General features: G+C 31.8%; 4 protein-coding genes and 1 long non-coding RNA gene across 6 annotated transcripts; all 5 read left to right on the top strand.

Moving 5' to 3' along the window:
* Positions 1–848: 848 nt before the first annotated feature.
* LOC137825921 (probable methyltransferase PMT15) lies at positions 849–6,287 on the top strand. The gene is made up of 6 exons (XM_068631731.1): positions 849–1,957; positions 3,487–3,697; positions 3,809–4,106; positions 4,774–5,166; positions 5,526–5,603; positions 5,845–6,287. Exons 1-6 carry the CDS (start codon positions 1,265–1,267, stop codon positions 6,074–6,076), a joined length of 1,905 nt encoding a protein of 634 aa, XP_068487832.1. The 5' UTR covers positions 849–1,264; the 3' UTR covers positions 6,077–6,287.
* An 11,397-nt stretch (positions 6,288–17,684) lies between these two features.
* On the top strand, positions 17,685–29,672 carry LOC137826012 (probable methyltransferase PMT15). Of its 2 annotated transcripts, none has more exons than XM_068631851.1 (6): positions 17,685–18,692; positions 26,089–26,299; positions 26,411–26,708; positions 27,278–27,670; positions 27,989–28,066; positions 28,316–29,672. In XM_068631851.1, the coding sequence occupies exons 1-6, from the start codon at positions 18,024–18,026 to the stop codon at positions 28,545–28,547; spliced, it is 1,881 nt and encodes a 626-aa protein (XP_068487952.1). In that variant the 5' UTR covers positions 17,685–18,023; the 3' UTR covers positions 28,548–29,672. The 2 variants fall into 2 exon arrangements, with proteins under 2 accessions (XP_068487952.1, XP_068487953.1); XM_068631852.1 differs by lacking the exon at positions 17,685–18,692 and adding an exon at positions 24,927–25,007.
* LOC137826013 (uncharacterized) lies at positions 19,508–21,619 on the top strand. Its single transcript, XR_011083391.1, has 2 exons — positions 19,508–20,809; positions 21,235–21,619. It is a non-coding gene; the product is annotated as an uncharacterized lncRNA (long non-coding RNA).
* Positions 29,673–31,087: 1,415 nt separating the features above from the next.
* LOC137823673 (ino eighty subunit 2-like) lies at positions 31,088–31,789 on the top strand. Its single transcript, XM_068628898.1, has 3 exons — positions 31,088–31,190; positions 31,251–31,487; positions 31,542–31,789. Exons 1-3 carry the CDS (start codon positions 31,088–31,090, stop codon positions 31,787–31,789), a joined length of 588 nt encoding a protein of 195 aa, XP_068484999.1.
* Positions 31,790–34,476: 2,687 nt separating this feature from the next.
* LOC137823899 (probable pectin methyltransferase QUA3) lies at positions 34,477–40,214 on the top strand. The gene is made up of 7 exons (XM_068629220.1): positions 34,477–35,253; positions 36,863–37,066; positions 37,151–37,361; positions 37,448–37,709; positions 37,862–38,233; positions 38,898–38,993; positions 39,702–40,214. The coding sequence occupies exons 1-7, from the start codon at positions 34,828–34,830 to the stop codon at positions 39,907–39,909; spliced, it is 1,779 nt and encodes a 592-aa protein (XP_068485321.1). The 5' UTR covers positions 34,477–34,827; the 3' UTR covers positions 39,910–40,214.
* The last annotated feature ends 31,875 nt before the right edge of the window (positions 40,215–72,089 follow it).

Here is a 72,089-nt window from a genome sequence, read left to right on the forward strand (position 1 = left end):
GGTATGGTTTCAAATTGATCTGGTAATTTAATTTTATTAACAATTATTTTCTTATACAAGGATCTTAAATCTACTACTCTTCATTCATAAATTTTAAAAATAAATAATTTGAAAAAAAAATATCGGTGAGACAAATTATAATTGAATCCTGATAGAGTTTTAATTAGATAATTATTGAATAGGGGATTTTGGTTGTATCAATTGTCACGTTAATTAATATAGAAAAAATAAGTTAAATCACAAGACTCTGTATTTGAGTGAATTAACCAACTTTTCCATCCAAAAAAGTCAAGTTGACATAAAAGAAAACATATTTTAATAATTAAATATCAGATTTTGATTATATCAATTCTCATGTTGGTTTAATGAAATAAGTAAAACCATAATCAAATCAAATTAAAATGGTTCATCCAAAATAACGGAGTTGGTATATATATAAAAGAAAAGAAAAATGTTGTTAACTGAAACCAATTCATTTACAGTGGTATTAGCATGTTTTCAGTTTTAATGATGATTATTAAACATTTGCATATTTATAGTAATAAACTAAAACTGGTTTAATATAACCTTTAAATAATTCTTATAAAAATTAATAAAGTCATTAATTGAATTTAAAATAAATGGTTGAACAAGAATTTTCAACTCATGAATATACTGTAATAAAACTCATCAAATATTATTAGCATTGCGTGTACAGAAGGAGTATCAGCATGCAGATGAATAAAGTAATTCAAAATTTGAATAAATATTTAAGTGCATTAAATATGGTGAATAAAAATTTTGTTCGCTTGTAATACTTTTGTTAAATTTAAACATATTTATTTATCTCTTGAACTTTAACATAACATGTGAAAGAAGGAAACGTAGTAACACGAAGTGCTTATTCATATTACACTCATTCATTTCACCACAAACAAACAGTCCACTCATCGTCCATTAATTTCACACAAACGCACAGTCCAAGCAAAGCAAGAAGCAAACAGAAGAACCTGATTCCACCACCACACTTCTCTCTCTCTCTCTCTCTCTCTCTCTTTTCTTCTCCTTCTCATCAACTCTTCAACCATGTGTGTGTGCGTCTCTCTCTCTCCACACGCTCTGGTTTAAATAATAACGCGTCTAGTTTCTCTTCCATTATGCTCTCACACCTCCCCATGAAGACGCATAACACCGCCATATAACAACAACAACACCCTTCGCAACAAACGCCAACACAAACCCTTCAGTTTTGCTTTCACTTTCTTTCTCATTCATCACTCAAACAATGGCCAACTGGGCAACCCTAGTTCAGAACTGCGTTTCCAAGAAGCAAAACAAACAACTCACAAGACTCTACCTTCTCACCTTCACCACCTTTCTCTGCACCCTCTTCTACCTCCTCGGCCTCTGGCACCACTCTCCGCCCTCACTAGCCGCCATTTCAGCCGCCACACACCTCGCTGGCCGCCGCAACTGCCCCGACCCAATTTCCAATTTCCTATCCACCATTTCCAATTCAACTTTGGATTTTTCATCCACCCATTTCTCTCCCGATCCGGAGGAGGGCACGCGTGCGTTCCACGCGCCTCCGTGCGATGCGACGCTGGCGGAGTACACTCCCTGCGAGGACGTCAACCGGTCGCTGAAGTTCCCCCGCGAGGACCTGATCTACCGCGAGCGGCACTGCCCAGTTGAGGCGGAGGCACTACGGTGCCGAATTCCGGCGCCTTTCGGCTACCGCGTGCCTCTGCGGTGGCCGGAGAGCCGCGATGCGGCGTGGTTCGCGAACGTGCCGCACAAGGAGCTGACCGTGGAGAAGAAAAACCAGAATTGGGTCCGGTTCGAGGGTGACCGGTTCAGGTTTCCAGGGGGTGGGACCATGTTTCCACGTGGCGCGAGCGCGTACATCGATGACATCGGAAAACTCATTAATCTAAAAGATGGGTCCATCCGAACCGCCATAGACACTGGCTGTGGGGTACGTGCTTTCTTGAATCGGTTCGGTTTTAAGAGTTTCATTCTTTCAGACAACCTGTTTTCTTGTTTAATTTTACAGTAAAATGTCTTTTCAGATCTTTAATTTTCGATTAAAAATGATCTTATTTTTTTTATTCAGTATACGAATTGCAGTGAATTTTTTTATTGAAATTTGAGAAACCTGAATCAAATCACATTTTGTACTTTATTTTATTTTGTTTTTTCTGTTGAAGCTCTATGTTTTTTGGTTTAAGGTGAACCGGGCGGTTCACCACCTTTTCATGGATTTTTTTAACTCTATACTTTATTTTATGTTATTTTCTGTTGAGGCTTTATGGTTTATTTTGGATTCAGGTGAACCGGGTTGTTCACCACTTTTTCATTGGTGGTTTAACAACTCTAGAATAATGGCCCTTGACCAATAGGTTATTTTCGGAAAAGATCAACTCTTTTTCTGGTATCGGGAACAATGTGAAATTTTGTCTTATTTGGAATGTTTCGAAAAGAGAAAGAGGATGAATCGGGATTGTAAAATCACATATACGCTACGTATTCTTTCTTTTGATGTTTTAAGAAAATGTTTTTTTTAAGGGATGGAATATTTTATTTGAGAGATCATGTGGGTGAAAGAAAAAAAAAAGGACAGAAAATTAATCAAAAATTAAATCCCGCAAATTTTGATTGGACATGTTCTTCCAACTTTTTAAAATATATTTTTAATATTTTCTCCGTTTGACTCTCTTTTTTAAACGTTTAATATTTTATAATTTTTATATTGTGAATGCCATGTATCTAGGGAATGATTGTGATTGACTTTGACGTTTATCTTCTACGTGTATCGAAATTTTGTTTGGAAACATATAATCTAAAAGAACCGAGATAAGTAGATGAGAATGGAAGCTAATATAAGCATTTGAGTGATGTGAAAATTGGAACTATGAATTTGTCCAGTTGTGGAGGGAGGAAAGTGAAATGGGAATCACATAAAACTAGTTTGCAAAACAATCTACTTAATTCTTCAGATCGAAGTAATTGCCGTCTTGACTAAGAAAAAGTACTACGCACTAGGTGAAGCATACATTTTTTTCTTTCTTGTCTTAATCATTTGGACTGAATTACTGAATGTGTTTTTCAATTCAATTGGTGCCAATCATGGTGGTAACATTCTTGAAATTTATGGTGTTCGTTGAAGAATTAGTGGAAAAGGACAATCTTAATTATGGAGTTAGATGTTGATTTACAACTTACTAAATCAAACTTCATTATTAGAAGAAGACGTTTTGTTGGACCCCTCCAGCTTATTTCTCATGGTTTTCAAACATGTTCCATTTGGACCATTATATTGGTAATCACACACACATATATTAGCATCATTTTTTTGTACATTGGAATGCTTTTCTATTAAAAATTAACACATTACAGACCTACTACAATTAACCTGTTTAATTACACCAGAAGAAGAAGCTCATTTTTGTGTGTGACAAATTGTTCACTTGGCCTAATTTAATGATTTGTTTATACCATTATCAGGTTGCAAGTTGGGGAGCATATCTTCTGTCACGTGACATTTTAGCAGTGTCATTTGCACCAAGAGATACACATGAAGCTCAAGTTCAATTTGCTCTTGAACGAGGGGTTCCTGCATTGATTGGAGTTCTTGCCTCAATTAGGCTTCCTTACCCTTCAAGGGCCTTTGACATGGCCCACTGCTCACGTTGCCTCATTCCCTGGGGCCAGAATGGTGCATATACATACATGCCTCAAAACTTGTGTGAATATATTTTGTGCACATTTTTAGGAAGCTATTTTGTGTGGACTAATTTTGTTTGTGGTTTGCAATGGTGATTGGCAGAGGGAATTTATTTGACAGAAGTTGATCGAGTGCTGCGTCCTGGTGGTTACTGGATTCTTTCAGGGCCACCAATAAACTGGGAGAGCCACTGGAAAGGTTGGGAGAGAACTCGTGAGAGTCTCAAAGAGGAACAGGATACAATTGAGAAAGTGGCAAAAAGCCTATGCTGGAAAAAATTGGTGCAAAAGGGTGACCTTGCCATATGGCAGAAGCCCACCAATCACATACATTGCAAAATAACAAGAAGAGTCTTCAAGAATAGACCCTTTTGTGCAGCAAAGGATCCAGACACAGCATGGTAACGGCAGTACCAATCTTAAGATGGCTAAAATCTGATTTAGGTCTTTCATTTTTTATCAAATTTGATTCCAGTTCTATATTTTAAAAATGATGATTTTGATTATTGTACCTTTTGATAATTGGTGAATTCTTATCTCTTATCATTAACAAATACCATACTCAAAATTCATCATTTAAAATGTATATAGTTGGTGGCAGATTTAGGATGAGAATAGACCCTTATGGCTGACAATTGAGGGACCTAAAATACATCTAACAAGGAGATAATTCTCAGATGATGGAAGATTGATTAACAATCACTGTCACTGTTAGTTCCGTGTGCTATTGATTTTGCTTTTGAGCTAGTAGCTTTTTCATCTTCTCTTTTGTAAGGATAAAAAGCATACTATGCTTGCTGCCAATGAGAGTTTAGTAGTGATACCAAAACCACTTGGATGATAAAGCTTTCAAAGTGACTAGTCAGTAGTCAGTGAGTGCAACCATTATCTAGCCACCCAAGCTCGTGTTGCTTTTTCCATCTTGTTTCTCACTCCGTTCCTTTAGCTTCCTGAATCTAGTTGATCAGCCCAAAAGAGAAGATTCTGTCTGGTCCCCTAATGTTAAATATTTTATTTACATGCTTTATGCACCCTTTTCACTCTTAACATTTTTTTTTTCGTTGTCAGGTACACAAAAATGGAGACCTGCTTGACACCACTGCCAGAGGTGAATGACGTGAGTGAAGTTAGTGGCGGCGAATTGTCAAATTGGCCTGAGAGATTGACGTCAGTGCCACCAAGGATTAGTAGTGGAAGCTTGAATGGAATTACGGTTGACATGTTTAAAGAAAACAGTGAGTTATGGAAGAAGAGAGTAGCATACTACAAGACCCTGGACTATCAGCTAGCAGAGCGTGGCAGATACCGTAATCTGCTTGATATGAATGCTTACTTGGGAGGCTTTGCAGCTGCACTGATTGATGATCCTGTTTGGGTCATGAACACTGTCCCTGTTGAGGCTGAGCTCAACACACTTGGTGCCATTTATGAACGTGGATTGATTGGAACCTACCAAAACTGGTATGTCTTTCTTCCATTTGCTAAACGGTAAATTAGTTGATGGATTCATTCTAGGAAAAGTAGAACATAGTTGGGTAGAAAGTAGCTTTCTGATTGAGTGATTAGATTAGAACCATATCTCACTTTAACAAATTTAAATTTCTTTATTATGGATAGGTACAAGTGGGATTTATATAACCAGCTTAATTTCTGTTTATCTCTGCTAAATGCTTAAACACAACTCAATTGCTACCAACTTTTGTCCTTTACCATAGACAGGACACTGTTCTACAGATACACTTGTTTTCAATCTATTACCATCAATGATTTAGAATTGATATGGAAGTTAAGGTTTATTACTAACTAACTATTGTTTGCAGGTGTGAAGCTATGTCCACATACCCAAGAACTTATGACTTCATACACGGTGACTCAGTTTTTAGCCTCTACCAAAACAGGTAATTGTCAATTTGGTCAGCTGAAAAGTATTACAGGGACGGCATCTTCTGGTTTCAATGTCAATTTTTGAGAATTGAGAAGCAGTGATTCGATACTTTTAAAGTTGACTAAGTACTATTTCAATAGTTGATTCAATGACTTGAAAACTGACAAATAACTACTTCAATAGTGGTTGAATAATTTTAAAATTGAGCAAGAAATTATTTGAACTAATTGTGTTATGAAACTAATTTGTCACAGGTGTAAAATGGAGGACATTCTTCTTGAGATGGATAGAATTTTGCGGCCACAAGGCAGTGTGATCCTGCGTGATGATGTGGATGTGTTGTTGAAGGTGAAGAATTTTGCAGATGCAATGCAATGGGATTCCAGAATTGCAGACCATGAAAAGGGGCCTCACCAGAGAGAAAAGATATTTGTTGCTGTTAAGCAATACTGGACTGCTCCACCCCCTCAACAAAAATCAACATAGAAAGCTCTAAATTCATCTTCTTTCTGGCTCCAGATATGTGTAATTTTTTCAGAATTCTATTCTTTTCCAACCCCGGCTTCTCTGGGTGGTGCAAAGTGAAATTTTTTTATAGCAATTATCATTTCTTATGTTTTTCACTTTTGGGTAACTTATCTATCCTGTAATACTTCAAACCTATCAATCAAATGAGAGATTAACTAATGTTGAATAATGTGTGCAAAGGAACCAATTCTGATTTTTTTCTCAAGAATAATATCTTCTTTTTTTTAAATTATTCAAATGGACTGAGTCCGTACCAAATATCATTTTAGAATTTTAATCTCTTATTTGTGGGAGAATGTACTTCTGAAATAATGAAGACTAAAATGAATGTATTATAACATAAAAGAGACGGATATCAAAACTTTACAATTTTATAAGAATTGAAATATTATTATTATTATTATTAAAATGTAAAATGAATTTTAAACAGATTAAAATCAGATTTTTAGTAATATGAAACGTATATTTAATCTTGTCTGGCAACTGCTTACCGGTTACGTAAGTGACACTATCGAGCTTGCTCATGACGCGTTTTATTTTCCGCGTGCAATTTTGTTTACTTACTGTTACTTAATAAATTAATATGTATTTAACAAATTTAATAACGCATAAGTTATTTTTTAAAATAATGTTATTAAACTTATGCCAACTTTAGTTTTTTTTTTGTTAAAGAGATTGAAACAGCTAATCATGATTAAGTATCTTTGTCCAAAAAAATAGTTTAATTCTTTTAGTGAAACTTCTATTTTGAATAAAATTAAAATTCATTATATCCATTTCTTTTAATTTTGATAAAATTTAAGAATTAATTAAGATTTAATATATGTATTTATGAAAAAACGGTTAAGAACGCCTTTCTCTAATTAATATATATATTTCAATCAGAGTTTGTGATTTCAGTTGTTTTCAGGAGAAGAAAAGAAAAAGTAAAGTTTAGGGCATTTCATATATATTTTGTATTGAAGTTAATCATAGAAATGTGTATGTATCATAGAATCTCACTTATATACAGTTTTTCCTTTTCAGATACATAGCATAATTTATTTGCATGTATGTTAAAATGACACCTAAGCGCTTTCGGCTATTGTATTTTTCAGCTAAATTGTTTTTTATTTATTAATAATTAAAGAAATAAATTAAAATTTTGTATAAAATAATAGCAAAACAAAATTTGAAATCTTGTTAATTTTAATGATTGGACGTTTGGTCCATTCGAATTTTATTAATAAAATAAATTAGTTTTGACCAACAATAATTATATTTCTTCATAACAAATTAAAATTTATTTAGTTGATTATCAATAAATTATTCAATAAAAAAAATTTGCTCAATCAATTTATTTTTTGTTGCTATCATCTTACTTTTATTTTTGTTGCTATCAAGACTAGGGATTATAAATTTAATTTCATATTAGGGGTTGGGTAGGAGATTTATTCCCCAAATCTTCACAATTAATTACTTCCTCCTAATTTTTTTTATCATATTATTCATCTATTATTTACTATATGAGTTTGAATTTTGTCATGTAATTATGAATATTGATCCTAGTTTGGTGTTACTTAATCCTGATTATGTAGTTTTCCGCATTTTTTGTACTTAGACAAATTTTATTTTAGTTGTTTTTTACAATTATTATTATTATTATCATGAAGCTATGTTTGGCAATTTAGAAAGGCCAGTATGTGTTAATCAGAGTTACAATAAGTGGTGATCCTAACTAATATTTTTTAAAATTTGAACTTAGTTGTTGGTATGTGTGGAGAAATTCAGTTAATTCAGTTGTTCGAAGGTCATGAAGGTATGTCGGTGTCAATGTTGTAGTGAATGAGTCAGTTAATTTAGTTCTTTGTTGGTGATGAAGGTAGTCAGTGTCAATGTACAATGTGCCATTATATGGGGATCTTAGTAGGAATAAATGGTGACCCTTATGACTCTTCTTGCATAGACCAAATGAAGATTTATTTGGAAATTTGAAAGTTAGTGTTTTTGTTGGTTGGGATGGCCATGAGGCGAGGAGAAAGTCAATTAAATTAGGTATTTGAAGGCCATGAAGGTATGACAGTGTCATGTTAAAAAATGACAGTATGTGGTGACCCTCATAGGAATAAGTGGTGACCCTCATTACTCTTCTTCAACAAACCCAATTTTGATTTTTTTGGACATTTAAAGTTAGGGTTGTTGTTGGTTGGGGTGGGACATGATGGGGAGAAAGTTAGTGAAATTAGGTGTTTGGAGGCCATGAAGGTATGATAGTGTCAAGTTACAAAGTGTCAGTATGTAATGACCATCGTAGGAATATGTGTGACCCTCATTACTCTTCTTTCACAGTAGTGTACAGGGATTTTGCTCATACTAAATTTAGTGTTTTCAGCGAAATTGGAGCAGTAGTGTAGGGGTAGTGTACGGGTGCAATTTCGCTCACACTAAATTTAATGGCTTGAGCGAAATTGGAGAAGTAGTGTATGAGTTCATTTTGGCTCACACTTTGTCACAGGTCACCACTAACTATCACATGATCCAAGTCCATGGACATTGTAATCGCACATAAATACATGCATATTGGTGGCCTCTGCTGAATTAGTTCTCACACACATCATGTCATGCACTGCCTTTTCCAACCACTTGACTGTGGCTCAAATTATCAAAAACTACTCACTGTGCATAAACGTTGTCTCATGTCATCACATTTGCCTTCAGAGGTCACCACTTATTCCCTACAAGGTCACCACTAACTGTCACACGAGCCAAGTCCATGGACACGATATTGCACATCTTTACATGCATATTAGTGACCTCCTTGATGTGAGTTGATTTTTATATGTTTTCATTTATGATAACACTTTTACTTAAGGTTGAGATTTTAGCAATTAGAGGTGAGGACCTAAGGAAGATTCCCACTGGACACGAACTTAACCAAATGGTTAGGTAAGTGTGAAAGTTCACTTCACAGAGGCAAAGATGAAAAACAAGATATAGTGAGGATGAGATGCAATTACATAATTAAAATGGGCACAAGATGAAAAACAAGATATAGTGAGGCCGCCACCATTGCGGTTGACGTAGAAAACTACCACCACCCCGTTGAAATGCAAACAAGATGCGTATGGTCGTTCCAAACCCAATCAACTGATATTAGAGCAAGAGCATTCCTCCCACCAACATTCAACATCTAGAGGTTAATGTAACCAAGGTGGTGATCCTACTCGACCTATTTCCGAGACTCCTAATATCTCATCTTGGGATGAGTTTCTAAATCACTTGGATCTCCTTGTTTGCAAACATCGGTCCCAAGCCTCCCTTGATGAGTCTCAACACAAACAACTTCAAGTTGACTTAACCGAAGCCACTGAGAGCAAGGCCAAGCTAAAAGAGGCTCATCATATGATTGCCGCCCTGGAAAAGCAACTATGTGAGGCTAATAAAAACAAAGAAGATATGGCTAGCCAGCTTCAACAGTCGCTAGCTGATCATGACAAGAAACGTGAAAAGCGTGTTGCTCACAAAAACTTGTTCCACAGCAAAGTGCAAACTTTGGATACCGCTCTTGAATTAGCAAAAGACGAGATTGCTTGGGGCTTCGAGGACGACTTTAGTGCTACTTTGGAACAGTTCTGCGCCCTCTACCCCGATTTGGATCAATCGGAAATTGACCCCTTGAAGAACGTGGTAGACGACAAAATAGTTGAAGAAAACTAGTTTTTGTTTTATTTACAGGGTTGTAACTTTATTTTGATAAACTCTGACACTACTTATTTGTATTTTACAGTTGTTAATCTTTGTGTTTAGGACTTATGTATTTTCAAGCCTATCACTATGTATAGTTGCACTTGTTATATTTCGTTCACCTTTGTAACACAATCATAACATAATTCTTATCAAACTGAACGCGAATTCTGACCGACCCTTAAAGGAACCAACCCCTTGCCGATCCCTTTTTGCATCTTCGAATTTTAATAACCTTTTTATCGACTAACCAAAGTCGTTTCCTTTGACACTCAAGTTTAAATCTTACACACGGTCGAAATCTTGAGTGGCTTTCTTCTCATGGTAGGTTGAAACTTGTACATGATCTTCATTGCTTTTGACTGACGAGGTCGACACCACGTCAAGTTATAACTTGTTTGGTTTTTCTTCATGTTAGGTTTAAACCTATACATGGGCTTCATTGCTTTGGACCGACAAGGCCAACACCACATCAAGTTATAACTTGTGTGGTTTTTCTTCATGTTAGGTTGAAACCTATACATGGTTTTCATTGCTTTGGAACGATGAGGTCGGCACCACATCAAGTTATAACTTGTGTGTTTTTTCTTCATGTTATGTTGAAGCTTATACTTGGGCTTCATTGCTTTGGATCGACGAGGTCGACACCACATCAAGTTATAATTTGTGTGATTTTTCTTCATGTTAGGTTGAAACCTGTACATTGCCTTGGACCAACGAGGTCGACACCACCTTAAGTTATAACTTGTGTGGTTTTTCTTCATGTTAGGTTGAAACCTATACATGGGCTTCATTGTTCTTCATGTTCTCAAAAAGTTATATCATGGGAATATCAATCATATTTGTTCATTCTAAATCATTTCAAAACAAAAATTAACCATATCAGAACACACAATTCTGAATTACATCTGACAAACCAATGAAGGAAACAAATGACGTTAAATTAACTGTAATAAAAAGGCAAATTAGCCATGTTCTATGTTCTTGGGACTGGTCTTCCCTCCAAGGTTTCCAATCAAAATGCGCCCTTACCCAGGGCTTCTCGAATCCGATAAGTTCCTATCCACCGTGTTGCTAACTTGTTACTTATCTGGACTTCACCTACCTTCCTCAACACCAACTCCCCTTTCCGAAAACATCTTGGGTTTACTTGACTTAAGAACCTTGTCTGAATCCTTCGCTTAAGAGCAGCTTCTCAGACTCTCATCGTATCCCTTAACTCATCTATGTTGTCTAGATGAAACAATCTCCCTTTTTCCGACTCTTGTTCCTCGAAATCCCCCACTTTTAGATGGTACTTCAACTTCAATAGGTAGCACAACGTCGGTTCCATAAACCAAACTGAAAGGTGTTTCTTTAGTTGTTGGTTGGACCGTCGTGTGATATGACCATATTATCTCTGGTAACACTTCCACCCATCTCGCCTTTGCTCTCCCTGCTTTTTTCTTTAAGCCTTGTAAAATCACTTTATTTGCAGCTTTTGCCTGTCCATTCATCTGAGGGTGCTCTACAGATGAAAATATCAGGCGAATTCCCAGCTCCAGGCACATGTCATGAGCCTTCCTGCTCGCGAAACGTGTTCTGTTATCTGACACCAACTCCCTTGGAATTCCAAACCTAGATATTATAGATTTCCAAATAAACTTTAAAACCTTTTCAGTTGTTATCGTAGTTAAAGTTTCTACTTCCATCCATTTCGTAAAATATTCAATTGCCACTATGATAAATTTGAACTGCCTGACAAAGATCGGGAAGGGACCCAGATGTCTATCCCCCATCTATAGAAAGGCCAAGGTGTTACCCTAAAGTATAAGCACTCTGTTGGTGCAATAATCTAAGTAGCATGTCGTTGACACTTATCACACCTCTTTACATATAATAAACAATCTTCCCTCATGGTCGACGAATAAAAACCTGCTCTCAAGATCTTAATAGACATAGTTCGCTTGCCAATGTGGCTACCACAGATTCCCTCATGAACATCCTGCATGATTCTCTCCTTTTGTGGACTCTCCACACACTTTAGTAAAGGTACCAGAAAACCTTTCCTGAACAATTGGTTATCAATTAGAACATACCTTGCTATATTCTTACATAGGATGGTTGCCTCCTGAGGATCTACTGGTTCTTCATTATTTCGAAACCATTCAATATACATGCTTGTCCAACCCCTCCCCATTTGTACCTCAATCACTTCATCCACAGAGACACTTGGAAATTCTAAATTCTTCTGGATTATAGATCGATGATTTCCCAGTTTCTTTGTACTTTCCAATTTAGACAGTAAATCGGCCTTAACATTATGATCCCTTGGTACATATACTAACTCGTACTCCTTAAAGACTTTGGCTACCATGTGAACCTTTGCCAAATGCGAGTCTTTCGCCTGAAAGTTCCCTGCTACCTGCTCGGTCACCAACTGTGAATCACTCCTTACTACCAAATTCTTTACACTCATATCCTTTGCCAAACGCATCCCTGCTAACAAAGCCTCATACTCCGCTTGATTGTTACTAGCTTTAAAAGCAAATTGTAAAGGTTGTTCTACCAAAATCCCATCAGGTCCTTCCAAAATTACCCCCGCTCCGCTCCCCTTAATATTAGACGCACCATCCACCGATAAAATCCACTTTCTTTCTCCCTCATGCTTCCGCTCTCCCTCCAAAGGTGTTAACTCTACTACGAAGTCTATTAAAGCTTGGGTCCTAACTAATCCCCTATATTAAAAAATAATCCCATATTCTGATAATTCCACCGCCCATTTCATCATTCTCTCCGCTAAATCTAACTTTTATAAAACTTGTTTAATAGGTAAATCTGTTTAATACCTCAATTTCCTAGTTGTGATGACAATTGCCAAAGCCTCATTTTCTAACTTATGGTATCCTATCTCCACTCCCTGAAGAGTCCGACTTAAAAAATAGATGGGTTTCTGATTCTTGCCCACTTCTTGCATCAAAACGGTACTAACCGCCCTCTCTGTCATGCATAAGTACAAATGCACTGGTGTTCCTGCCACAGGCTTAACAAGAATTGATGGTGTCTCCAAAGCCTCCTTCAATTTCAGAAATGCCTCCTCGCACTCGTCCGTCCATTTAAAGTGATTATTACCCTTCAAACATTGAAAGTAATGATACGCTTTATCTCCTGCTTTTGGAATAAATAGAGAAAGCAAAGTTATCCTTCTTGTTAGTTGTTGCACCTCTTTAACCAATGACAAGCTCCTCATAATAATGATTGCCATGCATTTATCTATATTAATCTCTATTCCTCTTTGGGTTAACATAAAACCCAAGAATTTGCCCGCTTTCACCCTAAAAATGCATTTTTCAGGATTTAACTTCAACGTATACTTATCCAATGTGTGAAATAACTCTTTTAAATCTTCCACATGTGATTCCTCCCTTCTTGATTTCACCACCATATCATCTACATAAGCCTCAATATTCCTTCCTATTGTCCCATTCAAAATCCGATCCATCAGACGTTGATAAGTTGCTCCAACGTTTTTTAACCCGAACGACATCACCGTATAACAATAATTCTTTAATCCTCCCATATAAGCAATTTTTTCCTCACCCTTCGGGTGCATCCTTATTTGATTGTAACCGAAATAAGCATCCATAAAGCTTAGAAGTTCACAACCCGCCACTCCATCCACCAATGAATTTATATTCAGTAGCGGATACGCATCCTTTGGACATGCTTTATTAAAGTCAGTAAAGTCCATACACATCCTCCATTTCCATTAGCTTTTTTTACCAGCACTACATTAGATTACCACGATGGGCATTGGATCTCCCTCACATGTCCACACTTTTTAACTTCTCTACCTCTTAAACCACCACCTCTCTTTTCTCTTTCCCTAACTTCCTTCTTCGCTGGACCACCTATTTCATCTTGTTATCGATTGCCAACCTATGACATATAACATTAAGATTTATCCCTGGAATATCGGCTACTGACCAAGAAAAAGCCTTCACATTTTCTTTCAAACATTAGACTATTTCCTGCTCCAGCTCAAGCTTCAACGTACACCTTATCTTTACACTACATCCTTCCCTTATTTCTACAATTTTTGCTTCCTCCGTTGGTTGTGGCCGCCCCTCCTCGTAACACACCCTCATATCTAACTCCACATCCTCCCCTGCCCTTTCTTCTTCCTTAACATACATACACCGTCTCTTCCCCTTCAAAATTCCCTTGTAGCATTCCCTAGCCTCCCTATGATTTACTCTAATAACTCATACCAGCCCATCCTTATAAGGGCATTTCACCTTCATAAGTACCGACGAAACTACTGCCCCCAACTTGTTTATCGTTGTTCCTCCTAGAAAAAGTATTATAGGAAGAAGGAACATTTACCACCATGTATCTAACATCAAATGTCTTTATCGTATCACCTTCACCAAACGTGGTTCGCGTGATCAAGTATCCCCTTACCTGCATCAGATCACTCGAAAATCCTACTAATACACCATCAAATTGCTCCAACTCTTCAATAGGGATACCCAAACCCACAAAGGCATCCCAAAACAGGACATCTGCCAAACTGCCCTGATCTAATAATAGCTTGAACACCTTTCTGCTTCTCATGATTATGGAGATAACAACCAGGTCGTTGTCATGAGGGAAAACATCCCTAGAATCTTCCTCTGTAAAATTTAGTGACGACACCCTCTCCTGACTCTCACTAAGACACATCATCGCTCGTGCATATCTTTTACGATTAGCACTGGACACACCCCCATATGAAAATCCTTCTACTATGATGTGTAACTCTCCCATCGTGGCTTGCTCATGTCCTCCCTTTTCACCCTGTAGATAACCTCCTGGAGACCGAACTTCTTTCCCAACCTCCAACCCATCCTTCTCCTGATGTCCAACATCTCTAGCTTTGAAAATTTCCAACAATCCTTGCTTGATGAATGCGTCGATTTGCTTGGCCAGTCACACACCGTTTTGTATCATGTCCATACGCTTTATGGAAATGAAACCACGCCTTCCGATGCGGTCCATGAGTTTATCTATTATGATCGGAAAATATAACAATTTTGCAGTATTGACATCTTTGACAATGTCCTTCTGCAACACCTTCAACTTTAGGGGAGACCAATCATGATCACGTCGACCTTCTATCCATTCACCTTGTCACCTATCATTTGCACGGAAACCGCTGTAAGGACCTACTGGTCGCCTATCCTTTAAAAGGGCCCTCTGTTTTCAGTACTCCTTACTCCTACATTCACACCTTCATCTTTTTTTCTCCTCCTCTCTCTTTTTAATTGTAAATTCTTCTGCTTTAATATGTGTAGCAACTCTAATTTTAACAACAACCATGTCTCGTGGTCTTCTCTCAATCAAAGATTCACCAAACGATCTTGCCCGTAAACCTCTAATAAAAGCTTCCACAAACATTCTCTCATTTGGCTGCGGAATCTGCACCATTACCTCACTAAAACGACATAAAAATTGTTTTATAGACTCCTTCATTGCTTGCTTAACCTCAAAAAGATTAGCAAATTCTAAAGGTTTTGCTTTACTTACCGCAAAATGAGAAATGAACAACTTAGTGAAAACCTCCAACAACGTTATCGACCCTTCAAACAAATTGTTGAACCAATCCAGAGTCGTCCCAACCAACATGCGTGAAAACATCTTGCACATGATTGCATCCATCCCTCCACAAGCATTCTGAACATTTTTAGGTGGGCGTTGGGATCTTGTCTTCCTACAAATGTTTCCATCTTAGGAAAAACATATCCCGCCAGAATTGGTTCCCTCAAAATTTCCTCTGAGAAAGGTTGAAAGTCGCGTTCTACCTCCCCTTCTCCTTGTTGACCTAGAAGTTTCTGATTAATTTGTTATTGGAGTTCCTCTTTCCTCGCTCGAAATTGATCTCGATCTCTCAACGATTGTTCCAACATCTCTCTAGATTGGGTGCTTTCTCTTCTAAACTCCTCCTGGGCTCTCCTAAATTCCTCCACTCGTTCTTCATTTTGCTTCCTCATGGACTCTACCATTTCTTGTAACACTTGTGTTTCCTCTGGTACCGCTCCATTATTGTCCTCCTCAACCGTCACTCTTCGTGTTGCCCTCATTTTTTCAAACTCTTATGGCACAAGAATGTTTTACCTGCCCCACGGTGGACGCCAAATGTTCTAGCCAAGAGGTATGCCTCTCAAACTAGAGCATCAAGTTAAACTAGGAATAGTGGTTTCTAGCTTCCAATTGTTTGTCCTTTTCCATTGGTCTCCCTTATCTCTTATACTAAGTCCCCAACCTTTGGTCTTCTTTCCAGCTCTTCTTTCATCATTATTCTCTATCCCGCATATCCAGCCAATTACCATTGTTAACGTCAATGTTCTTTAAAAGCAGTAAAAAGAGATCCTCGCCATTAATTTGATAGATTGGCCGCCGAGCCGTTTCGCCCAATTGGCCAGATCGACCCATAACCTCACAGAAACAAAACCAAAAAAAATAGAAAAGATGAGGATGAGAGTACGTGTCTACAGAAAAGAAAAAAGAATAGAGAAAAGAAGAAAAGTGAGAATGGAAGTGTGTGTCTCCAAAAGGAAAAGGATGGGAGAGAAGGGAGTGAGGCTTTAGATACATTAATATTGTAACTAATTAGTCTGAGGGTAATTTATAGAGAGAGAAGTGGGAATAGATTTTGATAGAGAGGGAAGTGAGAAGTTTTTGATAGAGAATAAAGTGGGAAGTTGTTGAGGAACTTACCTTTGGTTTTCAGATTATAGAATTAAAAATAAGAGTGAATACAAAAAAAAATGACAGGAATGTCCAAGATAACAATAAAATGACAAAATGTCTCTTATATATTTCTAAAATAATAATATAAGGATAAAATGGGAAAGTAAATGTGTACACCAAAAAGTAGTTAAGAGGAGAATCCCCTTTATTTATAGGTATAAATAATAATATTAATAATAACATAATAAAAATAATAACCTGATCACTAGATTGCATTGGTCCAATAATTATAGATTTTCTCATGTAGTCAGTGAACCTAGTTTGATTCTCTCATGTAACAAAATGTGAATATTAACTTTAATAATTTTAAAAATATTAAAATAAGGGTATATGCCATATTATGAACCAATAGGAATTTCTAAAACTATACAATAGGAAATTTGAAGTTAAAAGTACTTAAAATGTGTATATTTTGAACAACATGATGGGCCTAATAATGACATCAAGTTTACTTTAGATTATCTAAATAAGGTGGATTATACAAACAAACCATTTATTTTAACACATTAAGAAAGACATACTTTACATCAATGATACATTTAATGACAAGTGGTCAATGGTCTTGGAGAGGAGAAGCATGCACGTAAGTCATGATAACAACTTTCTATCTATGCATGAGACATCGTCTTTCTCATCAAGAACACTTCTTGTCGATGTTGACAACAAAGTGGATGACATACATGTTATTACGGTGATCGTGATAAAGAGATATAGGAAAACATAACTTCCTAATAAGTGTGTCTGGATTACTATAATTTTTATACTTTTATTATCAAATATTTGTGAAATGACTTAATGAAATTATTACTTTTTAATGATTATGATAGACTTCAGAAAGTGAAAAGAACGGATTGACTCTAGAGAAAATATATAAACATAAGATTATTTCTAACTTACATTTATGATAAATACATAATCACATGCGTGAATGTTTCATGTCTTTCATGATAATCTTCACTATCGAAAAGATGAAAACAATGAGAAAATGTTGTTATAAGTTTTGGAATATTAGACAAGTAACTAAGTGAACCATTTGTGTTGAGACATCCTCCCTAATCAACATCAGTATAATAAATAAGATAAAAAAATTGATGAGATATTAAGATGTGAGAAGTCTAGGGTGCTTGTAAACTTGTTTTAGAGATTCATATGATCTGTTTTTGGATCATGCATGTATAAACATACGTGTGTAGTTTCTCTTCCATTATGCTCTCAAAAGTGCCCATGAAGACGTATAACACCGCTGCCCATGACGACGTATAACACCGCCTGCACATGAAGACGCATGACACCGCCTGCCCATGAAGGCGTATAACACCGCGATATAACAACAGCAACACCCTTCGCAACAAACGCCAACACAAACCCTTCACTTTTTCTTTCACTTTCTTTCTCATTCATCACTCAAACAATGGCCAACTGGGCAACCCTAGTTCAGAACTCCGCTTCCAAGAAGCAAAACAGACAACTCAGAAGAAGACTCTACCTTTTCACCCTCATCAGCTTCCTCTGCACCCTTTTCTACCTCTTCGACCTCTGGAACCCCTCTTCGCCCTCACTAGCCACCATTTCAGCCGTCACACCCGACCCAACTTCCAATTTCCTATTCACCATTTTCAATTCAACTTTGGGTTTTTCATCCACCCATTTCTCTCCCGAACCGGAGGAGGCGAGTGAGTTCCACGCGCCTCCGTGTGATGCCACGCTGGCGGAGTACACTCCCTGCGAGGACGTGAACCGCTCGCTCAAGTTCCCCCGCGAGGACCTGATATACCGCGAGCGGCACTGCCCCGTGGAGGCGGAGGTGCTACGGTGCCGAATTCCGGCGCCTTTCGGCTACAGCGTGCCTCTGCGGTGGCCGGAGAGCCGCGACGTCGCGTGGTTCGCGAACGTGCCGCACAAGGAGCTGACCGTGGAGATGAAGAACCAAAAGTGGGTCCGGTTCGAGGGTGACCGGTTCAGGTTTCCAGGGGGTGGGACCATGTTTCCACGTGGCGCAAGCGCATACATCGATGATATCGGAAAACTGATTAATCTAAAAGATGGGTCCATCCGAACCGCCATAGACACTGGCTGTGGGGTACGTGCTTTCTTGAACCGGTTCGGTTTTAGGAGTTTCATTCTTTCAGACAACCTGTTTTCTTGTTTAATTTTACACAAAAATGTCTTTTCAGATCTAATTTTCGATTAAAAATGCTCTATATTTTCATAAAATGCTTTTTTTTTAAGGGATGGAATATTTTATTTGAGAGATCATGTGGGTGAAAGAAAAAAAGAAAAAGACAGAAAATTAATAAAAAATTAAACCCCGCAAATTCTGATTGGACATCTTCTTCCAACTTTTTAAAACATATTTTTAATATTTTATTCGTTTGACTTTTTTTTAAACCTTTAATATTTTATATTTTTTATATTTGTGAATGTCTATCGAAAATAAATTTGATATTGTAATTTGACGGATGCTCTTCTTGGGCCTCCGATGAGAGATGAAGGTCCACCTGAAAATGACTATTTGATTCTTAAGTTAGTAGGGACATAAAGATAATAAGCTTTTAAATGTACTAGATAAGTTAAAATATGATAAGATTGTACTTCCTACAAAGTAAGTATTTATAGATTAATCAGGTAGTATAATCTGAGTGGACCATTATGAGTTTTTTGGATTAGTCATATAACAACTATTCATTGTTCCATAAATAGTCGCTCATAATTTAAGACTCATTGACTAGATTGTTTTACTCCTGATGGTCATTGATGACAATAAATGTTTGATTAAGGAATGTATACATTCAACCAAGCTCTTTGATATTTTTGACCTTATGACCGATAGGTACACAAGCTCCCCAACTCGGAGACTAAAGTGATCATCGGGCGAAGAGAAGGCGAAGGGTGAGCGAGCTAATGAATTACTCTATCCATGCCCTCGTGAGCTCGGTGATGAGGGAACCAAGCAAGTCGTTCCCGCTTTAATTATTTATTTTAAAAATAAGAAAATGGGGATTAAACACTTTTCTCTTTAGGCAGAATTTTCTCTCTTGATAGCGCATCATTGTTATGATAGTTGCTATCACGTCACCTTAATTTCCCCATATTCCAAAACCTTCTTTTGATATCTTTCAAAAAAAAAAAAAGTTGTTTCGCATTTTTGTCTTTCCCGCTTCCTTGCTTCGTTTGCATTTTCTAGAACGCAAGGCATTCTGCGACCATCGTCTTCATCTTATTCATCAAGATTCGAGCTTTTTGCTTCTAGGTATGCTCCCATGACTTCCTTCTTTGTACCTTCTGCTTCCACTAGTAACTCTTCTTCTTCCTTTTACATTCCTGACCCAATAGATAGTGGGTCTTTGACTTTGTTTAGTCAGACTTTATTCAACCGTTCGGAGGGAGTTTCCATTTCTATTCAACCTCCCCCCACCTCCATCGTCGCGAGGAGCCCTGCAAAGGGGGAGTCCTCCAATATGTAGCCAACCCTAGTGAGGCTCCCAAGAAATGTAGGGATAGGTTTCTCAATGTGCTGGGTTTCTGATGAGGTACACGCGTACCCCTCTGAGTTCATCTCCCAGCAACTTGTGGAGGAGTTGATCAGCACCCACAACCTGAGTATTGAGAAAGCGAAAAGGTACATTAGGGCAAAAGCTTGCAATGCTGAAGATGGGATTTATTTAGGCCCTTTGCATGATGGTTCGATATTCTACTAACTTCTTCACAGAGCTAGCGGTCACCTTTCCATTAACTCCTTTCGAGAGTGGAATGTTGTTGGTGATGAACGTCGCTCCCAACCAATTTCATCCTAACAGTTGGGCATTTTTTAAAGTGTTCTAGTTGTTGTACGGATATCAGCACATACAGCTTACTATAAATAAGTTCATGTATTTCTACCAAATGAAGCACGATCCCGAGGTTGGTTGGGTGTCCCTAAATGGTGTCCAACACGGTTCCCTCTTTAACGTTTACTCATCTTCCTTTAAGGGTTTTAAGAACCGATTTTTCAAGGTTTGTATCCATCAAGATCCTCGGAAGAGGATCTTTTATCATGTTAGAGACCTTGCAAGTTCAAGTTCAAGTTCAAGTTTGAGTATCTTCTAACCGAAGAGGAAAAGCTGGACATAACACTTATGAAGGGTGTCTCATGACCTATTAACAGACGAGCTTTATTGAGGGTGCCTTTGGCCGAGGATCCTTCTACGACCATTAAGGGTAAGAGTTGAGTCTTTTAGGATTTTCCCCGTTTTTTGTGCGTGTCTTAAGTCTTATATTTAAAATTTGTTAATAAAAAAATAATATAAAGAAGAGATTTCAATAGGATAGTTAAAAAATTAATCATCTTCATTAAAATATTTTGTAGCAAAACTTTGATAAGATATTCTTATATATTTACATACATATATAGGAAAAATAGATGCAAAGAAAAACTTTAACTATTTTTAATCAAACCTTCTAAAAACCCTCATTCTTGAATTTATATTTGTATCTTAATTAAATGAATTGAAACCAGGATAAAATTTTAATTTTTCAGCAGTAGAAATGATTTTTTTTATAATTAATGAAATTTTAACTTTTGAAAAAAAAATATTTTTCTTATGCGGACTGACCCTTAGGCCCACGAGTTACCTCTTATACAGGGCGGGTAAGTCAACCCGACCGCATTTTAGGGGCCAAACAGGGGGCGAGCCTTTACAGGGCGGGCTAGACCACATTGCCACCCCTAGTAGCTAGCTATCGTGAACACGACAAAGAAGGAGGCTTAAGAGGATTTTGGGCGCCTACAGGCCAAGGTAGGGGAGCTTAAAGTATGGAAAAAGGGGCTCAAGACTGCCAATGTTGATCTCGTGGAGTCTTCTCTGCTTGGATATAACGAAAGCTTTAAGAAAGCCATGCACCAAGCCCTTTTTTTTAGCACTAATGTCAACCCTAAGAATTTTGACTTGGACAAGGACGTTGTAGATGGTCAACTTATTGTTGACTAATTTTGAACAATTTCTCTATTTATATGGGCTATGTTTCTTACGTTCAATCCTATCTTCTCTGTTTGATGTCATTGTATCTTGCTCTTGTCCGAGCTTAGTTTTTGGGCATGCCCTGCTTTTTGTTTAAGCAGTTTTAGAGCCCTTCATGTGGCCAAGCATGTTCTGTTTTTAATCGAAACTTGGGTTAACAAGAGATCAAATTAGAAATTTATTTTGCTTCCAAATATAGAAAAATATAGATACAATCAACTTTCAGGATTAAATCAAAATAATAAAATGACAACTCATCAAGGAAATTTTTTCACTTATGCTCACAGGTAAATGTTTCTCTCTATTTTCACTGAATAATAACAAATTACAGTTGCTTTTCATTTCATCTTCATATCACAAACATATTAGAAACATGAATCTTGAAGTCTTTTACAGGGTTATAATGAGGTTGGGCTTCCAAAAGTATTGGTTTTTCATATAACAAAGTGCACATCTTAAAGAAGAAGAACATACCTACAATCCAATTATAGTACATATGTGTTATCTAATCACCATTTTCTTTTGAGTTCAAACTTTTCCCCATTTTCTTTTTACTTATTCATGATTTCAACATGATTTTTTTTTCTTTCTCTTTTTTTTCATCAATATGAATAAATTTCTCCCATTTCCAACTTATTTGTGCTTTCAACAATTAGAACCAACCATTCCATTTTGTTTATATATTGCATCTATGCTCTCCTGCCTTAAACATGACAATGGGTAGGAACATATATCATTAAAGATTTAGGGTACAATAAGAACAAAAATTCTTGAATCAAAGGGGATATATAAAAAATAAATTCTAATAAGATAAAAGTTGGTTGTATGGTCTTGGGTTCTTAATTAACACAAATGCCTCAATCATCTTTATGCTCTTTTATGATGTAACAAAAAATAAAAAGTAAGCAACCCCAACTGTCAATTCATCAGTAAAACTCTCAAAATTGTTTAAGGTTCACAAACTCACTTGTTTTTACTGGTCTCATTCCTTATCGTTTTATCATTCTCTATTCTAATCAATCATCCTGTTCAATTTTCATGTATCACAATATCAACTACATTTGAATAAGGAATGAGACCCTAAACCATATCATCCACATATACCTCCATGATGTTCTCAATTAGCTCCCCAAAGACTCGGTCCATGAGTTACTAGTAGGTTGCCCCCACATTCTTCAAGCTTAAGGTTTATCGCAGTCCTTCTCTCATCTCCCAACTTTCTCTTCCTCTACCTGAGGCAGAATGGAGAGCTTATGACAGATGAAGTCAGGGTTTATCCCATGTATATTCGAGGGACTCCACGCGATGAGATCAACATTGTTTTTTAGGACCCTTTCGACCTCTTTCCTCTGGTAAGGGCTTAATAGATGGCTGACCTTAGTGCACTAGCCTGTGTTGACCCCTAACTACATCTCGGACATGGGTTCGTCGAAATTTGGACGATTTTCATCAAATTTCACCCTAGGGTCAAGGTCAATATTTCAAATCTTTGAGTGTTGGAGGATCACCCCTAATACCTTATCTGGTAAGTTTGCATTTCCCAACTCCTCTGTGTGGCATACTTTGGGGGCTTTACCTTTGTCTTGGTCAGCGGGCTCCTCACTTCTCTTCGGGTAGATCAGGTTTAGGCTTGTCCTATACTTGTCTAGTCTTGATACTAAATACAGGACAACCTTTAGGTTTTGGGCGTAGCACTCTCGGGCCACCTTGGGTTTCGCTTAACAGTTATTATGTTCCCGTGCTCGTCTAGGAACTTCATGGCCATATTAGGTGTCAACACCACCGCCACCAACTGGTTCAAAGTCCTTTTTCCAATGATAATTTTGTAGGAAGTGTCGATGTCAACCATTATGTATTGAATCGTTAAGGACATGTGTGCATCCCTCGTGCCAAAGGTGGTAAAGAGGTCACCCCTCTTGTGAACTCTTCCTCCTGCGAAACCGAGCAAGGGACCAAGGTAGGCATGTATCTGTTCTTCGAAGATATCCAATTTCTTGAATACCGACCAGAATAGTACGTCGGCCCAGCTTCCCTAGTCAATCAGAATTCGCCTAACCCTCCAATTTGTCACAATGTTCGTGATTACCACAAAATATTTTTTCTTAGGGTCCCAAAAGGATCAATCTTCTTTTGTAAAGAGGATATTGGGCAGGGCACGCGGTGGAGAAGGTTGACAAAGTTGACACTCCTGATATGTCTTCTCCTTGCTGAGCTGGTAAGGCCACCACTGGCAAAATCGCAGGCGATAGTGTTGATCTCCCCTCGCCAATGCTAACTCCAGGTCTCTCCCAGTTTTCTGGTTCCCGTTAGGACTCCCCCATCTCATGTTGTGTGTTTCTTGCCCTGCTTATTTTTGAGGTATTAGCTCGGCACGAGCTTCTTGCTTTATTGTCGCACCCTCAATCTGATCTCCCCCTACCACGATCTCAATTTGACCCTCTATCTCGGTTGCTCTCAATCTGGTGGATGAAGCGGTTCTAGGCTCCGGAGTGTGGGTACGGGATGTAAACCTCTCCTGATGAGTGGAGATCTTAAGGGAGCCTTGTCGGGACTTCGCCCTATGGCCCCAATAGTCTAGACCATCCTTAGTGCGGTTATTGTCTTTGCGGGCAATTTGGTCTTGCAATGCCAACAACTCTATCTTGTGCTCTTTCAGGGATGCCATGTCCTGCTCCATTTTTTCCTACATTTGACCCAGAGCGTCCTTCACTTTTTTTTTCTGTAAGTTCTCCTTGCTTCTTTGGAGGAGAGCTTCGAGCTGTTGATTCGTGTTATTGTGTGGGGAATCCATATTAATAATGTGTGTTTAATCGCTATGGTGGTCCAGGGAAAGGTTTTGTCAGGGTCTCATGGTGGGCACGAAATGTTCCTATCGAAAATGAACTCGGGAGTGCAATTCAACGAAAATTTGATGTTCCTCAGTGAATGAGCTTTCAGCTCAGTACAAGAAAATCATGAAATAGAAACTAATTTTTAGGAACAAAAAATAATTAGTTGTTATAGTAACTAAATTAGAGACTATGTTAGAGACTAAAAAAAATTGGTTTCTAAATTAGTTTCTATTATTGTTAAATGGTTTCTAAATTGGTATCAAATTAGCAACCAAGATTTTTGCTACCAAATTTAGAATCTAAATAATTGGTAGTTAAAACTTTGGTAGCTAATTAGCTACCAATTTAAAAACTATTTAACAATAATAGAAACTAATTTAGAAACCAAATTTTGTTTAGTCTCTAAAATAGTCTCTAATTTAGTCACTATATCAAGTAATTATTTTTGGTTTCTACAAATTGGTTTCTATTTCATGATTTTCTTGTAGTGAGTGATCTCCGATGAGAGGGAGAAATCCACCTGAAAATGACTTTTCGATGCTTAAGTCAGTAGGAGCCACAAAGATAGTATGTTTTTAACCATGTGAGAGGTATGAGTATTCTAAGATAAGATAAGATTGTATTCCTGGATAGTGAGTATTTATAAATTATTCAGGTGGTATCCTTTGAGTGGACCGTTATGAGTCCTTTGGATTAGCCATATAACGGCTATTCATTGTTCCATAAATATCCGCTCATCATTTAAGGATCATTGATTAGGTCATTGTACTCATGATGGTCATTGATGGCAATAAAGGTTCGGTTAAGGGATGTATACAGTCACCCAAACTCTTTGCCATTTCCGACCCTATGGCCGACAAGTACACCATGTATCTAGGGCATGATTGTGATTGAGTTTGATGTCTTATCTTCAAGGTGTGATGAAATTTTCTTTGGAAACATATAATCTAAAGGAACCAACATAAGTAGATGAGAATGGAAGTTAATAGATAAGCATTTGAGTGATGTGAAAATTGGAGCTATGAATTTATTCAGTTGTGGAGGGAGGAAAGTGAAATGGGAACCACATAGAACTAGTTTGCAAAACATTCTACGTAATTCTTCAGATCGAAGTAAAGTGTCGTCTTGGCTAAGAAAAAGTATTACGCACTTGGTTATTTCTTCTTGTCTTAATCATTTGTTGGATTGAATTACCGAATGTGTTTTTCAATTCAATTGGTGCTAATCATTTTGATAATATTCTTGGAATTTATGTTGTTCGTTGAAGAATTAGTGGAAAGGACAATCTTGATTATGGAGTTAGATGTTGATCCCTAACCAAAAATCACAATTATACTTCCCTCGCCTGATTTTACAACTTACAAAATCAAACTTCATTATTAGAAGAAGACATTTTGTTGGACCCCTCCAGCTTATTTCTCATGGTTTTCAAACATGTTCCATTTGGGCCATTATATTGGTAATCACACACACATATATTAGCATCATTTTTTGGTACATTTGGAATGCTTTTCTATTAAAAATTTGAAACACATTACAGACCTACCACTATTAACATGTTTAATTACACCAGAAGAAGAACCTTGATTTTGTATGTGACAAATTGTACACTTGGCCTAATTTAATGATTTGTTTATACCATTATCAGGTTGCAAGTTGGGGAGCATATCTTCTGTCACGTGACATTTTAGCAGTGTCATTTGCACCAAGAGATACACATGAAGCTCAAGTTCAATTTGCTCTTGAACGAGGGGTTCCTGCATTGATTGGAGTTCTTGCCTCAATTAGGCTTCCTTACCCTTCAAGGGCCTTTGACATGGCCCACTGCTCACGTTGCCTCATTCCCTGGGGCAAGAATGGTGCATATACATACATGCCTCAAAACTTGTGTGAATATATTTTGTGCACATTTTTAGGAAGCTATTTTGTGTGGACTAATTTTGTTTGTGGTTTGCAATGGTGATTGGCAGAGGGAATTTATTTGACAGAAGTTGATCGAGTGCTGCGTCCTGGTGGTTACTGGATTCTTTCAGGGCCACCAATAAACTGGGAGAGCCACTCGAAAGGTTGGGAGAGGACTCGTCAGAGTCTCAAAGAGGAACAGGATACAATTGAGAAAGTGGCAAAAAGCCTATGCTGGAAAAAATTAGTGCAAAAGGGTGACCTTGCCATATGGCAGAAGCCCACCAATCATATACATTGCAAAATAACAAGAAGAGTCTTCGAGAATAGACCCTTTTGTGCGGCAAAGGATCCAGACACAGCATGGTAACGGCAGTACCAATCTTAAGATGGCTAAAATTCTTATCTTTTACCATTAACAGATACCATAATCAAAATTCATCATTTTAAATGTATATAAGTGGTGGCAGATTTAGGATGAGAATAGACCCTTATGGCTGACAATTGAGGGACCTAAAATACATCTAAGAAGAAGATATTTCTCAGCTGATGAAAGATTGACTTCCAATCACTGTCACTGTTAGTTCAGTGTGCTATTGATTTTGCTTTTGAGCCTACAACTTTTTCATCTTCTCTTTTGTAAGGATAAAAAGCATATTATGCTTGCTGCCAATGAAAGTTTAGTAGTGATACCAAAACCACTTGGATGATAAAGCTTTCAAAGTGACTAGTCAGTAGTCAATGCAACCATAATCTAGCCACCCATGCTCGTGTTACTTTTTCCATCTTGTTTGTTTCTCACTCTGTTTCTTTAGCTTCCTGAATCTAGTTGATCAGCCCAAAAGAGAAGATTTTGTCTGGTCCCCTAATGTTAAATATTTTATTTACATGCTTTATGCACCCTTTTCACTTTTAACCTTTTTTTTCGTTGTCAGGTACACAAAAATGGAGAAGTGCTTGACACCACTGCCAGAGGTGAATAACGTGAGTGAAGTTAGTGGCGGTGAATTGTCAAATTGGCCTGACAGATTGACGTCAGTGCCACCAAGGATTAGTAGTGGAAGCTTGAAGGGAATTACTGTTGACATGTTTAAAGAAAACACAGAGTTATGGAAGAAGAGAGTAGCATACTACAAGACCCTGGACTATCAGCTAGCAGAACGTGGCAGATACCGTAATCTGCTTGATATGAATGCTTACTTGGGAGGCTTTGCAGCTGCACTGATTGATGATCCTGTGTGGGTCATGAACACTGTCCCTGTCGAGGCTGAGCTCAACACACTTGGTTCCATTTATGAACGTGGATTGATTGGAACCTACCAAAACTGGTATGCCTTTCTTCCATTTGCTAAACGGTAAATTACTTGATGGACTCATTCTAGGAAAAGAAGAACATAGTTGGGTCGAAAGTTGCTTTCTGATTGAGTGATTAGATTAGAACCATATCTCACTTTATCAATTTTAAATTTATTTATTATGGATAGTTACAAGTGGGATTTATATAACCAGCTTAATTTCTGTTTATCTCTGCTAAATGCTTAAACACAACTCAAGTGCTGCTACTTTTGTTCAATCTATTACCATCAATGATTTAGAATTGATAGGGAAGTTGAGGTTTATTACTAATTAACTACTTTTGTTCACAGGTGTGAAGCTATGTCCACATACCCAAGAACTTATGACTTCATACACGGTGACTCAGTTTTTAGTCTTTACCAAAACAGGTAATTGTCAATTTGGTCAAAGTGAAAAGTATTACAGGGACAGCATCTTCTGGTTTCAATGTCAATTTTGAGAATTGACAAACAATGATTCGATACTTTTAAAGTTGACTAAGTACTATTTCAACAGTTGATTCAATGACTTGAAAACTGCTTCAATAGTGGTTGAATAATTTTAAAATTGAGCAAGAAATTATTTGAACATTGATATATTGTATTAAATAATTGTGTTATAAAACTACTTTGTCACAGGTGTAAAATGGAGGACATTCTTCTTGAGATGGATAGAATTTTGCGGCCAAAAGGCAGTGTGATCCTGCGTGATGATGTGGATGTGTTGTTGAAGGTGAAGAATTTTGCAGATGCAATGCAATGGGATTCCAGAATTGCAGACCATGAAAAGGGGCCTCACCAGAGAGAAAAGATATTTGTTGCTGTTAAGCAATACTGGACTGCTCTACCCCCTCAACAAAAATCAACATAGAAAGCTCTAAATTCATCTTCTTTCTGGCTCAAGATATGTGTTCTTTTTCAGAATTCTAATATTTTCCAACCCTCGCTTCTTTGGGTGGTGCAAAGTCAATTTTTTCTTTATAGCAATCATCATTTCTTATGTGTTAAAAGCCCGTTTTAAGTTACCACTGGGCCTGGCCCATTTTTTCCTTTTCTGTTATTCATGCCAACTGTTTTAGGCATTGCCTATCATATATACATGTACATCCCTTTTTACTATTTGAATTATAATTATAATATGAATACATTTTATGCTTTTTCTCAGAGCTTCTTCTTCTCTTTACGCGCACTCTACTCTTTCTTTCTTTTTTCTTCATTCAGTTATCTTTGCGTATAGGGTTCAAAACTATTTTTTGCTTCTTGTATATAAAGTTACACCATTGTCATTGTCATACATCTTGTTTCCCCAAACTTCAATATGTTGTGTCTTTCTTATTTTCTCTTCTCACACATTCATCTTTTCCTTTTTTTCCTCTTTCTCGTTTTCTTTGTGCATGTTGATTTTTCTTTCTTTTTTTTCTCTTTTGCAGATAATGGATGATGATGATGTTTCCCCATTCACTCAATCGAAATAACCTACGAGCAGTTTTTTTGTATTTGCATCAAAGCAAAAAATCCCGCAGCATTTCTGGTTTCTCTAATTCTTGCTTGATTCAATCAACTACCACTTTTGGAGTCGTTCAATCATCAATGAACACATGATGATCATAGTATTCTCAAAAGCATGAAAATTTACAATCCTAACCCTAATTATATCAAGAGTCACAACTACATGTGAAATGACACAAAGGACACATATCACTATGCACAAACCATTGGATAATGCAATCGTAATGATAAATATGAGAGCAGGGTAACTTGCTCCATCATCACCACAATTGAACTTGTCACAACAAAACATTTACCTCTTTTATCTTCAATCCTTAACTTTTCAAGTGTTGTGGCTCCCGCTAGCAAAGATTGATGTCCACCCTGATAAGCCAAGTTTCGCACGTACTCTTTTGATTGAGCATTTTCATCATCAAGGAAGCCTGTGGTGTTCACTATATTGTAAAAATAATGGCCCTTGAATAATGCAACAAACACATAATAGTAACTTTTTCAACCCCACAATGTTGCAATATTGAGTCACTAACATTGCAAACAAATTTGTCACCATGTCATGGAAAACGTTTTGTTAACACCCTTTGTCAAGTTACACACTTTTGACACTGCAAACGTGGAAACCGTGGGTGATGTGGCAAGGTCATTGTTGTAAATGTCATGATGGTGATGTGGCTTTGGGAGATAGAAAGGGGAGAACCAATGTCTTCGCTTTCGGCCTCAACGTTGTCAAGAACCTCCAGCACCTCGCCGAGATCGTCGTTGTCGCGCTTGACGTGACGGCACACTGAGAACAACTCTAGTGCTAACAGTAAGGATCGTGTGTGGTCGCTGTCGTGGACGATGCCGCGGAACTGGTCGACGTCGAAACAAACTCACACGACTCTCAGAACATTGTCGGAAACGCCAGTGTAAGGCCCTTCGCCACGAGGATTGGTTACCCAGCAACAGGTTCCTCCACAACGCAAAACTGGTTACATGTGTGTCTGTAAGTGGTTACTTACGTGATGTTTATGACCACCCGCTCTTCATGAAAAAAAATCAATTTTTTTTAATAAGAACAATATATTACATCGGTTAGATGGCTTAACCGATGTAATAACCCTACCAGAACTTATTACCCAGCCACAGGTTCCTCTACAACGCAAATTAGTTACTCATGTGGCTGAAAGTGGTTACTTATGTGACACAAGCAAAATTGGTTACACGTGTGTCTGTAAGTGGTTACTTATGTGACGTTTATGGCCACCCACTCTTCATGAAAAAAAAAATTTGTTTGAATATGGGCCATATTTTACACCGGTTAGATGGCTTAACGGATGTATGGGTCATTCTGAGTAAAAAAAATATATTACACCGGTTATTAATAAGAACCAATGTAATATATTCTTTTTACCCTATTTTAAAGCTCGCGCTCCTCATTCGCGTGCAATCTCACTCTGATACGTCATTGCCACGTCTCCAGCGTCAAATGTGTGGGTCATTCTGAGTAAAAATAAATATTACACCGATTATTAATAAGAACCAATGTAATATATTCTTTTTACCCTATTTTAAAGCTCGTGCTCCTCATTCGCGCGCAATCTCACTCTGCTACGTCATTGTCACGTCTCCAACGTCAAATGTGTGTTACTGTCAGAGGGTGTCAATATATCAGGATCCCCATGTCATAGTCATAACACTTCAGAAAAGTTGGTGACAAACCTACTTTTGCAAGGAACATCTATAAGAAATCTTGGTGAAAAGATGGATATGAAAATAAGTCACGATAAATAATTGAGTTAGGCTTATAATGTTTAATTGCACTCATTAGGTCTGAAGTCTCAATAACTATAGTTATATTGACTTTATCATTGCATGAAGTGTAGCTTCCAGCATCAGAGAAGGTTGATTTTAACAGTACAGGACATGTGGTATTCATGTGGAGGTTGTGAAGAGTTGGAAAATAGATTGGAGGTTCTTATTGATGATGGTGGTGCAATAGAAATGTTGAAAATTGCAAATACACATGGTGAAATTCATTTAGTTTTAGTGCATGTTGTTTCAGAGGCATAAGTGTTGTTGGCTTTAGGTGATGGTGTGGAACTCGAAGGTGTTGAAGGTAATGTTGAGGATGGTGGTGGTGTGGAACCCAAAGGTGTTGAAGTTGATGTTGAGGATGGTGGTGGTGTGGACATTGGTGAGCATCATGGTATGGAAGGTGTGGTTGAGGAAGATGAGGAGGAGGACAAAGGTCATAGTGGTCAGGGTAATTGTCCTCCTATTGATGAAGACATGGAATGTGATAATGATGGTGTGGATAATGATGGTGGGCATGTGTCAGAAGATTCTTCTTAGTTAAGGGAAGTTGAATTTTTTGAAGATGAAATTGAAGTTCAGAGTGAGGGTACTATAGATAAGGGTGAGGGTACTACAGATAAGGGTGAGAGTCAGGGTTTAAGGTTTGAAGGTGAGGTTAGGCATAGGCGCAGAAGGCAAGCCAATAATCCTATACAAGGTTTAGAAGCAAATTGTACAGATGATTTGCAGGATTTGGGTGTTGATGATGATGAAAGTGAAGGAACATTTGTGCATGATAGAGGACTGTTAGATACAGAGTGGGATTCATAAGAGTTAGACAACATGGACGAATTTGAAGATGGTGAGGAGGATATCAGTACAATTTGTTTAAGGCCAATTGTTTTAGGCACTATGTTTCCTATATATGTACCTCCCTTTTTACTATTTGAAATACTAATACATTTTATGCTTCTTCTTAGAGTTTCTTCTTCTCTTTACGTGCACTCTTTCTTTCTCTTTTTTTTTCATTCAATTCTCTTTGCGTACAAGGTTCGAAACTATTTTTTGCTTCTTGCATACACAATTACACCATTGTCATTGTCATACATCTTGCTTCCCCAAACTTCAATATGGTATCACAGTTTTTCGGATGAAAAACTTTGTTGCATCTCTCTGATTTTCTCTTCTCACTTTTCTTTTTCTTTTTTCCCCTTTCTCGTTTTCTTCGTGCATCTTGATCTTTCTTGTTTTTTTTTTCTCTCTTTTGAAGATAATGGTTGATGATGATGTTGCCTCATCCACTCAATTGAAATAACCTACGAGCAGTTTCTTGTATTTGCATCCAAGCAAAAATCCCGCAGCATCTCTGGTTTCCCCAATTCTTGCTTAATTCAACCAACTACCACTCTTGAAGTCTTTCAATCATCACGACCCTCAGTGCCAAGAATAAAGTTGAATTCATCCTTGGTAATCAGCCTTGCCCTTCGAAAGATAACCCTAATTTTTCGGCATGGTCAATATCATGGTGGCTTCTTGGTTAGTTTATTTCGTTTCTCTCCCAATTAGGCTAAGTATAATATGGATGGATGTTGTTATTGATATCTGGAACGATTTGAAAACCTGATGTTCTCAGGGTGATTTATCTCGCATTTCTAAGGCAATCATTCTATTACTGATTATTTTACAAAACTGTGCATTGAAAAAATTTCAACCTAATCTTATCTGCACTTGTTTTATTGAGTGTTCTTGTTGTGTTAAAATTATAATGAACCAAAGGAAATATAAAGATTGCCCTATGCAATTTCTTAGAAGTTTGAATAATCAATACATAAATATTCTATCACATGTTTTGCTAATAGAACTCATACCTTCTATCCAAAAAATAATTTCTCTAATTGCTCAACAAGAGCCTCTATCTACTACTTTACCTCTAGCTAATATTCATAGTAACTCTAGGCGCAAAGTGAAATTTTCCTTTCCAGAAAGTATGTTTTCTTATGTTTTTTTCACCTTTGGGTAACTTATCTATCCTGTAATACTTCAAAGCTAGCAATCAAATGAAAGATTAACTAATTATCAACAATTGTATAACCATTTTTAGATACTTTAGGTTTATTTTTTCTATACAAATAATATATATATATATATATATATATATATATTTCAAATGTTTCCAGAAGAAGAAAAGAAAAAGTGAAGTTTAGGCATTTCATATATTTTTGTATTGATGTTAATCATAGAAATCTGTATGTATCATGGAATCTCACTTATATGGGTTTTCCTTTTCACATAATTTATTTGCATGTGTGTTAAAATGACACCTAAGGGCTTTCGCTACTGTATTTTTCAGCTAAATTCATTTTTAATTATTAATAATTAAAGAAATAAATTAAAATTTTCTGTAAAATAATAGTAAATCAAAATTTGAAATCTTGTTGGGTAAAACTAAAAACTCAATTTCTTTCTACAACTCATGAAACCTAAAACGTGCATATCATTTTATTGGAAAGAATGTAGAAGTTAAAGAAAGAGAGAAAAGAGGTTTCCTGTTACAAAGTGATGTTCCTACTCTTTTCCTTAGCAGAATAGTAATGAATTTCACAAAGGAAGAAATGAAGTTGTAAAGAGAAAAAAAAAATGTTTTCTTTTTATCTATAGGAATTTCACAAATTATTTTTTGCACCATATCAATTTAAACTTGTATCCTAAATTTTTTAAAATTATCCTCTATTTTAAATTTAAAAATTCTGAATTTAAAAACTAAAATTCGAAAATCAAAATTTCATTATAGAAAAGTAAAAGGAAAAAAATCAAAAATCAAAAAATACATTTTAATAAAGAATTTTCGAAATTTAGAAATGTGTTCCAGAAATTTAAATCTGAAAATGTATTTTAGAAAAGGGATTTCATAAGTATTTTCTTATCCACACTTTTTTTTATGATATTTTTTTATTTTACAGGAGATTTTTGTCATTTCCCTAACAAAATCGGGTGCGAATTCACGTTAATACGGTGCAGGAAGAATTTGCTTCTTCTTTTTTAATTCTATTTATCTTTCCGTTGAGCGACAATCAGAAACCCATACTATTTTATGCTTTCTACACTCCTCCCAATTTACTATTTCATCTTAAACATTTATACAAAATATTGATTTAAAACAATAACTAATTATAATATTTGTTATAATTCTATAATTATTAGTATCCTTATATTTTATCTTAACAATTTAAATCTATTTATAAATACATATATTTTTGTACTAAATTTAAAATATACAATTTAAGATATTTCATATTTTCCGGAGTCAAATATAAAAAAATCACAATTTTTAATTCTTAAGTTTAAAAATTCAAATAATTTGATTATATTATTGCAATTATTTCTAATATATCTTAATTTAATTGAGATTTTTTTTTCTATATTTTCATTTTTAATGTCAAAATTTAATAAAATTAATTAAAAAACATTTTTAATTAATTCTCTAAATGTATTTTAGGTGTTGATAAATATTTTTGTGTGTCTGTAAACAATTTTCCAAATATTAAATGGTCAAAAAACCATAGATGCTGTGAACTATATCACATCAGATCCTGCTTCTTCCTTCCACACGCTTTCTCCCTCTCACTCTTCCTACTTGTTCTAGCAGCACTTCTTCATCAAAGCCACAAGAAACAAACGAAGTTACTTTACTTCTCTGTAAACTCTTCACTCTCTTTATTCCACCACAGAACAAAACCTGAGAAAGAAAAAAAAAGCAGCTCATTGAGCAAGCAAAACAACCCATCACGATTCCAACGTAAAGCACCGACTTTTACCGCCGACATCCGGGACCCAGATGAAGTTCTGACCCGATCCGTAATTTTCCTCAAATGGGTCACTCCAATTCTTCGTCGCCGTCCAAGCGCGGCCACGCGCGGAAGTGGCAGCTCTTGGACCTCGTCTCCGGCGTGTTTTTCTTCCTTGTGCTGCTCTTCTTCGTAATGGTCTTCACCCCGCTCGGCGACTCGCTCGCCGCCTCCGGCCGCCAGACGCTACTCCTCTCCGGCGCCGACTCCCGGCATCGCCACCAGCTAGTGGAGGCGGTAGAGACAGCTGGGCGCGGCGTGGAGGCGTGCCCCGCCGATATGGCGGACTACATGCCGTGCGAGGATCCGAGGCTGAACAGCCAGCTGAGTAGGGAGATGAACTACTACAGGGAGAGGCATTGCCCCAGGCCGGAAGACTCGCCACTCTGCTTGATTCCGCCGCCGAGCGGGTACCGGGTGCCGGTGCCGTGGCCGGAGAGCTTGCACAAGGTGTGTATGTGTGTTGTGTTTTTGTGCTGAGGCTACTTTGGGGAGTTGATGAATATTTGTCTTGTTTGTGTTTTGTTAATGAATTTAGGGTCCATGGGGATGAACAACTTAATTATGGACTTATTGAATAAGGTTTTGATAGATTTCTCAAGGAATACTTTTAAGAAAAGAAGCTAAGCTTCTTCCATTAGATCAAATTAGTTTATACTTAAGCTGGATTGTAGAAGTTCTCATATATTTTCTCCCAAAGTTGATTTTAACTGAGTAATCCACTGATTGACCCCTAACTAACTAATTAAGGCCCTCAATCAACAGACCTATCATTTTTATAAGCTCTCAAGCGAGTCTTTCAGTAGGGGTGTGAGTTGTAAACTCCCTTGTATGTGTTTAATTCCTATAGATAAAAAGAAAACACCTGATTAAATATTTGTCACAGAATTTGTTCAAGCAACTTATTAATAATCCATTCTTAACCGACTCACCCTTACATTGATTTTTTAATATTATTTAGAAGTATTTATAGAGTAATTGTGAATGTTCACACTAATTGTGTATCAAGATGATTTTTTTTTTTAATTCCAGTGTTTAGTTATTGGGTATGTTGACTATTGTTGACTTAGAGGAAAAAGGAGCTTGTTTGTGGATTTAAGGTTTAGAATGGGATGGGGTTTTGGTGGGGGGTTTCAATCGGTAGCGTTTAAGGTCCTTTTTGTGTTTTGGGAAGAAACTTGCATTTTCAGCTGCTTTTGGATCTGGAACCTTGTTGCCAGTATGATTCTTGTAGTTGATAGTCTTGGTGGTTGAAATAATCAAATAATTGTGCTGTTTGCTGTGGAAGAGTTCATATTTTAAGGGTCCACCAGACCAAGATCACTTCTTGTTTACATGTTAGTACGTTGTTTTTGAAGGAATCTGCCCTGATGGGTGTCTCTATTTAGATTTCTTGTTCATCTAACAGAGCCCCCCTTGATGGCTGTCTCTATATTTAGTGTTATTATGGTTCTAAATTGTGGTTACTAAGGCCGCATCGTATTTATTTCTAGAATCCCATAGGACAAAGAAAATTCCCTTCAGAATAGAAATTCAAATACTTTGGAAGAGGTCTTTTTGGTGATGGTGTCACTTTATCTTAATCATGATGTAAGGCTGGCGGCCAAATTAGAATTTGGTATATATTGTGATGAAATTGAGAACAAGTTGTACGGGAAAAAGGACAGAAAAGAGAAAAAAGTGGTTAAATTAGATTCCTGTGAGTGATCAATTTACTTCTATCCAATACTTTGTTAAATAGTCGATCTAAAGCCAATTGTTCTAGAGTAAATTTGTAATTCCTGATAGAGCCAAAATATGTTAAGTAGTTGTGTTGTGTATATGGACACCTGATCAATTGAGGTTCCCCTGGTAGCTAATAGAAGCTTCTCATTTTAAAAATAATTTTAAGAGGATGTGGTGATGCCCATAATGGTTTTCTTTCTATATTTTCCACCTTTTCTCTTTCACATATAACGAGGGACGTCTACAAGATGTCCTATACTGTAGTTTAGAATGACAATGGAATTTATCACTCATGATTTGTCTATCCAAAACATTGATAATATATTCTGTGCAGATATGGCACAGCAACATGCCATACAACAAGATTGCTGACAGGAAAGGTCACCAGGGATGGATGAAACTAGAAGGTCAACACTTTATATTCCCTGGTGGTGGTACAATGTTTCCAGATGGAGCAGAGCAATATATTGAAAAACTTGGTCAGTACATTCCAATAAGTGGAGGTGTTCTGAGGACTGCACTTGACATGGGGTGTGGGGTAAGAGCTGTTATACTATTTTCCTTTGAGAACTAGCTAGAATTTATTGTGTTTAACATGCAAACATATCCCATTTCTTTACAGGTTGCTAGTTTTGGAGGATTTTTGCTATCTCACAATATTTTAACCATGTCTTTTGCTCCAAGAGATTCTCATAAAGCTCAAATACAATTTGCCTTGGAAAGAGGAATACCTGCTTTTGTTGCTATGCTTGGTACTAGAAGACTCCCATTCCCTGCATTTGGATTTGACTTAGTTCATTGCTCTAGGTGTTTGATCCCATTTACGGCCTACAGTAAGTTCTTCATTGCAACTCACTTGTATGTCTTCCGATCATCTACATGCTTGTCACTTCCCTAATGCAGCAAATCTGCCTTGCAGATGCCTCTTATTTCATTGAAGTGGACAGATTGCTGCGCCCTGGTGGATATTTAGTTATCTCCGGTCCCCCTGTTCAGTGGCCTAAACAAGATAAAGAATGGTCTGATCTGCAGGCTGTGGCAAGAGCATTGTGTTATGAACTGATTGCTGTGGATGGTAACACTGTGATCTGGAAGAAGCTTGCAGGAGAGACATGTCTTCCTAATGAAAATGAATTTGGTCTTGAGTTATGTGATGAATCAGATGACCCAAGTCAAGCTTGGTACTTTCCAGCATGCTATTGCTAGTTTAAGTTATTTTTAGTCCTATTTCCAATGTTTCACATTTTGTCTTGTCTAGCATCAGTATATGTTGCCATTGGTAAAAGATCTTATTGATTACTTCATATTCAAACTTAAGTTGATTGTTTTATAGGTACTTCAAATTGAAGAAGTGTGTCAGTAGGACGTCTGTAAAAGGAGATTACGCTATTGGGGTAATTCCTAAGTGGCCTGAGAGGTTAACTACAACACCTCCAAGATCCACACTCCTGAAAAATGGTGTTGATTTGTACGAGGCTGACACTAAAAGATGGGTAAGGAGGGTGGCACACTATAAGAATCATCTAAAAATCAAGTTGGGCTCTGGATCTGTACGCAATGTTATGGACATGAATGCATTATTTGGGGGTTTTGCTGCAGCCGCAAAATCTGATCCTGTTTGGGTGATGAATGTAGTTCCTGCTCAAAAGCCACCCACTCTTGATGTTATCTTTGACAGAGGCCTTATTGGAGTCTATCATGATTGGTGAGTTCTGATCTTTTCGTGTTTCTTCTGTTAAAAGAGATTATCCAGAATCTTTAGTGCTCTGATCTTTTCGCACTTGTCTTGGAAAATAAACCTTCTTTTTTTATCTGATAATATGATTTGAAAATAGGATATGTTGTGAGAAATTGTGTTTTGCAATGATTATTCACATGGTATTCAGCGGTTTTATTTTGTTTGCAAGTTGCTTCCTGTTTGTACTCCAATTTTTGACTTGTTTGTGATGCTTGGCGCTCGCTTGAAACTTATTGATCTCTGCTGTATTATGGATCTGTCTGTGAGTGCACACAGATATGCTTGTAAGAGATTCAGAGTGTCTCAAGCTAATTTTATTCTCATTTAAGATATTTTTTGGATCTAAATTTGATGTTAAACTGCTCAATTAAACATAAGCCTTATTCAAATAAAATTTTAGTGGTAGGATATTGTGGTTGTAGCAAGTCTTCTATGGAAAAGAAGTGAAAGTCTTCTATATATCATTATAAAATAAAAACTTAAGCACATAAGCTCTCTAACTTCGAATTTTAATCTGGATCCTGCTTCGGATCTGTTGTTTCAGTTTTTTTATTTAATATATTTGAATGTGATTTTTCAATTTATAATGGATGAATTTTCTTGGATCTAAGTTTTATGGTTATGTTCCCAGGTGTGAACCATTTTCAACATACCCTCGTAGCTATGATCTAATCCACGTAGCCAGCATTGAATCCCTTATAAAAGATCCAGCTTCTGGTAAAAACAGGTATTTCATTTTTAATCTTCTAGTATGAAGTCACACCACTTCGTATTGATTTGGGATGTATATTTTTTATATAAAGGGACTGTACAGGATCTTAGTGAATATATGTCGAATTCCTAAATGAAAACTCATGGTCATTGCATATAGATATTTGTTGGCAAAGAGAACAAACAAGGCAAGCGGGATAGGAAGAACTAAGTTATACGTATGAGCATTTTAGATGTGTATAGAAGCATATATCTTCACTGCTTGATTTCCCTTAGAACAGGTGGTTGTATTGCAATATTCAAGAGAAGCAATTATATCCACTTGAATTTCTTATTGCATTATGTCTTCTCGGCTTCTTTGACACATTATTTTAATATGATTCTTTTCCCCCAAGAATATGAATGTTTATATTTAATGCATTCTTGTGCTGCTGACATAAGTATTAATGAAATTTTGGCTTATAAAAAGGGGTTCAGTTGTGCAAGTTGCCCATATATATAGCTAGTTTACCTTACTAAGAGTCTGTTTGGACACGAAGCTAAAAGTATTGTTAGTTTTGGAAAGTTTCTTAACTGAAAAAAAAAGCTCTATATTTCTAGTAAAGAAGGTCTTGTAAACACTTAAAGCTTGTATCCAAAGGGACCCTAAATTCTTTACTGTGATGCCAAATGTGGTGCATAATAAACTATGAGCTCACCTGGATAGCTTCAAACTTCATTGCAGATGTACTCTTGTTGATTTGATGGTGGAAATTGATCGAATATTGCGTCCTGAGGGAACTGTGGTAGTAAGAGATGCCCCTGAAGTAATCGATAAAGTAGCTCGCATTGCTGGAGCAGTGAGGTGGAAGCCTACCATTTATGATAAAGAACCCGAATCACACGGCAGAGAAAAGATTCTAGTTGCAACCAAGACTTTGTGGAAGCTCTAAGTCACATTCCATTGGCACACACAGCTGTGGAATTCAGGTAACTTCCCTTTTTCCATCCTGTGGGGGTGAAGGTGTCAAAGATATCCTCTCTATGCATCAAAGGGATGGGGTTTTCTGACTCTCAATATTCTCATACAAAGAAGATAGTGAGGTTAAGATTTGAAAAAGATGGTTAAGACCCTTGTGCAGTTTTTACGTGGAAAAGGCAATAGAGTGTTCATTATATTTTCTCTCAACTTTAAGGATGTGAGAATGTAATTCAAAACTTCTTTTTATGGAAAAAAATTATCATTGATTTTAATTCAGCTACATTTCACCCTTTCTGCTCCCTTTTATTTGTGCTTTACTGTGAATTTTTGTCATCCATTGAATATAATTCCGAGGGATTTAACATTTAATAATTTGCACTTATATTTCTACCATTCATGTCTAGTCACCCAACTATTTTTTTATGGGAAATGAAGTTTATTAGAAGTAAAAGAGAATACAATAGTCACTGGAGGTATCATTCTACAACAAAGAATGGAGCAATCCAATGTGAAGAAGTTCAGTTACATGTCAAATAGAAATCACACATGCTTCCTTGTTATATGAAAAAAAGGTTATAATATTGTTCCAAAACAAAGTACACTCAACCTCTCTCACCAAAGTCTGAAATACCAATCATGGTTTGCAATTTATTAATTTCCAGAAACACACAGTATCAGAGCACATGAACAGAACAGACTGTTCTATATTCCATGTTCTGTATCTCCGCAGCTACAGCTGCTTTCCACTGTTCCACTCTCCTCTGTTTGAAAATTTTAGACCACTGAAAAGTTTGTCAGAAAGTCTTCGAATAAAATGATCCAAACACTATTATGCCTTCACGGGTCTACACATGCCATGGCTTGGAATCATGGGATCATACAAATTAATGTGAGTATAAGGGAATTTTAAGTCTAATTAAATTTTATAAAATAATATTTACATTCATTTATATATTATTTATATATTGTGAAATGTTTATTTATAGTCATAGTAAGAAACCTAATTAATATGCTCAATTAAAACTAAAAGATAAAAAATAAAACTTTACACTGTCTACTTGAGCATTGTGTTGTGATACAGAGCACCCAGAAGCATAATGAAGCCAAGTTTTTTATATTTAAGAAAAAAAAAGTATTTTTTTATCCTAAGTAATTTGTTTTATATTTTTTATTTATTGTATTGTCAATTTAATATTATTATAACATAACTAACCCATAAATTTGACTATTTTAGTTGGTTCATAAATTAGTTATTTCTTCTAAGTATTTAACACAAGTATGTTCTTAGAACTGAAACTGTTGATATATGTTAGTATGAAAGAAGTTCAAACAAATTAATTAATCAATATTAGAAATTCTAATTCAGTATATTAAACTAAAATTAACTTAAATAGCTTTAAAATGTTTCAGGTTTAAATTATTTGGAAGCACATTTTGCGCTTAAAAAGTCTCGTTTATAATATGAAATACAGTTCAAAAATTATACAAAACGCACTTATTTTCAAGTCTGTACTTGTTTAAAACATGCACCAAATAAGTTTATTATGGTAAAGCAAATGTTGGAGAGAGACCTAGACAGATGAATCTGAAAAAGATTAATTTCAAAAACACATTTCTCTATTTAAACACTTTTAAAATAAAAATAAAATAAAAAATATTTTTTCAAAACTAAAATCAATTTATAAACAATAATTTTATAACTTAATTTTAATTTTTACAAGGAATTATTTTTCAGAAAATATTTATAGAAAACTTATTTAAACATATTTTAAAATTGTATTAAAACAAATACCCCTAGAAGAATTAGAGAAGCAACTGTATGTAATTGTCAGTGTAGATTGTTAGGGATAAACATACTGATCCCTACAAACTCAATTTAAATAAATTGAGTTAATTCGTTTTAATGATCAAATAAATTCAATTTAATTCAAATTGATTCAGTACCTTAATGGTTAGGTGATCAATTATTTATGTTAAATTCCAGATTTAATGACTTAATCAATATTAGATAAAGTGATAAATTTTATGAGATTGGATCCCTGTACACCTCAAACATGTTAGGTAAAGTTTGTTTGCAGAAGTTTCTTACAAACAAATTTAAAATATTTTTTTTAATAAACTGTTATTAATTATATTAAAATTTATACAAATTAAATAAAAAAAATTGTAAATAAAAACTCATAAATTTTTATATATATTTTTTCATTTGTTCAACAAAAATTAAGACTATACAACACCCTTAACCTTTTTTTGATGTCATTCAATACATGGTGTTCCAAACATATTTTATTAGTTTGAACATGTAAGTTCTGTGTGTCCCATATATATATATATATATATATATATACATATATATATATATATGTGTGTGTGTGTACAAAATTATATTTTCTCTTTCTTTTAATTTTTGTTTATTTGTTAATCAAACAATGAAAAACTACCATTTATTTATTTATTCTATTTAATTTTATTTTCATTCAACCAAGCATATAAGATGATAATCCTCTCTAAATAATGTAGCTACAAAAAAAATAAAAAAAAAATAGGGCAAATACCATTTAATGGTTGAAGTTGCAAGGATCGTTTTAGAATTGTGAAATAAATTAAAAATAATAATTAAATTAAATTTATATATAAATAGAGGGGTAAGAATAGTAATTTGGGGTCCTGATTATAGTAAAAGCTAGGTGGCTCTTTGAGTTGTGGGCTGAAACTAAAATAGCATGAAAACAAAAAAGAGTGTCAAATGAAGGGATGCTATTAGTAAGCTGAATTTCATTAAGCAATCTTTTCGCTCATTCTTCTCCAACTCTTCTTCCTCTTACACCTAAACCCTCTCCTTCGTTTCATACAACATTACAAGAAAATCATTAAATAGTAACTAAATTTAGAGACAAAAAATAATTAGTCACTATATTAACTAAATTAGATATTATTTTAAAGACTAAAAAATTATTGGTATCTAATGTGATTTCTATTATTAATAAAAATTTATAAAATGTTTCTAAATTGGTATCTAAATTAGCTACCCGTGTTTTAGCTAGCTACTAATATTTAGATTATAAATTACTCTAAAAAAGATTAATAGAGACTAATTTAGAATATAAAGTAGTAAATAGTTAAAATTTTAGTAGCTAATGATTATATATCAATTTAGAAACTATTTTATAAATTTGCATTAATAATAGAAACTACTTTATATACCAATAATTTTTTTAATTTATAAAATGGTCTCTAATTTAGTCAAATAGTAACTAATTTTTTAGTCTTTAAAATTAATTTCTATTTAATGATTTTCTTATAGTGTAAGGATAATTTAGAACATCATGCTCTAGGTAAGATTTTCTCATTTCCTCCATTTACATCTTTCTTTTTGAAATGGAGTGCATGCATGTTTTAGGTTTTATAAGGATTAGGAAATTTTGGATTTTAAACTTGATTTTATTATGTTATAAATGGTTAGGATTTCAATATTTAATATGATCAAAAGATTTTTGGAATGCTTTAACTTCATTATCTTCTTCAACTTCACTTCTTTAGTTATAAAGAACATTTAGGGTAAATAAAGTGAATTTCAATTTCAATTTCAATTTAGATTGTAAATGACTAGGTTAAAGCTAAGTAAGTTTTGTTCTAAATTTCAATTTAGTTTACAAATGAATACTTTATTTTGTGCTTTACCACTAATTTTGCACACACCAAATTTGTGAATCATATCGATAATTTTAATAATTTACTTAAGTTTGAGATATTTTACCTTTAATTGATGAGTTTTATAGCACTATTGTGGTTTTATGAAAGAATTGATTCTTATTAGTATTTGAAGGTGAATTTGTTGATATAAGCTGTTGGTGTAAATTCGTGTAAATGTAAAATGTTAAAGTGGTTGTTATAAGTTTACATACTAAATTTGAGGATAAAGAACAAATTGTTTCCAAAAATTGGATATATTTGTTCTTCATAATTTAACTATTTTTTTTAATATGATATATTTATGTTATAAAATATTATATAACTACAAATTGAGAAGAGCATTTGGTGAAGTGTTGAAGAATAAATATTTGGTATTGGAATTATATAAAAGATCATTGGTATGATTATGTAAATGATGATTATGATTTGTCTATAATGAGTTATTCAAATTTACTAATAGCCTAAAAATCATATAGATAAAATAAAATTATTAAGTAGTGAAAAATTGATCATAATTTATTTAGGAGTGAAGAATCACCATTTAATGTGTGTTTGAGGCTTATGTTTGTTGTCATATGGGTCATGACCAAATAATCAATTTAATTTTATATGAGTGATTTCATTACCAAATATTTTATGAAAAATATGATAAATATTAGTTATATATGTTTGAACTTAATACAGTCTTGTAAGAATTGATATGATTAGTGTCTCAAGTAGGTAAGGAATGTGTATAAATTGCTTCAATTAAATCATTTATATATTTTCATTTATAATTGTCATTGAGATTTTAATTCTTACTAACTTACCCTGTATTGTAACAATTATGTCGTTGTGATATAATCAATTAGTTTTTATATGAATAATTTTATTTCTAAATATTTTATAAAAAGTATATCAAATATTAGTTACATATATTTAACCTTGATACAATTTGTGGTAAATTTCTTCAATTAAATTATCTATATATGCTTTACAAATGTTAGATTAACCAGAGACTTCACATAAGATAAAAAAATTTACTTTAGTAAAATATTTATATAAATAGAAATTATGATATACTAATAAATAAAATTACATACTAATGAAATTTAATTATTCGAGTTTTTAAAAAAATTTATTGTAATAATTGTTGGAGGTCCCATTAGAGATTGAGTTAAACTTAAAGTTCACTTTGTAATATGATAAAAATGGTATCCGATCATTTAAAGTCTATTCTATTAAATATTTGTTGAATTTATCAGGACATCCGCAGTCTAGCGAATTATTATTATTATTGAATATATTTCTTTTAAAATTACAAATATGAGTTTCAACTTTAGCCATTGATGCAATGTGAAACACAACATTTGACTTTTCAAAAATGAAGAACATTTGACTTATGAAAACCTAGATCGTCCTTTCAGCAATGTCGGTATTGTTTTTGTTGATCATGACACCGTGATTCTTGGTATCTCTCTACCTAACAAAATGGGTCTAAGATTCACAAACTCCATATCGTATTATTTTCATAAAAGTAATACATTGTTTTAAGAAAAACCCTAACTAAAATAATTATAAAAGTATTCAAAAGACACCTTAATTATTAATAACTGGAATGCGAAAGAATTTACCAAAATACTTAGATAAAAACAATTAAACAAGAATATTAATTAACGAGACTAAATAAAGTTGTTAATAATTAAAGATCTTAAGCCAGACAAAAGGACCTAATAAAGATGGGTAGAGTATTATGAGATATAGAAAGTATTATATCTACAAAACAGTTATATGAAATAAATGTTTAACTAATGCATTGAATGAAAATTCAGATTGGAAAAACCTGATAATTCGGTCAAAATTTCCAATACACGCACTAAGTTAAAGCAAAGTTTTTATCCTTAAAAACCAATTTAGCTAATTCTAACTATTTAATGTTTTTACCTTTTAGTTTTCATTATATAAGAACATCGATTAATTAATAGCATGGTATCGTACAGAGAAATTTTGTCCAGAGATATTTACTTAAATCATATGGTTTACTATTCTTCCTAAGAATTCAACTTTTAAGAAACTGAATTCTGATATCTTTTTTAAAAATAGATTAAAATTTTATTATCCAAATAATCGAATTTTGATATAAATTTTTAATGTTTTAATAGAATTTAAATTAAAAAAATTTAGAAATTAAAAATGTAATAATAAAATAGTTAATATTTTACATTGTTAGTAATATTTCAATTTATTTTATAATAAATTTAACAAATTATAAAAAATATTTAATATTTAAATTTTGATATTAAATTTTGTTAAATTTATCTAATATCTAAGTAAATATCTAATAACTAATAATATTTGTAAAATTTATGTAGTTGAAGTAAAACAATAATAATAAGTATTTAAAATAAAGAGAAAAGGGAATACAAATGTTTTGAAATGAAAAATAAATAATGTATTAATTAAAACTATTAACATTTTATACACGTATTAAATATTTCAATGATTTAAATAAATTTATTAAGTTAATTATGTAATGTATGAAATAATGTATAAAATTAACTTGTGATGCGATATATTACAGCTATTTATTTTTTAAGTGCTATAATATGGTTGAAAAATATGATTTTTTGTGTAATGAAACTTTGTTATTGAAGTTTAATAAAATTTAAGTTGTAATACTCATGGTGAGAAAATTATTTGATAATAAAGAGAGAAATTTAAGTTAATATTGTAAATATATAATTTTTTTTTTGAATAGTTTTTTTTTTTAATTAAAATTTTTGTGTTAGGCATCACTATGTAACTTGACATCTCAGCTAAGCTGACACCTCAAGTAACAACAATCATCTGTCATCACATGAAAAAAAAATATTATTAAAAAAATAAAATACAAAAATGTGGGAAGATTAGACCAAAACCCATATGTTAACACAAACGATACATAGGTAGATTATACTTATTCATAAAATAAAATAATAATATTTTTTTAATAGCTTAGCAATTATCTTTTTGACATTGAAATAAATCAAATTAAAAGTGATAAGAACTCACAAATTCAAATTAGAATGAGGAGTCAACTGTGAATATAAAGTACATAAATAAATTCGTAAATTTATTAATAATGAAAATAAATATTAATTAATTAATTAATGTTAAATAATTTATTTTAATATTTTATATAAGTTTTTAAAAAATTAATTTTTTTCATAATTACAGTTTTTGCTTGAAATTAAGAAAAAACTATGTTTTTAAAGAATTGAAAACTATAATTCGATTTTGTGATAACCAAATTCTAACCTATTTTTTAGTGAGAGTAAATCAAAATGAAAGTAAGAATTTAATCATCTGAATATTACGAATATTACGCTATTTAAGAATGCTATATAAATAAATATTGCGAATATTACGCTATTTAAGATTTATTTTTTGAACATTGCTTCTTTGGAAAACAAAATTCTCCAGCAACCCATTTGGTCAATAGAAAATTTCATTTATATGTCTTTTCTAAGACAGTAGATCTGTAACATTCCAAATAAGTTCCATAACATTTACAAAATATTTTAAATATATTATATTAAAAAATAAATAAATTTTAGAAATAAAAATATTTGTATAGCTCTTTCATATGTTTATATGTCATTATTCTTGTAACATTATTTGATTTATTATCAAAATACGATTACAAAAAATTAAACAATAACACAAATAATACACAAGATAAACTAACTGAAATAAATCAATATACAAAATAATTAACTATTTCTATAATTCTATCAAAAATATTATATTGACATTATAAAATTAACAATATTAATATAATAATACTAATACTAATAATATTAATATTATTATTAATAATATTAATAATGTTGATTATGAAAAATATTAATAATAATAATAATATAAATAACAATAATAATATTATTTTAATTAATATTATTAAAAAAATAATATCATTAATATTATTTATATTATTTATAATATTATTACTATTAATAATGTTAATAGTATTATAATATTAACACTATTTATAATATTAATAATATTTAATAATATCTATAATATTTATAATGTTTAATAATTTTTATAATTTTTATAATATTTAATATTTATAATGATAATATTAATAAAGTTAAATTACTTATACCTACATTATAGACGGATTTTGATCTGGGATAATCCAGAGGTAATGCTGATTTACCTACGGATTTTAGTTGTTACCTACGGAATGCTTCCGTATATAAATGGGTTTTTTCTTGTAGTGTAAAATGTTGCAAAAATATTTTGTGTCCTATAGTTTTGTGAGAACATTGTTATATTTATTTAGTAATCTAGTAGAGATAGCTTAAATCGTAAATATTGAAAGACGTTACCCATCTCTAGTGAGAAACCTTGTGATCACTTTAGACATTTATTCGTCTTAGTCAAAAGTGGTTGTGCGTTAAATAGTACTTATTTTTAGTTAGAAGTGACTAAATGTTAAATAATGCTAGACGAATAGTTAGGAGTGAATAAGTTCTGAAACAAAACTCGTACGAGTTAGTCAGGAATACAAAAATGGTACTAGAACTAAACTCTTGTCTTGAGTCTCAAGCAAAGATATTTTTTCTCAAACTAAAAACAACTTTTGATTTTGTTTGTTTGATTACTATCTAATAATATTAGTTGATTTAAAAGTGAATGTTTATTTATCCACGTAATTTAGATATTGATTTTCAATAGTTGTATGATGTGTGAGATGAATTGTGAATCATGGAACTCTGATCGAGACATAGTATTTTCATAAAAGGAAATATTGTGTTGAGATGTTTAGATGGTATATTGATTTTGGTACTTTGTGAAAAAGATGATCTTGACTCTCCTGATACATTGGAGGAGGTCCCTATGATTTATCATATGGTTGAAAGAGAATCATTTTGGGAAGTTCATCAGGAATTTACCCGTGTCATATGAGGATGGATTTCTTTATGTTGAGATGTTGTTGTGAGGATAGTTAAGTGATATAATAAGTTCAAATATTTGAGTTTAATTTCAATACACGAGTTTTTCAGAAGTAGAGTCAAATGGTTATGGTTATATGTAAGTGAATTTCTGACATGAATGATGAATATGATATGAGAATTGAGAATAAAATTGTTTAATACAATGAAATGGATAAAATATAATGATTCATATGTTTATTATTGAATTATTTGAGTCTGCAATATTATTGAAAATGTTTAAAAATTTATAGCTTATCCTAATTTTTTTGTTTGTGATTGTTTTATAATATATATGATAATGTGTGTTATATAGAAGTAGAAAATGTTAGAGGTGATAAAATTCCATAGTGAAATGGTTGTGTTTATGTCTTTTAATATTTTATTATGATATATGAATATATATTTTAAAATTCCTATAAAAAGATATATTAATAATATTATATAAATAAAATATAATATATATAGTCTTTTAAGTTATGTAAGGCTCTTATAATTATTAATATGGTAAAAAAATTATCATAAATATTAATTTATGATAATATAAAAAAAACCTTGTGCATATACTATTTTGTTATGATAATATTTCTTTAAAAAAGACAAAATTTTCCAATTTCCCAAAAGAGAGTAAAAGAAAAGGCTTAAATAAGTTTTTAATGTTTACTTTTTACATTTTAATCATTTGATTGTTTACAACTACAGAGTTGTTTTTTTTATTTCAAATTTGATTCTCTTACTGATTTTTAAAAAGATTGAAACTTAAAATTTGGAAATCCCGAAGGACTGAAAATAAAAAACTGGTTTTTAACCCTAAAAATATGATTTTGGCTAACCCTATTCGTGGCTAGTATCTAGAAAATTATGGGGGGGAAGAAAGTGGTTCTGCTGTTTATAGTAGTGTAAAACATGAGTAGTGTGGGTAGGCAGAGGTTTACTTGAACACAAAGGCAGACCAGAACAGTTGTGGATGTGCTGGAACACGAAATTGCCATTCATAAATGCAAACAAATAGCCATACCTAACCCACACTACCTTAATGGTCCTTCCCTCTCGTACTAGATAAGGTAGTCCAAAGAAAGTGAAGACATAAGGGTGAAGAAGGTGTCCTCATCTAGGGCTGAAAATTGAGTGTGAAAGGTCATGTGGGGTTGTGGGTCTTCCAACTTTATATATATATGCTCCTATATTTCAGTGCCACCATGACAGTGACTCATTCTTAATTCTGCCTTTCAATTTTACAACCGCCACACCTTCTCATACCCTCATTATTCCACCCTTCACCTCTTCTTCTTCTTCTTCTTCTTTCATACCATCGTCAATATATATGCTTTCTGCATGCATCTAACCCTTTTCATCTTCACTTTCAAAATTCTACTATATATCATCTTTTAAATGTAAAACTTTCTAGGTTTTCATATTTAATGCTCACATCTCAAATATAAACAAAAGTATCTCATTTTGTAGTAATTAAATAGAGAGACATGCTTAAAAACAATTAGGCAATTTAATTATGAAAATTAATCAGTAGTGTAGTAATCAGTGGATATTTGTACTCAAAACATGGGATTTAAAATAATATAGAGTAATTATAATTAATTGATTAATTAATAATGTACAAGTTATTTTACACTTTAATTGGATAAACTATTTCTTCTTTAATTCTTGTGGGATCTACCTTAATACTATAATCGCTATTGAAAATATAAAATTTCAAAGTCTTATTTTAAATATTGTTCATGTAACTTTTAATAGTGTAAAAAATATTTTTTTTATGTATGTTATTTAAGATTTTTTTTATGTTTGTTACCAAACTAACATGAATGCGAGTGACATAAATTTACGTTGGATTAAATCTTTGATGTAAAAACTACGTTGGATCAAAACATAGTTCAATGTAAAGTTTTATTAAAATATTTAAGTTAAAAATTGTCTAAAATTTACGTCAGATCATGTTTGGTGTAAACTTACGTTGAGTTTGGTACAATTCAACATAAAATTACGTTAAGATAGTGTATGGTTTGACATTAATTTTGGACTTTTTTCTAAATAAATAATAATTAAACATTTAAACTGAAAAATCTATTGTTTTCTAACTTGAAAATTATATAAAAAACAAAATAAAAATAAATTATCTACATTGAAAAGGAAGTTGTTGTCATCCTAGGACAACGAAAATTGATCTTTAAAAACTTGAAACATTTCACCCATAATATTATGTCATAATGATCAAGATAAAATGAAATTCATCTTATGTTTAGACATGTTATCTCTGTTCAAGAGTCAATGATACTCATTCAAATAATGGCTCTCATAAGTTTGGAACACACTTGGTAAGTGTAACAACTCACCATGTCATGTCCATGTTGTGTAATTTCTCAAAAATTCATCGCACAAAAAATGTTCTCTAATTTTCAAAACATGAAATGTCCTCTTATTCAAACAATTAACAGAAGGACACCTCATCTTTACTCCATTGTGACTATTATCGATATTACGTAGTGCAAATTGTATAAATTATTAGTATCACTTATACATGCTGAATTAATCTAAATTCAATCCATATCTATGTTCTGTACAGAAGTTGTTGGAATTATGTTGTGTATGATGCATGCAGATCACACTTTTTTAATCAAAGGTATGACCCTATTCCATTTAAGAATATTCACTTTTATTATAGTTCAAGAGTACAAAAAAATTTAATCACCCTCCCTTATATTTCATGAAATAATTGAACAACATAATACATAAAATGCGAACATCACAAAATCTAACAATATTTATCGAGAATCAAATACTCTCGAACTCAATACTCATACGTTTAACAAAAATAAATTCTATCTTATTTTACATAATATAAATTCTAATTAAATACAATGAAAAATAGCAAATAAAAAAATGTAGTCCATGAGTTGTTATGTGGTGTTGGTGAAGAAGGTAGATGGTGAACGACATGTGACGAATGGCATATGACAAGCAATAGGAGGGGAAAGGTGGTAGGCTGTGCACGAGCAAGTGGATTGCAATGGGTGGACGAGAGATCCTAAGTCAGGGAGAGCGCACGGGTTGACAAACAACAAAGTCTTTGTCGTTGGGTTGGCATGATGAGTGGCTAGAGCGATGACAAGTCTTGGGTTGGCAGCCCAAATCAAAAGAAGCGCAAAGAAGATGCAGTGTGCACGAGAAAGTGAAATAAAAATGGGAAGTTGGATTTTTAACGACAATTCATCAAGAAACGTCATCGTCTCTCACATATAATGATGAATCAAAAGGAACCATCGTTGTTTCTAAGCCTTATAACAATAGTTCATCTAAAACTGTTGTTATTTCCTATTTTCTAATTTGGTTAACGATTTTGTTTTGTTGTCATTTCATCGTTTTGAAGAACGTTTTAGTCAATTGTCGTAAAAAAGTTCACGTTATTACAAAAAAAATCATTGTGTCTTCTTTGACGATAATGGACTTATAATCATCATAAATTTGCATCTTTAATCGATTATTTTTCATTAATGATCCGAGATATTGTTCACTTTGGAACTCAGAATTTCATCCTAGTTTTGTCCTTAAAAGGTGCCTCAAAAGGTCAAGCGAGAAAAGGGTGTTTAAATTGCCTTTGACTTTGACTCCTTAGTAATGTGGAACTATTTAGCATACTAAAACAAGTCTCACAATCAAAGTCTAAGGGGAAGGGTTCGTCTTTAGAATCAATTTTCCATTTTCCCCAGTTGAGGGCTAAGGGAACGAGTTTTCGTGTTTGGAACCATTTTTCCGTTGAATAGATGATGTCAATATTCTAACCTCAACTTCCTTGAGATAACATTATTAGGATAAAATCATCACATCTAAGGTATTTATTTGCTTTGGAACTTGGAGCCCCATCACGATTTTGTCCTTAAAAGGCATCTTGGAGAGTTAAGGGAAAAGACATATTTAAATTGTCGTTAATCTTGACTCCTAAGCAATGGGGGACAATTGGACATTATCGAAAGAGTTTTTTTCATTTACCCATTCTTGAAGAACCAACTACAACCATTCTAACTGGCAGCATGGTAGGAACCACTAAATCGGAGGAGGGAAGAGAAACAATCTCTTCCTCTACATCTCCCTCTGGAGAAAAAAAGTTAATATAACTCAAAGAATATTCATTTCCTATGGCAACAACCTCTCTATTAACTAAATAGTTATTTTCGTTAGAAGAATTAGAAAACAAAGAAGAGAAAGCCATTAAAAACATACCTAAGTAGAGAGAGCGACATGAACCTAAGCAAAAATTAAAACAAATGGAGAAGGAAAATTATCTCACAAAAATTGGAAAGCGATAAGAGGTTGGAGCAAGTAGAAGGAGTAACATTTGAATGTAAAGTGACTAAATCATTTCAAACATCATATCCTACAACAACGTGTCATGAAAAGATGAAATGTTAACTATTCATATAACATAACACCTCATAAAACGACGTAACGAATCATTATGAGTGAAAACCCCTCATAAATGCCTATAAGAAACAAACTTATGAGTGACACATGTCATGTGGTAAAAAATACATATACATTGGGTAAACCTCAATGAGCAAAGCATCAATCCTTGATAAGGTTGCAAAACTTTAACCTTTAAAATGATTGTGAAAATACAACCTTAAAAATAGTTACTTAAACTAAATTTAGTGGATATTAAAACTCGTTCATCCACCAAATTGATCCACATACACCTCAATTATAAATTTTGAGCTTAAAAGACTTATACACTACTCAACCTTACAATATTTGAAAAAAATATTACCCATCAAGATATTCACCTAATACATTTACAATCTGATTAACTCTAATATCCATAACAAACTCTAATATCATAACATATGTGATTGTTACTAACCGAGTAAAAAACGCTTAATACTTCATTAATATTTTTTAGATAATCCAGCTCGCTCACCTTTCTTAAAATCTTTTAAATTCACCTCAAACTCTTCACGTCTATTTTGATAAGAACATGAAAATATATATATATATATATATATATATATATATATATATATGATAATAGCTAATAGACGTTAACTAATGTAGAAAGTATAATTTAATAATGGTTACAGTATGAAATTATTTCATATTAAATTCAAATTCTAAGAAAATCTCATGCATAGAATTAGAATTTGAAGTATAATACTATTAAAAAATTATTAAATAAAAATTAATTTTATAAATAAAAATTATTAAATATTATTTTAGAGCTTAAAAAATTATTAATATTTAAATTAATTTTATAAATAGTTTCTAAATTAGTATCTAATTAGTTAAAAAAAATTAACTATCGATTATTTAAATAAATTACAAAATTAATAATTAAAATTTTAGTAGCTAATTAGATATCAATCTAGAAATTATTTATTAATAATAAAAATTATTTTAAATACTACTAATTTTTTTAGTTTCTAAAATAATATTTAATTTAATTAATATTGGAACTAATTTATATATTTTTAAATTCGTTTGTATTTAAGAAAAAAAAATTAGTGTTAACAATAAGGATGGGATATATTTTCTAGAAACAAAGTTATAACATCATTGTATTTTATTGTCACCTAAGAAACAAAATGTCTTATGTCAAAAGGGGGAAGCAATAAATAGGAGTAATGATATAGATACCACTCATTTTAATCAAACTTCAGCAAAATCTATCTATAAGATTTTGTTTTTTATTTTTATTTTTATTTAACTTATAATAAAGGTGTTGAATGATTAGGAGTGTGCCCATTTATTTTTTAACATAAAATTTTCGTATTAGCTAAGGAGTTCATAAATAAAAATTTGTGCACAAATTTATACATTCTTTTGGTATAGATAACTATCTAAATTTTTCCAATGTGGTCATATATTGAAATTTATTCCTTTTTTATAATTAGTATGCTATTTAATAAATTTATACGAGAAAATTATTAAATTAAAATTAATTTTACAGATAATTAAAAACTAATTAGTTTATATTGATTAAATTAAATACTAAAGACTAAAAAAATTATTTGTATGTAAATTAAATTTTATTATTGATAAATAGTTTCTAAATTAATATTTAATTAACTACCAATGTTTTAGCAACAAACTTTAACATCTAAATAATTGGTAGTTAATCAGATATCAATTTAAAAACTATTTATCAGTAATAAAAACGGATTTAGGTACCAATAATTATTTTTAATTTTTAAAATAATATTTAATTTAGTCAATATAATAATTAATTAATTTTTATTTAATTAGTAGTAACGTTATATCTATAAAAAGAATATACACGTTAATTGACATTTTTTTTTATCTCATTCTTCCTCATAAAATTTTCCTTTCAAATTATTTCCTAATTTTTACACGAAAAATTATTATTTTTGATATATCCTATAGTAGCTCTGAAAAATGCATATTAAAAAATTTATTTACACAACCTGGTATAATCTTGAGCACAATTTTATTAAAAAAGCATGAGTGAAATCTATTTGTATTATAGCATGCTACATTTTTTTTATAAAAAAAGGTGTTTTTATTTCTTTAATCACTTAGATAGTGATTAACAAAACCATATGATATATTTTATTATAAAATGTTCACCAAGCTTGTATATGGGTGAAGTAGTTGAATGCTTTCTTTTTATGGTTTTCCAATGAGTACGTAACTATAAGAGGCAAGATTTTCAAATTTGGAGAAATTATTTGTCATGAATTGAATAAAAGCACGTAGTTATTTATGAGATGTCACAGTTGCAGTTATGTCCGTTTGCTGCAACCTATGATATATATTTCATGCCAGAAGTAGAATTTCAACATGGGCAATGACTTTTTTTCCCCTACCATTTGCTTATTCTTGAAAGAGAATAAATGCACTTTTGTTTTTGAATGATTCAGAGCACCAACTGTTGCAGGTCATTTTAAAGAGAAATAAATATTCAAAACACAATAACCATGAACCATTAATTTGCATATTGTCTGAAAAACTGAAACAACTACACAAAAATCATGAACTACCAGTTATGATGATCAAAACCTCTGCTCAGGTTTAAATGCATACTATACTATATAAAATTAGAATTTTAATTTCACAAGTAGTATGTATCAGCTTTTAATGTTGATTTATATTTTATGAATTATTAAAGTGAAACTCTAATTTTACTTAAACAAAAGTAACCTAATTAATGTTGTATTGATGAAAAAATTAGTTTGATTAGAGATAAAATCAATTTAAAATATATACGTAAAGAAAAATCTTCAATACATATTTAAGAAAATAAATTAGGTTTTGATTATTTTTTAATAAAATACTATAATTTATTTTAGTTCTTTCGATATGGCCAATAGTATCATATAACTTAAACATACATTTTTTTTTTATTCATAGAGACTTCTTTTAAAAACATAATCCGGAACTTTAAACTCTAAAACAAACAATATTTCAGATAAGATGATCTTGTGATAATATCATGATACTTTTAATATTTTAATACTCAAAATTAATATTTTATAACTAAAAACTACAATTGTTTTGTAATGCTATGCAGAAGTAGTTCTGCTTGATTCTGTCCCCAATATAACCAAAAAGGAAAATACATTAATAATAGATTAACATTGTTTAATGGCTTGTTGAATTGTTTTGTAAGAAAATTAAAGAACTAAAAGGAAAAGAAAAACAAAGAAACGAAAGAAGTCTCTAACATATTGATTATTGGCAATAATGATGAAGAATAGACCCACAGCAAGGAATGTTGTATGCATGTTGATTTAAATAGCTATGGTTATAAATATAGTTCTTATTCATTTGGCAGGCACCAAGCAGAGCATGTGCAAATTTTAATGCAAGTTGCAGGTGCATTCCATATAAGGCAGAACAAGTAAGTGATGAAGAACATGGGTGTAAGCAAATAGGATAATTTGGTGAAAAATAATCTCTCTCCCAAATGCTTATTCACTTCAATTATGGCTTATTTTCCTCCTTTCACTCCACTTTAAGCCCAACTAGATTCATGTGTTTAAGTGAATGACAATAAACATGTTACATTTACAAGCTATTTAAAGTCCCTTCTTCACCTTCAATACAATCATACCACATTTAGAAATGTGCCTCCATACCATGCTTATGGAGACATTACAAATATAAAGTCCCACACTTTTAAATTTCAGATGACTTCGACTTAATGTCAAACACTTCATTGTACCTTTTGGGTCTTCAATATATATCACAAAATAATATTTTGGATATTGCTTTCAAAATAATATAGGTCAATCTCAATTAGGTTTACTTCATTTAATAAGTTTATTTTTAAAGTCTAATAAATTTGTAAAAGATCTAGACATTTATTGTAATTGGCTTTACATTTGACTATTTTTCTTCGCACTTATTTTTTTCGTATTTAGTCTTTCGAACTCACCTGTAAAATGTTATCTGACGATCAAGTAAGTGTTCATTATTTGAGTATAGTTAATATATTAAAAAATATATTTATTATTATAACATGCTTATTTATAGAATTTGTAATAGACTCTCTCTTTGATGGACCACATTTAATATATATCAAAAAATAAATAGAATTATCTTATTTGTCGTGTATATTATTAATTTACCTTAATTAATTAATTATGACTCGTCAGACAAACTCAAATATCCCGAATGATGTGGTTCACTGGTACACAAATATTTTTTTTAATTAATTGATATCATAAAAAACAATCATCAAAGTATTCTCTTTTTAATGATTTTTTTACATACATTATATACCAATTTATAATCAAAAGGCATTTGAGGAAAAAAAATATTTAAATATAATTGAAGGATTTAAATGATAGTAATTGAACTTATTAATTAACGTAAAATTTATTTATTTTTATTTATGTTTCAGTTTAGAAGAAGTATATTCACAATTTAATTTAATTCAAGTTCAGTTAACCTCGAATGTTTTATTGTTTTAAAAAAAGTTCTATGTTTATTCATAAAAATTGAGGTGGCTTAAGATGTGAATCAAGAAATCAGTATCAAAATCTGGTTAAGTAGAAGTTATATGTGCGAATTATTTGTCCATCAAGGTCAAGGGGGTTTAAGTTGTTAAGATTTGTTAATAAAGAAACAAGTTACCCCTATGTTTTTCTTTCTCATCCATTGACTAATATGAGATTTTATTTTTTAAATAATAAGGATCATTTAGCAGAGGCTTGCAACCCATATAAGAAAATCTTATATTTACTAACAATTAAGAAATAATTGTTTATATATATAAAGGAATATAATATGATATTATTACTCATATGACTTAAATAATTATTAAAAAATTATATATCAGTTATCATATGATATAATTAATTATTATGTAACATTATTAGTTGATTGAATAGATATAATTAGGTTTTATATTCATGTTCAGTAGTTACAATTTTGTTTGTATATATATACTACACTTCTTCAATGAGAATTCATCCCATTTTGAAGTCAATCTTTTTATTTTTGACATGGTATTTGGAGTACGATCTTGGTATTGGAGTTTCTCTGCCCTTTTTCATATGATGTTAAAGTATCCAAATAAAAACTTGAATATATAAAATTCCTAAAAATATTCAAAATACTAAATTAATACAAATCATAAATATTTAATGTCCTATTTAAATAAAAAAAATAAAATATATAAAATTTTTAAAATATTCAAATTCTTAAATAAATACAAATCATAAATATTTAATGTGGTAATGATTAAAAATCTGAAATATAATAAATTTTTAAAATATTCAAAATCTTAAATAAATACAAATCCTTGGAAAATTTTTCATAGGCGACTTCCTACAGATCAACATATTCAGAATAAGGGTTTGCATATATGTTCTATGTGTTCGCTTTGTGAAAAGCAAGAGGAATCTATTCAACATCTATTTTTTGAATGTTCTAAGAGTGATGGTAGTCCTTTGGTTAAATTGATTAAGCTTGCGGTGATAACCTTTTCTATATGGATGATATGGCGTATGAGGAATTATGCTAGATTTCAGGATAAGATTGGGGTTTCTAAGGCTATTTCGATAATTAAAGATTTAACTTGTCTAGTGGGAAATTCGTCTAAAGCTTCAATGAAGAATGATATGTTGGACTTCAACGTGATTAAGTTTTTCGGTATTAAGACTCGTAGTGGTAAAGTTCTTCGTCCTCTTCCTATTAGATGGGAATTTCCTTCACCAGGCTGGGTCAAAATTAATACTGATGGGGCTGCTAGGGGTATCCTGGTCTTGCTACTTGTGGAGGTATTTTTCGTGGGAGTATGGGAGAATTTATTGGTGCTTTTTCAGCGTTTCTTGAAGTTCAAACTGCTTTGGTTGCTGAGTTTTATGGAGTTATACATGCTATGGAGGAAGCTCAAAAAATGGGACTTACTAATGTCTGGCTTGAATGTGATTCTGCCTTGGTTTGTGCTGCGTTTACTGCTAGGACTAATGTTCCGTGGATGCTTCAGAATCGATGGAATACTTGTCTTAATTTTTGTGGGACAATCAGGTTTAGGGTAACTCATATTTTTCGTGAAGGGAATGCGTGTGCTGATAAGTTGGCTAATTTAGGATTTATTCATAGAGAATCTTTTCATTGGTATAATAGACTCTCAACTAGTCTGTTCTTAGAATTCTTTATGAATAGGTATAATCTACCTATGTATCGTTTGTGTTAACATATGGGTTTTGGTCTAGTCCCCCCATATTTTTGTATTTTCTTTCTTTTTTCTTTTTGTAATAATATTTGTTTTCATGTGATGGCAGATGATTGTTGTTACTTGAGGTGTCAGCTTAGCTGAGATGTCAAGTTGCATAGTGATGCCTAACACGAAAACTTTATAAAAAAAAAAAAATACAAATCCTAAATTATTTAATGTTTTATTTAAATAAAAATTTGAAATATATAAAAATCTTAAAATATTCAAAATCTTAAATAAGTATAAATCTTTAATATTTAATATCCTATTTAAATAAAAATATGAAATATATAAAATAATTAAAATTCTAAATAAACATAAATTGTAACACCCATAAAACACATCTAACTATTACAATACAAGTTCTACTGATTTCTATACACTTGGAGTTTTTCAAAATATTTCTATTACAAGATTATGACTTATAGAAATACAAATATTAACAATATAAGGTTCAAAACTACATTCCAAAACCCTTTGACACCTGTATGATTATATGCTCGTGTACATAGTACAGTCATCGTAGTTTGCAACACAACAAGAAAAAAAGGATAAGTTAGTAAAAATAAAATTTTATAATATACACAATTAAATTAAGAGAGATAACCAAATTACATGAATCTCAATCATTCAATCTTCTTCAAATCCCAACACAAATCATAAAAATTTAATGTTCTAAATGACTAAAAAACTGAAATATAATAAATTTCTAAAATATTCAAAATCTTAAATAAATAAAAAATTATAAATTATTTAATGTTTTAGAATAAAAATCTAAAATATATTAAATTCTTAAAATATTCAAAATCCTAAATAAGTACAAATCTTAAATATTTAATGTCCTGTTTAAATAAAAATGTGAAATATATAAAATTTCTAAAATATTTAAAATCTTATATAAATATAAATTCTAAATTATTTAATGTCCTATTTAAATAAAAAGCTGAAATATATAAAATTTCTAAAATATTCAAAATTTTAAATAAATTCAAACCCTAAATTATTTAATGTCATATTTAAATAAAAATGTAAAATATATAAAATTTATGAAATTTATGAAATATTAAAAAAAATACAAATTCTAAAATATTTAATTTCTTATTTGAATAAATATTTGAAATAAATAAAATTTATAAATTATTTAAAATTCTAAATAAATATAAATCTTAAATTATTCAATATCTTACTTAAATACAAATAATCAATAAATAAAATTCCTAAAGTATTCAAAAATATAAAATAAATACAAATTCTAAACTATAAGGTTGTGCCGAAATCCGAATCTTCAAAGACTCTCAGGTTGTTTCCACACCATCAGAGATACCAACATGACACCACCACCTCACCATGTTTATTGGATTATGAAAACCAAGAGGACCTAAAGAACCTAGAGAGCACAACCCAACAGCCAAGAAGAAACGCCACTAAAGCTAAGAATGAACATGAACTCAGCAGCAATCCCAAACCAAGTCAAACAAAACAACGTTAGTGAGTAATTAATTGATTATCAACATAAGGGTTTTTAAATAGTTGTTAATCGATTATGTCTCAGGTTAAACACACCACATAATGAATTTCTTTTAAAAAATATAGAGCATAATCGATTATCTTGCATGTATTTTCTCATACATAATCTATTATATATTAAAAAAAGTTAGTCGATTATAGTCTTTGTATATTATTATAGCTAATCAATCATGACTCAACATTGGTTCTAAAATTTTAACGTTTCCAACAATATTATCCTTGACGTTTCCATTTGAAAGACCTTATGTGTATTTCTTTATGGTAGTGTCTCAGTGCATGACGAAGACAAGAAAGTAAAACATCCATAACCTAGGTGACTTTACTTGTATTACTTCGTAGTTGAGAGAAGATATAAAAGCTACACTCATTTTTTTTCTTTCATCATCACACATATCTAAACATGTTTCTTCTGTGCTCATCCTTCCTTATCAACAGTATAGCCGCAAAAACAAACACAGTGTAAATCTTGAACATGAACAAATTTCTAAATCTTGAAGAAATTTCTAGTACATCTTAATCAAAAATAATTTCACATTTCTAAGTTAACACATCTTGCCAAAAGGTACCTCCACAGTTAAAAAATTTCATAATTAAAACATTATAATTCTAGGAAACACAAAATTCCACACAAATTCTAAAAATATTTCCAAAACCTCAGCCTGGATCATGATTCTGATTGAGGTATCTTAATATCAGGTGTCTCTTCAAAATGTGTAACCTAATTCAGAAAATGGTAAACCGTTGACTCAAAAAGTCAGAGAATATAGAAAGTTTATAGTTTTAGATAAATATAATTTTATAGTAAATGAAAAATATTTTGTTTTAAATCTATTTATAATCTTTTAAAAAAAACATTTCCATTATTTATTTAACTTAAATTTTATAAGTGCATTATTAATAACTTGTAAAAGTTCGTCGTTTGCAGTGTGTTAAGATACTAATTATTAACATTTTCCTTACTCAGGGAACATTAAATGTTTTTTGCGTTTTTTCTAAGTTCTATTTCTTGAAAAAAAAATTGTATATTTATTTAGAATAAAATAAAGTTAATAATAATTGTTCAGCTATTCTCTTATATTCATATCTTTGATGACATATCAATGAAAAAGGAAGGAAGTCGTATTAAGTAGTCAAAAAGAAAATTCCTGTAAAATGATAATATTATTAACTACGTCTTTTAATGTTTGTGTTACTCCACTCCCTGTCTCTCATATTATTTTTCTTTTGAAATATTGTATAATTTTTTAAATATTAATTACATAATTTATTATGATATAAAAAATTTCTCTGAAAAAGTATATTTATTAATGCTAAATATAGTTATGAATTCATTTAAGTATTTAGGTGAAATGTCAATAAATAAGATTATCATTGAAAAAATAATACTTTTGTAGTTTTTAAAAAAAAATATTTTGAAATACAGGGACCATTTTTTACCCACTCTATACATTCTTGGAATTTTTTTAAGAAGGAATTACTGGAGAGATTCAACAATAATAAAATATAAGTCAAATTTATATATAAAAAAAACTTTAGATAATTTCTAATTCTAAACTTTTGTGGATATTCTCTTTTATATAATATTTATTTTTTTTATTTCTACGTGAGAGTCGAGTTTATATTTAAATTTGTATCCCTATCTAACATAAATGCTTAATTCATTTAGAACTATATTCTAACTATTTTACTCGGCAACTAACAGTGAATGTGCAGTTGTATCAGTGTTGTTTGTGGTAAAGCTTTTGAATCTTTATATCATTTATTTATTTATTCTCTATGAGAAAAGCTTGGTTCTTAGGACATGCTTCAGTAACACTTTTTTTTAATACTAATGTTTAATGTTAAGAATTATTATATAACTTCACATCTTAACATATCTTAATTATGCTAACATATTAACTAACAACAATTATATGTCATTATTAAAAAATATTATTAAAAAGAAAAAATATAAAAATATAAAAAAATTAAGCCAAACTTATATATTAAAAAAATGATATATAAATAAATTATAAAAAATTTCTATTCATAAAATATTCTAACAAAATATGATTCTGTAAAAATAAATCCTAAATTATTCTATACTTTATCTGACCCTCGAAGAATTCTTGTAGAATCAGCTTTGTTTCTGATGTTGCCATTTCTACTTTCGCGTGTATTTTGGGGTATATGGTTTTCACGTAATAATGTGAGGTTTAATAATAAAACCATATCCATGCATCATTGCTTGTTATGATAAAGAATGAAGTTGTGTTAAAATTATTAAATAAAATTTAATTTTATAAATAAAAATAATAAATTATTATATTAATTAAATTAGATATTATTTTAAAAATTAAAATAAATTATTGATGTATAAAGTATTTTTTATTATTAATAAATAATTTTTAAATTGATATATAATTAGCTACCAACTAATTAGATTTTAATTTAAAGTTGGTAGTTAAAACTTTGGTATCTAATTAGATATTAATTTAAAAATTAGTTTAGATACCATTAATTTTTTTAGCCTTTAAATAATATCTAATTTAATTAATACAGTGATTAATTATTTTTTATTTTTAAAATTAATTTTTATTTAATGATATTTTTAATATTTTTTTCAAGATATATGAGAAATTGCATAGTGGATTTCAGAATAAGTAAAGATGTTTTCGTTTATACAATTAAATTTTTTTATTTGTTTATTTATTTTATAAAAACTTTTATGTTATGCATCATTATGCAACTTGACATTTTAACTAGGTTGACATCTCAAGTAATAACAATCATCTGCCATCACATAAAAAAAAATATTATTAAAAAAATACTAAAAATTATGGAAGATTAGACCAAAACTCATATATTAACAAAAACGATACATAGGTAGATTATACTTATTCCTAAAAAATTCTAAAAACTAATTTTATTTTTATTTTTATTTAGGTTATAATTATTTAATTGAGACAATTTTTTTAATAATTATAGTTTATTCTACAAAATTTTAAGAATAGTTGCTTAAAATGTAATAGACATCACTTTAGGACTAAATTTTTTAACTCTTCTCATTTATATTTAAACCATAATTATTTAGTTTATTCATTCATATTACATAACATTTGTATTATTATTATTATTATTATTATTATTATTATTATTGACGATCTATTTGTTAGAGAGTATTGAACTAGCTCTAGTTAAACATTATGATTATTATTTTTATTATTAATATTTATTATGTACGTTGTTAACCAAAATGTTAGGGATGGAAGAAGTTAGAAAGTAGTTACAGATATGATATATACTGATAATATGCATGAACCAAATTAAATGAAGCTCAAAGTGCAACAATAGAGATATATCATATAGTGTGTACCACGTACTTTCACGAAAAACAGGAACAATCATTCATTATATAGCACGCAATTAAAATCCTTCTTCATAAGGTGAATCAAAAATCTAATGTTGGGTACTTGAAAATCACAATTCATACATGCGATATTTCAAAAGATAATACAACTCATAGTATATATTACATACATTGAATAATATTAGAAACTGCAAATAAAATGCATTCATTTAACGACAATCATTGAAGTACTCTTTATTTTTATTTTTATTTTGTTACCAATAAAGTTCAATTTATTTGGTATTAGCTGACTAATCTTTTTTAATTATATCATATGACATAATTATGTTTCTATTAATGTGTGCATACACTATAATTTTAATTAAGGGAAAAAGTGAATAAATCATTACAAAAATTTCACTACATTAAGTGTATACAAAATTAACCATAAGATTAACTAACGGTGATATTTCAATTTACTTATAGTTCAATATGTTTTTAAATATTTAGACAAAAAAAAAATCGTTACTCATAATATATGTATCCAACTAAACAAACAATACATGTCCTCTCTAAAAAATATTTTCCAAAGTTATTTAATATTTATTATTAAAAACATTACTATTAATAGTATAATATTCCTTTATTAGTTATGGGGATTGATTAGAGGAAAAAAGAGTCGGTTATAAGTAATCTCAAAACTCATCCAACTCAATCGAACTTAATTGTATTTTCAAGGGTTAAATTTATTTAGTACTAAGTTATTTGGTTGAAAAATAAATATAGAAACGATGCGAAGAGCGGGCATAACAAATAAGATTTTTATTAGAAAATTTTCTTTTATCCCTTTTCTAAACTTTGAAAAAAAAAAAGTTATTACACTTCTTCAATCCTCTTCTTCATTCACCTTCATTTCCCCTTCCTCTCCTCTCTTAATTTTTCTTCATCTTGTTACTACTACAAATTAGCTTACAAGATTAAGTAAGGAAGACATGAGTTACAAATTTGAAAGCTTTCTTTAGGTGAAATCCTTTCTCTCACCTTGATTTCATTTTTTTCATTGAACCATATGTTGGGAAAATCATAATTAATTCTTCCTCTTTGGTGTAGATACAAAATGGGCACTTTCGGAATTAATAAACAAATAATAAAAAATAGAGCAAAATAGAATAATGACACAAAGAAATTTTAACGTGGAAAAACCTCCTCAACTTGAGAAGTAAAACTCATGGGACCTAGAATTTTTAGTGTGTCGTCTAAAGAAGGGTTTGTATGGTCTAAAGCAAACACACTGTGGTATAAGAAGTTTGAATCCTTCATGACCAAGCACAGTTTCAAGAAGGCAATTGTTGACCATTGTATGTTTATCAAGAGGTATGAAGATGGAAACTTTATTATCCTACTATTATATGTTGATGATATGTTGATCATTGGACAAAGTAAAATCAAGATTATCTGTTTAAAGAACTCTTTAAGCAAGTCTTTTGCTATGAAAGACTTAGGTCCTACAAAGCATAACCTTGGGATGAAGGTGATTAGAGATTGTTCTAAGAAGTTGATATGGTCATCACAAGAGAAGTATATTGAGAAAGTTCTCAAGACATTCAACATGGATAAGGCAAAACCTATCAGTGTTCCACTTGCTGAACATTTTCAGCTAAGCACAATGCAATGTTCGACTAGTGAAGAAGAAAAGAAAGAGATGAGCAAAATGTCTTATTCTTCTGCGGTAGGAAGCCTAATGTACGTCATGATTTGCACAAGACCAGATATTGCCCATGCAGTTGATGTTGTGAGTCGATTCTTGTCCAATCATGTCTTTTGTGTCATTATTCTATTTAAGGGTTTCCCATGTTAAAAATTCTTTCTGTCATTATTCTATTTTGTTATATTTTTTATTATTTGCTTATTTCTTCCGCAAGTGCCCATTTTGTATCTACACCAAAGAGGGAGAATTAGTTCTGATTTTCCCAAAACCATACATATAACGTTTTATGCACACAATAATTGTAAGTTGAAGCTGATATGGGGAGAATTCGGTTTAGGATTAGAAACTTGAACCAAGTCAAGAGAAATTATAGTGTGTACTTTAAAGTTATCTCCTTTGAGTTTTTGCTCCCTATATCACAAAAAATTTAAGGTAAGGGGGTAAACCAATTCATTATGTTAGAAAAATCTAAGTGTAGTTGTATTGGCATGATAATATTCATTTTTTTCTAGAGGGGTACCTATTTTACATATATCTTTTGGCATGAGTTTGTGAATTATGTTCTAATATAAGATTTATGAATATGTAGGATGTTGACAAAAAAAAAATGATAGTTTTAATTAAATGTCTTATATTGGTTGTTTTTATTTAGGACATAAAATTATATGATGTTAACTAACGATTATGAATTGAATGAACATTGTGTTGAAGATGGTTGCTGCCCCTTCAAGATTGTGTTTGATGAAGACTTCTATGTACATTTCATGTGTATTTTGCTTTGCTTTAAGTGTGTCTTAGGTAGTGCTTAGAGGTTGTTTAAGAGTGGGCTTTTTGCTGAGTAACTCACCCCATAACCACTGGCCATGTGATAAGAACAAGCATAAGTTTTCTTAAACTGTTTTTCACGTGTTTTACAAAAAACACGTTTACTGCATAAAAATAAATCTGTTCTTTTCTAAATAAACAGATTCATTTTTAAACTGATGCCTTGGCTAAGTCTTGTGAAAATTAGATTTTGTGCATCATGTATTTTGACTAAGTCTTCTACCTTTCAAAACGACTGTATTTAAATAGTTAAGCTTTTCTATTTTCGTTTTGAAAAATAAATCTGTTCATCTGTAAATGAATAGATTCATTTTGTCTCTGGTGCCATATCTAGCTTAAACATTTTTCAGTTTTATCTCTGCACCAGAATGGTTGACTAAGTCTCCTCTCTTAACAGATTCTCTAACTGCTTTTTGAAAATAAATCTGTTCATTTTATTTTCAATCTGTTCATTTTATAACAACTTTAACTGTTTTTCAAAAGTCTGTTATAAGTTGGTTTTCTATAAAATAGAAACTTGTTTCTGGGTTTAAACGTCGTTCATACATTTGCAAAAAACAAGTTTTACAGCAGAGAATTAAGAGTTTACAAAGGATTAGCATTTGTTCTTCAAAGATTTCGAAAATCACAAAGTGTTTGTTCTTGGTTTGGTTCCAAAAGCTTGGTGTGAGGTGCTGCTACTGTTCTAGCAATCTTGCCTACTGGTTTAAGGCAGATCTTTGTATCCTCAATCAGGTGTAGTCGTTTCACTTTTCACTTCTTGTAATAGTTTGGTTGAACACTCTTCTTGATAGGTTTTCTTGGAGAGTGTGTGTGAGCTGAAATAGGTTTTTTCCAGCAATAGTGCCTAAGTTCTTGTAGGTTTCAAGAACAATGGGAATTGTGTTTGTTGTTCTGTGATTCATTGTTCTTAATTTCTGGAAAACTGTTTGATCTTAAGAAGAACACTTAAAATTTGTTAAAAGCCACTAGAACAAGTTGATTGTAAAGGTTACTCAATTAATTGGCATGCTATCAATTGAACCTTCATCACTTGTTTGAAATTGAAGTTTGCTGTTTTGTGTTTCACTGGTTTTCGTTCTAATATCAGTGTGTGTGCATCTGGAAAATCTATCTGCATAATCTTGTGATTAACCTTGTTGTATAAACGCTTTTCAAACAAAAACAGTGCCGAAATAAATCTGTTCATTTTCACATAAATCGATTTATTTTCTGTAAACTGTGTTAAACACTGTTTCTGCGAGAAAGTTTTAAAAGGTCAATTCACCTCCCTCTTGAACTTTGGCACTATTAAACCCAACACATTGTTGTGAATAGTTTCTTATATTTAGATTCTAAAGTTCGTAGTTAAAACTTTAATTATATACCAATTTAGAAATTATTTATCAATAGAAACTAATTTAGATACCAATAATTTTTTTAGTCTTTAAAATAGTATATAATTTAGTCAATATAGCAACTAATTATTTTTTGTCTCTAAAATTGATTTCTATTTAATGATTTTCTTGTAGTATTATATTATAAATTAAAATGGTATTTTTGGTAACATTAATCAATTTTGTAAAAACATATATGGATTAATTTTTTAGTAATGTTTTAGAACCAATTTTTTAATGTTTAAATTTCGTTTTGATTCAAAGAAACAACTTGGACTTTTGCGTGAATCGACACATTTATAGTTCTATCATATTGTTTGGTCAGGTGCTTCTATCATACTATCTTGGTTGGATTGTCTGATCTAATATTAGCTCATCTACTGCAACTAAAACACAATATTAGCATAATTAAAAGTTAAGACCAAAATAAACCTAATTCAATGAATCTCAATTGAAACAGTAAATTTATAAAATGAATCTCAATTAAAATATTAGAGTGTGAATGAAATTATGTTCTTCGGTGACACTATTAAAAGCTCCAATGTAGGTCTTTCCAATTTCATTATTTGTTGCCTTTTCAACTTCTTGTAAGGTAACCTTCTCTATCTTCTATGCCTTTATGAATATTTTTGTTCTTTTGATTTTCCATTGAATGTATCACTTTGGCTCACCTCTTTATAGTTGTTGCTAGAGTGTTTCTCTTGTTCAAACATTTTCAAATGTCTCGTAGAACTTAGTGTGTACAAAATCTAGTTCAATTAGTAAATTGTGAGCTTGATTGGGTGTTAACATCCTTAACTATTTGCCATCATTTGTTGGATTCTCCTTCTCGATTGAACCCATTGTCCCTTATTTCAACATAAAGAGTTCTCGTGTCAAATTATGAGTGTTTAACTTCATATATTTTGTTTGATTCCATTTGAATCGAACTTTTAGTTTGAGTTGATTAGTTACTCTTTTGTAGGGGAATCAATCTCTTAGTTGTCTTCTCTAAACTAGAGGGTGACTTAAGTAGATGTATTCGTTGAGGTTGGAGATTACTTATTCCCGCACCTGCAACAACATTTCCTATTTCTTTTGCTTTATAACTTTTGGTCTAATAACAAACGTTTGATCTAATAACTATACCTATTTCCTTTCTCCAAAACATCATTTTTTTCCTTTGAAAAAATAAAGTTTATTATAGTTATATAACAAATTTATTTTTAATATTTAATAAATGAATACACTTGGTTATGATGTGTAGCTGGGTAAACTTTCAAATCCATAACTCCTTATTCTATTTTTTACTAGGGTTGTGAATAATGGTGTTCAATTGTTATATATATTTAAGTAATGATATTTTTTTCTTAATTTAAGTCATTTATATTTCTATGGCTTTAGGTCTAAGGTTCTGAATTCACTACCTTTGAAAATTATTTAAGAAGTGTTAAATTAGATTATAATATAAAGTAATAATTATTTAAAATCTTATAGTTAAATATTAATTCAGAAATTATTTCATAATTTTTTATTAATAATAGAAACTAATACTTTTGAATAAAATTACATTGAGTCAACATTTATGATAGTTAATCTTTCTTTTTCAAAAGGGTTGAGAGAGTTGCAAAATCCTAATCTTACAAAAGTGTTGTGTTTTAGAAAAAACAAACACTTTCAATAAGTGAAGCATCTCTACAATTTGAGTCGTTAGAGGACCATAATTCTATTAAAACATCTACTTCTGCAACCATTTTGCTAAGGGCTGCAACCTTAAAATTATTCTTCAACAAATTAAGTTTTTTTCATTTCAAATTAATCTTTCTTATTCTTATTCTCAAGTTCTAATAAAAGTCACTCAAAAAAATGTTTTTTAATTAGAAAAGTTGAATGATATTAATTAACCATTTTTAATCATCATAAAAGTCGTCAGTTTTACTTATAAATGAGTCTAGAGATAGTATTATATTTTTATAATATAGTACATAAATCACAACTTATTAACTACTAAAAAATCAGAATTAAATGTAATGCTCTATCCAAAATATTTATATATTTTCCTAATTAATATGTAAATAATAAAGACTATCGTGAATTTAAATAAACAAGGTATTCCTCCATACATAATGTTCAAATTGTATAGTTTAAGTTCTACCTCATTTAAATAATGAAATTCACTCTCCTATTTAAGCTTATTTATTTGGTTAAAACAAATAAATTTGACCAAGTATTTAATTAGTGAGACACTATAATAGTTTTATCAATAACTTAACTCATTTATACTATAATTAATAAATAAATAGCTAAAACTAGGTAAAAGTAGTAACCTTAGGTTAAAATTTTTATAAAAAAGGTATATAACTATTTAGGTCATTCACCGTCATTTTAATCCCTCAAATGATCAAAATTAAAAGAAAAAGTAGTTGAAATAGTAATCTCTCACACATTTTAGTAATTGTCACAAATATGCTTGAAACTATAAAGCTAATACATTTTAATTTTTGGAACTAAAATGGTAATAGTTTCACTCTCAATGATTTATTTGAAATTTTCTTAATTTTATAGACTTTTATAACAATGACACACATTTTAAAGTTTAAAATGATAATTTAATTATTTTTTAAAATGATTTGTTATAATAACTATAAACTAAAATGACAATAATAGACATGTTTATATGATATTTTATGTTAATTTAAATTTTATGTTATTAATTATGTTCGAGATAATTATAATATTTGCTTTTTTTTGTTTTTCTAAACTATTTGGATATTATATGTACTATTGGAAGGTCGAATCCCCGCATACACACAAGCACCTCGCTAGTCGGTCTCTCGGACATTCCATCCAACATCCATAGATTAATTAGCAACACCATTAAACAAGCATTACATGATAATCACATGAAAATCATGATTAACGAACAAATTGGACTCAATTGTGTCCAATTTTAGTTCGTAACGTCCTAATACTCAAAGTCATAGTTAAAAATAGGAAATCACCCCTAAAAAAAATAATAAAATACTCAAAGTCATACAACATTCTTACTCTTAAAACGTCAGGGTATCTTCACAAATACTTTTATCGAGTGAAAGGACAAAAAGACCAAAAACTAGAAAAGTACAACAGATAAGGAAAGTTTCGTCCCCGGCAACATCTTAAGGTAAGTTTCGTCCCCGACAACATCTTAAGGTAAAGGAAATAAAAAATAAAAGATGTTAGAGGATATTTTGAAAAAAAAATGCTATTTAAAGTAATATTTAAAAACGTTACAAATTATTAAGAAAAAAATACTTACACATCGAATATTCTAGTATGATAAAAAAAACTTTGTAATTAGTAAAAACAATTAAAAGTTATCTAAAAATGTTTGACAAACATACTTTATTTAAAAAAGAATAATAAAATCATTCAGTAATTAGTGTTATATTAATAAAACAAAATTTAATACGACCTTTTTGAATAATTAAAACAATTTAATAGAAATAAATAGCTTTTTTATTTGTCATGAAAGGTAAAATGATAATTTACTAAGGTATTGGAATAAAATATTAATGTATGTAGTTGTAAGTATATTCTCCAATAAATAATGTGATGAGAATCAAATAAAGGAGGCTTTTATTAATGGAGGAAGAGGACATCCACCCTCACATTTGAAGTTCTTCCTTCTAGTCTTCTCAAAATTAAAAGAAGAAATAAAATAAAGATGAGGCCCAAGCCCAAAGCCCAAGCCCAAGCCCAAGAAGGCCAAAGCCCAAAGAGCCCAAGTCCATCCCATGAGGGGCAAGGCCAAGCTTTGAAATACTCTTGTATAGTTTTAGGAGGTTTGGTTATTAAATAAAGGTGTGTGAAAATGTAAAATAAAGTCACATTGTCCATGTGACTTAGGAGAGTGGTGTAGGTGTAGTTTTTGGGAGGTGTCATAGTCGAAAAAGGTCACACCTCCCATATGACTTGTTTTTTGTGGGAATTTCAAATGAGTTTATTTGAAATTTCCCACCTATTTTTCAGCACCTTAGGCTATAAATAGAGGTGCTTCCTTTGTAAAATTCAGATTTGAATTCATC

The sequence above is a fragment of the Phaseolus vulgaris genome, chromosome 8 (genome assembly GCF_000499845.2).
Source record: "Phaseolus vulgaris cultivar G19833 chromosome 8, P. vulgaris v2.0, whole genome shotgun sequence".
Taxonomy (NCBI): domain Eukaryota; kingdom Viridiplantae; phylum Streptophyta; class Magnoliopsida; order Fabales; family Fabaceae; genus Phaseolus; species Phaseolus vulgaris.

What these genes read in the sequence shown, in the direction of transcription:
- LOC137825921 (XM_068631731.1), top strand. Translation starts at nt 1,265, where the DNA reads ATGGCCAACTGGGCAACCCTAGTTCAGAACTGCGTTTCCAAGAAGCAA. An exon ending in AAGGATCCAGACACAGCATG is followed by an intron (nt 4,107 to 4,773) that starts GTAACGGCAGTA and finishes TTTCGTTGTCAG; the next exon opens with GTACACAAAAATGGAGACCT. An exon ending in ATTGGAACCTACCAAAACTG is followed by an intron (nt 5,167 to 5,525) that starts GTATGTCTTTCT and finishes TATTGTTTGCAG; the next exon opens with GTGTGAAGCTATGTCCACAT.
- LOC137826012 (XM_068631851.1), top strand. Translation starts at nt 18,024, where the DNA reads ATGGCCAACTGGGCAACCCTAGTTCAGAACTCCGCTTCCAAGAAGCAA. An exon ending in AAGGATCCAGACACAGCATG is followed by an intron (nt 26,709 to 27,277) that starts GTAACGGCAGTA and finishes TTTCGTTGTCAG; the next exon opens with GTACACAAAAATGGAGAAGT. An exon ending in TTTAGTCTTTACCAAAACAG is followed by an intron (nt 28,067 to 28,315) that starts GTAATTGTCAAT and finishes ACTTTGTCACAG; the next exon opens with GTGTAAAATGGAGGACATTC.
- LOC137823673 (XM_068628898.1), top strand. Translation starts at nt 31,088, where the DNA reads ATGTGGTATTCATGTGGAGGTTGTGAAGAGTTGGAAAATAGATTGGAG. An exon ending in GAAAATTGCAAATACACATG is followed by an intron (nt 31,191 to 31,250) that starts GTGAAATTCATT and finishes TGTTGGCTTTAG; the next exon opens with GTGATGGTGTGGAACTCGAA. An exon ending in TGATGGTGTGGATAATGATG is followed by an intron (nt 31,488 to 31,541) that starts GTGGGCATGTGT and finishes AATTTTTTGAAG; the next exon opens with ATGAAATTGAAGTTCAGAGT.
- LOC137823899 (XM_068629220.1), top strand. Translation starts at nt 34,828, where the DNA reads ATGGGTCACTCCAATTCTTCGTCGCCGTCCAAGCGCGGCCACGCGCGG. An exon ending in GATGACCCAAGTCAAGCTTG is followed by an intron (nt 37,710 to 37,861) that starts GTACTTTCCAGC and finishes ATTGTTTTATAG; the next exon opens with GTACTTCAAATTGAAGAAGT. An exon ending in ATTGGAGTCTATCATGATTG is followed by an intron (nt 38,234 to 38,897) that starts GTGAGTTCTGAT and finishes TTATGTTCCCAG; the next exon opens with GTGTGAACCATTTTCAACAT.